This window comes from Alosa sapidissima, chromosome 10 (genome assembly GCF_018492685.1).
Source record: "Alosa sapidissima isolate fAloSap1 chromosome 10, fAloSap1.pri, whole genome shotgun sequence".
Classification (NCBI taxonomy): domain Eukaryota; kingdom Metazoa; phylum Chordata; class Actinopteri; order Clupeiformes; family Clupeidae; genus Alosa; species Alosa sapidissima.
The window spans coordinates 8662504-8733842 of record NC_055966.1 but is presented as its reverse complement, the minus strand read 5'-3'; the positions used below and the strand labels follow the sequence as shown (position 1 = coordinate 8733842).

At 44.4% G+C, this 71339-nt stretch overlaps 3 protein-coding genes across 5 annotated transcripts in view; all 3 read left to right on the top strand.

The window, feature by feature from the left end:
- The window catches only part of sv2a (synaptic vesicle glycoprotein 2A), a 33153-nt gene extending 8811 nt beyond the window's left edge, over nucleotides 1–24342 (top strand). Inside the window, exons 2-13 of the mRNA XM_042107899.1 lie at nucleotides 5006–5831; nucleotides 12527–12707; nucleotides 13192–13343; nucleotides 13836–13969; nucleotides 14715–14804; nucleotides 15063–15170; nucleotides 15424–15512; nucleotides 16175–16339; nucleotides 16609–16742; nucleotides 17956–18159; nucleotides 18554–18713; nucleotides 19670–24342. Of these exons, the coding sequence (XP_041963833.1) occupies nucleotides 5240–5831; nucleotides 12527–12707; nucleotides 13192–13343; nucleotides 13836–13969; nucleotides 14715–14804; nucleotides 15063–15170; nucleotides 15424–15512; nucleotides 16175–16339; nucleotides 16609–16742; nucleotides 17956–18159; nucleotides 18554–18713; nucleotides 19670–19853 (2193 nt within the window). The 5' untranslated portion in view covers nucleotides 5006–5239 and the 3' untranslated portion in view covers nucleotides 19854–24342. The remainder of the gene's footprint in view (nucleotides 1–5005; nucleotides 5832–12526; nucleotides 12708–13191; nucleotides 13344–13835; nucleotides 13970–14714; nucleotides 14805–15062; nucleotides 15171–15423; nucleotides 15513–16174; nucleotides 16340–16608; nucleotides 16743–17955; nucleotides 18160–18553; nucleotides 18714–19669) is intronic.
- Nucleotides 24343–25886: 1544 nt separating this feature from the next.
- On the top strand, nucleotides 25887–30978 carry bola1 (bolA family member 1). 3 transcript variants are annotated; one of them, XR_006034762.1, is made up of 4 exons: nucleotides 25887–26025; nucleotides 26853–27039; nucleotides 27577–27705; nucleotides 27853–28895. XR_006034762.1 is itself a non-coding variant. In XM_042107892.1 (3 exons), the coding sequence occupies exons 1-3, from the start codon at nucleotides 26745–26747 to the stop codon at nucleotides 28206–28208; spliced, it is 780 nt and encodes a 259-aa protein (XP_041963826.1). In that variant the 5' UTR covers nucleotides 26032–26744; the 3' UTR covers nucleotides 28209–28895. The 3 variants fall into 3 exon arrangements, 2 of the variants coding, with proteins under 2 accessions (XP_041963827.1, XP_041963826.1); XM_042107892.1 differs by lacking the exon at nucleotides 25887–26025 and having other exon boundaries at nucleotides 26032–27039; XM_042107893.1 differs by lacking the exons at nucleotides 26853–27039; nucleotides 27577–27705; nucleotides 27853–28895 and adding an exon at nucleotides 30023–30978 and having other exon boundaries at nucleotides 25930–26025.
- Nucleotides 30979–50879: 19901 nt separating this feature from the next.
- On the top strand, nucleotides 50880–65044 carry nr2f5 (nuclear receptor subfamily 2, group F, member 5). The gene is made up of 4 exons (XM_042107956.1): nucleotides 50880–52083; nucleotides 60305–60585; nucleotides 60929–61175; nucleotides 64056–65044. Exons 1-4 carry the CDS (start codon nucleotides 51717–51719, stop codon nucleotides 64373–64375), a joined length of 1215 nt encoding a protein of 404 aa, XP_041963890.1. The 5' UTR covers nucleotides 50880–51716; the 3' UTR covers nucleotides 64376–65044.
- Nucleotides 65045–71339: the final 6295 nt, after the last annotated feature.

Sequence of the window (71339 nt, the reverse complement as noted above, 5' to 3'; positions counted from 1 at the left end):
CGTTGCGTCTGCTGCAACAATTAGCTTCCATTGTAATCAATGGAAGTATCTACACCAGACGTGACAGTGGGGCGTACGTTTGAAAAAAATAGACCATTCATCTAAAATGGATTTTACGCGTCGCGAACGGAACGAGTGAATAGACAAAAAATGTTGTTGGATGGATGGATTGATATGATATGCGTCTTACTATCTAAGCTTGTACATCTCCTTTTGCACACAATACCCATTTGAAATCTTCTACTGTCGTTTAGGACCTACTTCACTATTAGACAGAAATTGGTAATCATCTGATATGACCAATCATCTGACAATCATCATTAGGTAACACAAATGTGGTAAACAATATAAATGATGTCTCCAAAATGTAACATTCTGGAGAGGATGACTTAACATTTTATGTAAGGTGCATTTTTATGAACAGCCAAAGCATTGGATGGATTTACATACACATTGTTTTTACACTAATAGTAATAACTTCTCTTCTCACTCTCAGTACACCTCTCCTTTGATATCTATAATGTTGCCATGCTATGATGACACCCAAACCAGTCAATGGACTCTGCAGGGGCCCCCTTATGAGAGAATAGATTGCATCACTTGTTTACTGCAGCTGGAATATGTCCTGATCCTGCTCTAATTGAAACGTAAGAGTCCCTGCACAGTCTCAAGGGTTCCAGGCGGAGTCGTTATTAGATGAGAGGCATCATAAAGCATGGAAGGTTAAGACAGCCTCTTGTCCCTTAAGATGGCTTGTCTAACAGAGAGAGACCTGAGCTGATGTGGTGGTGTTGACAAGAACATTTTTAATATCTTATTGTATGTTGTCTTATTCCCAATTTTTGTCTTTAATGTCTGTCAATATTTGTCAAGCTTTTGACCAGTGGAACAGAAGATTTGTGGAGAAATTGTCAGAAATATTTCCTGTGTACAGAAATGGGCATTGCCCTAAATCAGCTGTTTGCACCGGACAAACATAAAAAGGTTGACATTAGAAATATGAAATAATCTTGCCTCTTGTCTTTTGCCAATAGGTATGAACATATCTGAGTACAATACACCTTCTGTAGCTGTGACAGTGGAGTGTCATAAAGACATACGGACGTGCTGTGAAGGCAAGATTCTCACCAGTAAATGAAAATGGGTTTCTTGGTAGCTGTGCTAAACTCTAATGTAGTGAGGCAGGCAGTACCTCAGAGACCTGAGCGCTTGTCCTGCGTTCGGTGGCAGTGAAGCATGTCCTCATCTCGCTCTAATTGAAATGTAAAAGCTACACATATTCCTTCCTTGCAGACTCGTGTACAGGGAAAAGGTGCTGTGAAGCAGGAGTTGTTAAGCACACCACGGGGTAAAGACAGCACTGTCTCCTCAAAGTTGCCTCTCTTTTTAAATGACCTGCGTGTTCAGCTAGCAGATGGCCGCTAGAATTTGCAGGTCCTTTTCAACACCTTTTACCAGAAAACAAATAGTGTGTGAATAGGTACCCAAAGAGGTACCCATGGGATGGTATATTTCAGACACAAGTCCTCTTAGGAATTCCAAACTGTTTTATGCAGAATATACTGTATAACTGATTAGTTATGGTTTTTATGGTAGTGAGGATAATCAGCTTCAGCCTCCACCCCCATCATCACCCTCCCTTAAGCTCTATTATCTGTCTAAATCTGGGCGCCCACAGCAGCTAGCATCTGTGTTCACAAACGGCCACAGATAACAGCAGTTGTCTTTCTTCAACGGTATCCCTCTCTGTTGTTTTATGCCTCTGTGTGTCCTTTTAGGGCCTAATCTACACGGCACTGGAAATCCCTTTTCAAGCTCTTAGCTGGTGCAGTGAGTGCTTGCTGAGCTGAATGAACGAGAGGAGCTCGATTGTCTTTTTTCTTCCTCCCCTCCCCTTCCTCCTTTCCCTTTTTTCTTCGGTCCAGCGGAGGAAGCTCGCGTTAATGGCCGGGGTTTTCAAAGCAGTAGCCTGGGGATTTGCTGGCCCACAAGGGGCCTGGGATTTGAATCAGCTCGGAAGTTGCATTTCTCAGGGCTTTTGGTGGACTGTGCATCACTTTTTCTACCAGTGTATTAACAACTTGAGACCTAGCACCAAATAAGATATAAAGCTATGGCATGGTGAATGTAAATGCTATTCGACTTTGAAAGGCACATTTGCATTCATGCATTAAGCAGACACTTTTATCCAAAAATGAGAAATAACATTCAAATACCATTAGCGTTTACTGATACACTTTCATCTTCTTTCATCTGCTATTTCTAATTTGTTTCTGATTTTCATATTAATTTTCAACTTGGCTGCCAGATCAAAGAGACATCATCAAAATGGTGTCACAGAAAAGGGTGCAATTTTCCACCAATTAGATGTTTTGTGCCTTGATCAGTGTTGAGACCATGCACCTTATATATCTCATTCTATATGTACTAGACCTACAACAAATTATTATGATTATGATTATCGATTGTAGGGCTGCATACTCTATAGACCCCCTTTTTGTCTGGCAAGATTGGAATGGTTGAGAAAAAGATTTTTTCCACGTCATATAGCTCACCACATTTTATTTTAGCTTTGCATGATGTGTGATGGGCTGATGGAAAATCCTTGCCAGTAGTGAAGCTCCGTTTGCCACATCTCATTCAGTTTATTTTTTTAACCAATTAGGTAAATAGTGGTAGTGATCAAAGAGCATTTGAATGAGACACAATGGGAGTAATTGCTCCTGTTGTTTTGACCTGAACGAGCAGAGAGAGATACCATAGATACCACTAGTTACTTAGCAACTTTCTACCTGACCTGCACTGATGTTGACATTGATGTCTGTTGATACTTTATTTTCTAAAGGTTATTTGCTGCCCTAACCACTGCTTCTTCCTGTGGATTCCAGGACGTTATTTGTGCACATAGTGTCTTGTTACTAAGGAATAATGTTTGTCAGGAGCAACCTGTGTGGTCAGTATAGAGTCCTCTCCGGTAAGCGGCTGTGTCTTGAGGGCACTTGAGGGAGGAGCTTGACCTCTAATGGACACTGAGTCACTGCTAGCTCTCTTGCTCTTCTGCGAGCGACACAGTCCAAGATGGTCCTGTTGAGTACTGTGCCTGCATGCATTCCATGCTCTTAAATGATTTCAATGATGATGATGATATTAGTATGCTCGTGGGTATGGTGAGGGAGATCATTTGTTAGTATAATGGACAACTTAATAATCAATGTATTGGACCAGTGATCATTTGGTGTAACGGTTGATTCTGGGAAGAAAGATTTGAAGAGGAATTGGAGTGAGGGGAGTAGAATTTAAGGCGCAAGGAAATGAATGTGTTCAAGCCGCTGGATTTAGAGGTTCACACCAAACAGTGGACACACGTGGGCAAATACAACAAGAGAGGTTTGACATCAAACCCTAGAGCATTTGTTACCTTTTGTATATCTATAAAAGGAAACATTTCTCAAAAATGTCCAATGGGTCTTTTGGCAGCAGGGCTTTTCTGTTGACCGGTGCCTCCTTGGGTCCACAGATCTGTTAGCCCAGTCCAACCTGACCAAGACATCAACATTACTTGGTGTCCATGCTCAGGGTGTAGACAAGCTGGTAAGGCATCTGTGCGTACTGTGTAATAATCTGCAGTCTGCACTAATAAGTAGTTTGCATTTTAAAAATCCATTTGATAGTTGATACGCTTAATTGATAGTTGATAGGCTATGCTCCCTGGCAAAAAAAGAATGATTTTTTTTGTGTGTTTCTGTTTTCTATTTTCTCACTTTTATACACAGAGAGGCATTTATAGACTGTTGGTGTTTCTGGATGATTTGGCCTAGTCGTAGGACTGGTGTTTTTGAAGTGAGCCAGTAGATGAGCATTCAGAACATGAACAGATGATGTGATGTGAGTGGTGTGTTCTCTGTGGCAACTCGAGTATCTCAACAATGCCGCGTTCCACCACCGCGAGGCTGAATGGGAGTGCTGCAAAGAGCCTCACCCCTGTGGCGTCGCGTCGCCACTTCCTTGAGTGCCTCGCGGTCAAAGGATCCGTCGAGACGGAGATTGGATGGAGACGGAAGGTGAAGAGATGGCAGACGCAGACGGCAGTTTGCCCCAGTGACAGGTTCTTCTTTCTGGACGGAAAATACAACAAAGATTTCCTCAACGAAAAAGCAATTATCTCTCAACACCACTAACACAGCAGCTGAGAGACAGGGAAAGAGGGGGAGAGAGAGAGGAAAGGAGGGTCGAGAAAGTGGTTGTCCGTGTTTGGTTTACAGAAGGAGTACCGTAAAATGGCTCTCTGCTCCTCGACTGATTTTATGCCGCAAAAGGGCTCCTTTGTAAGGAGAAAGAGAGAGAGAGAGAAGGAGAGTGATATTTCAAAGTGTCACTGCGCATTAAGGCTGCTGCCTCCAAGATATTATCGATGTTGGTTAATTATGCATTGTGTTATTAATGCCGTTATTGGAATCCTCACTAATATCGTTATTTCATTTCAGACGTCAGGGCATAATAGCGCAAAGATTTCCACCAGAGCCGATATAATTACATGCCCATTAGAAAAGGGCCTCTGTTGTCTGTGTTCCCTCGAGGTGTTTAATTCAGGTTGGCAGGCATAGAGAATGTCAGGCCACCTGTGGAGACCTATGGGCACCATTCAGAGGCATTTTCTTCCTCTCGGTTCTCCACGTCAAATACAAGACCAAAATAACTGGCCATTTTCAGATTGACTTCATCTCAGCCACGTCACATTTTGATATAGATTTACAGAGCACAGTAGACTTTAGCAATATTGTGAAGTCTGCCACTGCTTGTAGAACAGTGTCCTGTAAGCACAAAGTATTTTACTGAACAGAACCTTTAGGTCATTCTCATGCATAACAGGATAGCTGTACATGTCTGATACTGATAACCAATAAGGTACTATAGATCGCTCATGTTTGAAAGGTTAGTTGTACACATGCCCAGTGTACTGATTGCAGTAGCTCAACATGTATGTGTTCTCTTGTCTTTCCTACAGACTGCATTCCAGCAGGTGTGGAGTGAAAAAAACCCCATCTGGAACCGGCAGCTGTCCATGGTGCTGAAGCTCTAACACGGCAGTGTGCACATACATGCCAACGGCTCACTCTTGACACCAGGTCCCCTGTAGCTGCTTTACACAGACACACACACACGCACACACACTCACACACACACACATCCCCACACATCGTCTTACAGTGAAACAACAGCTCCGACCACACACGCCAAGATGGATGAGGGGTACAGAGACCGGACGGCCTTCATAAAAGGTGCCAAGGACATCGCCAAAGAGGTGAAGCGCCACGCCGGCAAGAAGGTGGGCCGCCACGTGGACAAGGTGGCCGACGAGTACACCAAGCGCTCGTACGCGCGTTTCGAGGAGGAGGACGATGATGACGACTATCCCCAGCAGGCGCAGGACGGCTCATATTACCGTAGCAACAGCCGCGCCAACGACGAAGAGGGCCACAGTGACTCGACGGAGGGCCATGACGAGGACGACGAAATCTACGAGGGCGAGTACCAGGGCATCCCGCGCGCCGACTCCTCGGGCAAGGCCGACGGGCAGACTGACCAGGCGCAGGCCCAGTTCCGGGACTTGACACAGTACGAGGCCGAGCGGCGCAAGGACCAGGAAGAGCTGGCCCAGCAGTATGAGACCATCCTGCAGGAGTGCGGCCATGGGCGCTTTCAGTGGACGCTGTACTTCGTGCTGGGCTTGGCACTCATGGCCGACGGCGTGGAGATCTTTGTGGTGGGCTTCGTGCTGCCCAGCGCTGAGAAGGACATGTGTCTCTCGGAACCCAACAAAGGCATGCTGGGTAAGTACATGGGTAGAAATGCCCCTAAGTATAAAGTTCAATGAAAGAGAAACTCACACATAATTTATTGCTGATGCCAGAAAACATACCCTTAATTAATCAAAATGCATTGAAAATATAACATCTAATTGAGTGCTACCAGGTGAAGTAACTGGTAAATCTGAACTCTGAACTGAGCCATAATCAGACTTCATGCCCAGCTTTTCTTGTTTAGTGATAATTCAGTTCCTTTGATATATGTTGCTGTGGAACAAATATGGAGATTGATTTGGTTAGTTTTCTGACTTTTTTTTTTAGAGACAAATCAGAAGTGAGTACTTGATTACTTAAATGTAAAAATAATCATGATCTGTTTTACTGAAGGCTTTTGGCTTTTAACTGTTAAACTGATTTTTTTCCCCCATCTGGGTTCACCTCATATGAAAGTCATTGCTTCAAATGAAGGGCTGCCCCCATATTACGTAATGAAGTCCTCTCACGTCCAGTGCCGTGTTTTGAGATGCCATGGTAGCATGTGATAGTGAGCAGCTTGCTCGTGGGATAGCCTACCCTCCCAGGAGGTGAAGGTCCATTCAGATTTCACGCCTTGAACACCATCTGCCCCGGCTGGACCCAGCAAGGGCGGCGGCCCCCCTCAGCTCTTTATCAGCATTGTACAGCACCCTGGTGCGAGCCACACGCTGGCCGTAGTGGGTAAGGGGATGAGGAATGGGATGCTGGGCCGCTGGTAGCGTAGTGGCTAAGCTAAACTGCTAGCTAGCGTGCTGTAGCCAGATAAGTTGTGGGTTCAATTCTCAGCTGTCACCGTTATGCCCTTTAATGGTTTGTGAATGATTTCAGAACTTGTTTTGTATCAGCATCTGTCAAAAAACACATCTCATGTGGCATCTAAACGGGCGTTTCTAAGAATGTCTGACTTGTCACAGCAGGTAAGGTCAGTGAAATTGGGTTGATTTCAGCAGAACACTACAGTATCTGTCAATCAAAATATGGAGAAAAAAATGCCCTAAAAATGTGTTCAAAACAGTGGGATTATTGTATGACATCTTCAACAGAGTCTGCTGTGAGGAGTGGCATATGTGAATGCTCAGAGCGAATGCCATGCAACACGTTTGTGACGTAGGCGTGACTCATGTGATGTGTGATACAGGCAGCTGACAAGACTGTGCTCCTTCACGTGTGAAAGAGAGGCCGAGAGATGGAGGAGGAAGAAAGCACGTGTGAAAGAGAGGCCGAGAGATGGAGGAGGCAGAAAGCACGTGTGAAAAAGAGGCCGAGAGATGGAGGAGGAAGAAAGCACGTGTGAAAAAGAGGCCGAGAGATGGAGGAGGCAGAAAGCGCGTGTGAAAAAGAGGTTGAGAGATGGCGGAGGAAGGAAGAGTGTGTTTGTTTATGCAGGCCCACGGCACAGAGCTCCCTAATGTGGATGTGTGTGTTTGTCTCACACTTTCTCCGTTTGTGGGGAGGTACGAGAGAGGGAGAGAGAGAGAGTGAGAGAGAGAGGGAGATAGAGAGAGAGAGAGAGAGAGAGAGGAAGAATGAGAGAGATGTGTCTTTGAATCCCTGCAGTGTCTTTCTTCCCAGTGTAAATCCTGCATTTACGGGTGCAGTTGTCTGGGGCTATAGCTGTGTGAGTGTTTAGTATGATCATGTGTGTATTGTACATCAAATGTGTGATTGTTTGTGTTCATGTATTGCATGTGTAGGAGGGGAAGTATGCATATGACCAGCCTGTGTATGTATGTGTGTGTGTGTGTGTGTGTGTGTGTGTGTGTGTGTGTGTGTGTGTGTGTGTGTGTGTGTGTGTGTGTTTGTCTATCTGTCTGTGTCTGTGTCTGTGTATGTGTGTGTGTGTATGTCTGTCTATCTGTCTGTGTCTGTGTCTCTGTGTGTGTGTGTGTGTGTGTTTGTGTGTGTGTGTGTGTGTGTGTGTGTGTATGTGTGTGTGTGTGTGAGAGAGAGAGAGAGAGAGAGAGAGAGAGTTTGTGTGTGTGGTTGGTGTGTGTGTGTGTGTGTGTGTGTGTGTTTGTGTGTGTGGGTGCGTGCATGCGTGTGTGCATGTGTGTGATCCCTGGTCACCATGATGCATTGCTGGCCATCAGCGAGCTGGGCCCTTGGTCTCTCCCTGTTACACAACACGCCTGACTCATGCTGGAGTGCCTTGCTGCCTGCCCGCCTGCCTGCCTCGCGCACTCCACTTGCCTCCACTGGGTCCTAGTGCCCCCTTTCTCCCCTTCCCCCTCCCCTCTGTCACCTGGGATGGTGCCTCTGCTGCAAATACATGCACGCACACACACACACACACACACACACACACACACACACACACACACACACACACAAAGATACACACAGAAACACACACAGAAACACACACACACACAGCTGCAGTCTGGGCGCTCGCTCATGCATGCTCGCCTCTTTCACATGAGCCTCTCCAATCACATTGGGCTGCATGTCTGTGTGGGACGTAATTGCCTGCAGAATTGTTATGCTGGCTGCACCCAGTGGTAAACCCCTTCATGCTGCTGCAGCGGCGCCCAGAATATCAGACGCTGCGCCACATCAGGAGTGAGAGAAGGACAGACAGACACACAGAGAGAATGAGAGAGAGAGAGAGAAAGAGAGAGAGAGAGAAGGGGGGGGATTTCAGAAATCAAGGACTGCTGGAACACCGCTGAGTTCTGGTGGTGCCATTGGAATGCAAGGCATAACCTGCAGAAGCCATGGGCAGAAATGACCAGCCCTGTTCTCTGTGGCTCGCCTATCAGACTAGCCTGGCCACATGGTGTGGCTAACTCTCTGAAAGATAGACTGAGAAGCCTGCTTGGTTCCAAATTTGATTCAAAAGATTAAAACAGCCGCTGCTTCACCATTCAATTCTGCCGCTTGCCATCATGTGTAGAGCTCAGATACGGTATGTGATTTATAGGGAGACGGGGTCCCCTAGGTTTAATAAAAAACCTGTTATTGTTATCTCTCACACTCACACAGTAACGGACTCGCTCGCCTGCCTGCTCTTCAGGCTCTGCACCTGTCTATGTGAGATGAGCTGTGCTGCCAAGATGTGAAGGTGACAGGATGCTTGCGTTTCAGCGCTCTGCTCTCTGACGAGCGCAGTGACGGAGGCAAAGATGGAGGGATGGATGCAGGGAGGGAGGGAGGGAAAATGAGGAGGGGAGTGGAGAGGCTGTGGCAGAACAGCGTGAGGATTTGGCTTTTTTTACATTAGCGGTGTGAATGATGGAGAGAGAAAGAAAGAGAGAGAGAGATGGTGTCAGAGTAGAGGGCTTGTAGAGGCAGCCGCCTAGAGAACACCCAGTGGTTCCTCATCCATGACCGAACCGCCAGCCGGCCCCGCCACCCCATCCATGCTCCCTGTTCTCTGTTCTCTGCTCTGACGCAAAAGGGTCGCACTCTCTCACAGAAAGAAGGGGGTTGGGGGGTGGGGTGATGTGCTGCTGGCCGCTATAAATAGCCCCCCCCCCCCCACTCCACTCCCCCTCTCCCTCAGCCCTGGAGCCTCCTGTCACAGTGCAGAACAATCATGGACAGACCCTCCCCCCGTTTCCTACCTCTCTCTCTCTCTCTCCCTCTCTCTCTCTCCCTCTATTCTTATCTTCATTGCTCTCTCTCTCCCTCGGGGACAGAGAGAAATATTTATATATTTATTTATATATTTATATCTCTCTCATATATATATACTACTGTCTTTTTCTTCTCTCTGTTTCCTTTTTTTCTCTCTCTCACTCTCTCACACACAGAGGGAGAGAGTGTGTGAATGCGTGTATGTGTATGTGTGTGTGTGTGTGTGTGTGTGTGTGTGTGTGACGTAGAGCTCAGCTGCCCGTGGGCCCCTGCCCTTCCTCTGAGATTCCCTCAGCAACACATGCTCCAACATGGCCGCCACACATCCTCACAGTGAGCACTTCACTTCCGCTCCAGCACCCAGCTGCTCCCACCACTCCTCTCTCCTCATTCATATGGAGCTCTCCTTCACAGCCACCACAGTGCTCTATGCAGTCTCCTCTCTCCTCATTCATATGGAGCTCTCCTTCACAGCCACCACAGTGCTCTATGCAGTCTCCAGTATTCTGTGTGCAGTATGTATAGCATGTTTTTGGCAGTGGTGTCAAATTTCTGCCTTGTATTTGCTCAAACCATTCACTACATCAGCTGATTCCAATTAGTACAACTCCAATGCCAGATGGATCAACTAATTAGTGAAATTACCTATGTTAGATGCTCAGGTAGAACCAATACATGGTAGGACGCCAGACTTTTACACCTGAGGTTGGTATTTTCAACTGCTGCTATCTCTTTACAGCATGGGGTGTATGTAGTGTCTTTAGTGTGCTGCCGTTGCTGGTCTGCTCTGTTGCTGGCTTCCCTGCACTGTACTGAGGCGTGCCGAAAGACAGCATGAAATCAATCAGAGTTTCCAGCTCAGGCTGACAGCGATGAGGAGGTAGAGGGATAGTGTTTAGTGGCTGAAACGTGGCCTTGCTGCTAAGTCAGTCCATTAGAGCAACTGCCGATGGCGGGCGAGGTGTCCGTGAGGTTAATTTGACAGCAGATAGGAAGTGCTGAGGGGATTGAGGATCAGCACCTTGGACAGCTCCCTCTCTTCCACAGCGCCGGGGAGCCGAGCTCTGTGTTTGCCCTTTTTTCTGTGGTAGGTTGTGGTAGGCACACGGCAGGGAGGGGAGCCGGTAAGAGATAGCAGCAGGCAGGCAGGCAGGCAGGCACCGCATTGCAGGGACGGCGGGCTAATCACAGGCTGTCATCACCGTCTCTCCTGCCACCGAGGCCCATTGTGTGTGTGGCCCCAAGGTGAGCCAGATGCCGCTAGCAGCCAAAGCTAAATGCCACCGGGGCGGGGAGGGCAGGGAGCTGTGGTCACCTGCAGCCCAGGCCCCAGGCTCAGCACTGCAGCCTGCATCCAGGCCACCGAGGTGGGGGAGGCCACCATCGGAGGCTCCAGCCAGCTGTTGCTACTCAAGGTTCTGTTGTAACAGTGTTTGACACCTCATCAAACACATGAGCTAAATGAATTCTCTGTGAGAAAAAACGATGTCTTATTTGTTTTTTGTTTTTTTTGTAAAAGTAAAGGTTCCGTGTATAATGTACAAACACACATTTTATCTATAGAGAGGCCTCCCACCTATTTGGATTAATTCCACCAAAAACAATGAATAGGAAAAAGCCATTCAAATTTTGCAAACCACAAGCCTTAATATCACAACCTTTATCTGGGAACACGTCTTTAAAGGTAATTATGTCCCCTTGTTTATCATACAATAAAAGGCTTTGGTCAACCATAGGCATCATGGATTCTGTCTGGAAGTGTGAGTGTGGGATGCCAGGCGTTGGAGTCAAAGAGACTGCTTGTGTCTGTGTCTTATTGGGCCTGATAACGTGTCATTAGGTATGCGTTCACTGTGGCAGGAAGTCAATGGCCGTGTCTGACAAGCGACTGTGTGGTGTGACTTCTGTGGCTGACTCATTGCTTTGGTGTACACACACACACACACACACACACACACACACACACACACACACGTGCGACATCACAAGATTAGGAGGTGACAAAACCATCTTCGCAGTCGCATATTCTCAGCCACAGAGAGAGAAAGAGAGTGCAAATGTGGTTAGACGCAAAATGTCTGAATATTCATTACTGTGTCAAAGGTTTCTGCAACTACGGAAATATGCCACTGTAGATGCTAGTTAGCCGTTCTCATGAGGATGTTAACTGACTGATTTTCATTTGATTGAGCACAATCCTGAAAATAAATAACAACATTCTACAGTGGAGGAAGCTTCCACAGATTCCCAGATTCCACTTCCTTTATATATAAAAGGACTTGACTGGGAAAGTGAGTGGGAGAGAGAGATGGGAGAGAGAGATGTGTGGGAGAGATGGGAGAGAGAGATGTGTGGGATCGGGAAATGACTACGGGTCAGATTCAGACGCTGGCCCCTGTGGGCACTTGGACCACTCGATGGTGTTTTAAGCCCCCGACGTCGTATTCCAGGCAGTGCTGCCACTGTCAACCTAAAGGCACCTAATCCTGGTTATGGTTATGGTCATGGTCATGGGATTTGGCAGACGCTTTTGTCCAAAGCGACATACAAATACAAAAACAATATAATATTTAAAATTTAACAGGGAACAGATCCTATCCTAATCCTAACCTTAACCCTAACCCTAAACTTAACCCATGCCTAACCCTAGTGCCTTTCAGGCAGCGCTGCCTTGAAGACAAACATTGGGGTCTTAAAACACCAAGAAATCACCACGGGTCGGATTCAAACGCTGGCCCCTGTGGGCACTTGGACCTGAGTATGGTATGGATGCTGTGGCCACTGTTGACACAGCTCCCCACAGATTCCACTTCCTGTTTTTATGATAAATAGACCTGTGTTTCCTACAATGATTTACACCGCTAATGCACTTTAATCTGCAGATTCAACCAGCTAGCGTTGCTCTGTAATAACGCACTGGAGCTACAGGCACTCTAACAAGACAGCTAGGATCCATTTTTATTCTTATGCCTGTGAGGTGTTTTATTTTTAGTGACTATCCCTCCCCACCCTCTCTCTGTCTAATCATCCTCTCTACCTCTCTCTCTCTCTCTCTCTCTCTTTCTGTCTCTATCTCTGGCTATCTCCCCTCTTCTCTCCTTCCACAGGCCTGATTGTGTACCTGGGCATGATGGTGGGTGCCTTCGTGTGGGGGGGTCTGGCGGACAGGATCGGCCGGCGGCAGACTCTCCTCATCTCGCTCTCCATCAACAGCGTCTTTGCCTTCTTCTCCTCCTTCGTGCAAGGCTACAGCTCCTTCCTCTTCTGCCGCCTCCTCTCCGGCGTCGGGTACCAAACGCTGACTTCCTGTCTCTCTCACTCACTCACTCACTCACTCACTCACTCATCTATTCATTCACTTATTCACTCACACACTCACTTGTTCATTATTCATTTGTTCACTCACTCGCTCATGGTTTCATTCACTAATTCTGTCTTTCACTCTGTCACACTCACTCACTCGCTCACTCACTCACTCGCACACTCACTCACTCACTCACTCAGTCATTCCCTCACTGATAGCCCCTGACAGTGGTGTTACCATTGTGAGAGGGATTTTAATGAGATTCAATTAGAGAGAAGAGAGTTAATTATATTCTGTGGCATTCACTCTCATTATCTCTCTATTCATCTCTCTTGCTCTCGCTCTCAGTCACATGAGCACTGATATGTTATCCTTTTTTCTCTCTTTTCCTCCCCTCATTGTCTCTCTCCCTCTCTCTCTCTCTCTCTTTCTTTCTCTCTCTCTCCCTCTCTCTCTCTCTCTGCTCAGCATTGGGGGTTCCATCCCCATCGTGTTCTCCTACTACTCAGAGTTCCTTGCCCAGGAGAAGCGTGGCGAGCACCTGAGCTGGCTCTGCATGTTCTGGATGATTGGGGGCATCTATGCTGCGGCCATGGCCTGGGCCATTATCCCCCACTATGGTATACAAGACCTCTCTCTCTCACACACCCTCTCTCTCATTCTCTCTCTCTCTGTCATTCTCTCTTTCACACTCTCATTCTCTCGCTCTCTTTCTCTTTAAATCTCTCTCTCTCTCTTTGTCTATGCAATCTGCACAACCTCTGCTCAGTCGCACCACAGTAATAGAATGTACGCCACTTGCATTTCAGAGAAAGTAGTGGCATTTGCAGTAGTGGCACATTGATGAGGAGTGACATTATTTTGTATATTAGGTAAGGCCCTATGGTATGATTTATGTATGGTCGAGTGGTTATTGACTGTAATTAAGCTCTGCAATTCTCTATGCTGGAGAAGAGGCTCTGACAAATAGGCTTGCCATCAGGGAAACATTTTGTCAGTAATAAACATACTGTAACTGTATTATGTTTTAATAAAAGCCATGTTCTCTATTTCTCCATGATCTGCTCTTTCTCTCTGTCTCTCTCTGTCTGTCTCTCTCTGTCTCTCTCCAGGCTGGAGTTTCCAGATGGGCTCGGCGTACCAGTTCCACAGCTGGCGCGTGTTCGTGCTGGTGTGTGCCTTCCCCGCTGTGGCGGCCATAGCAGCCCTCAACATCATGCCCGAGAGCCCTCGCTTCTACCTGGAGGTAAGCACAGCTCACTGGTGCATAGAGGACGACGTCCAGAGACCAGAGTAGCCTACCTATATCAGGAAGAGAGAAGACAGTATTCATTTTTCATTTATTTAATGTGGCACCTTTCCAGACACTTAGGAACTTTTTACAACCAATTTAAACTGCAGTGATGAAATATTAAAAACAAGTTCATGAAGGATTAATGAGGGGGATAGATTAATTATTTAAGCTGTGGTATGAATGAAAAGCGCACCACTTAAAATCAATATGCTACCCATGTCCAAATCCAAGGTCCATTTCACTTGCGAGATTTACACTCTGCTGTACTTTCGTAGTGTTGTAATATCGATGTTCTGTTATTGAATGAGAACACACCTACTTGGGTAGTCCGTCCACAGACTATCTACAGGTGATCAGATTATCAACAAACTATCTGCTAACACTCAGGTAACTTCAGGTTAAAGTTGGATTTGGTTAAGGTGATGTTCAACAACAGTTTTACATACTGAAGTTGAATCTGAACAGATTGTATTTATCCAAATAAAGTGTTACCCAAATATTTAGAAAACTTGCAGAATACTTGTCAACTTGTCAATTTACCTAGATTTTCCACTAACCCTGAAAATATTTGTTGTTCAAAAAGCTTATATTTGCTTTATGAGGGTAATCCACAGAGAAAGAGAAATAACATTATTGCTGAAGTCCCTATGAGTCCTCCTTCCAAATATGGCATGTTTGTTTGTTTGTTTGTTTACAGAATGGGAAGCACGACGAGGGCTGGATGATCCTGAAGCAGGTCCACGACACCAACATGAGGGCCAAGGGCTACCCAGAGAGGGTCTTCTCCGTGAGTGCCCACTGAATACACAGCATTATATCACACTTACACATTATTGGAGTGCATTATTTATTTATATACGGAGCGCAGATATACTGTATCACAGTTGCATTTGTTAGTGCTTCCTCTGAAGCAAGCCAAGGTCAACCACTTCAGCTAAAGCTCTCCAGGATTCCAGCATAATACAGACATCCAGGTCACATAATGATGAGTGGCATGGAAGCGCCTCGAAACTCTGCAGTGAGCCTCCATTTTGAAATCTTCTAGGTCACTACCATAAAAACAGTGAAGCAGATGAACGAGCTGGTGGACATGGGAGACTCCATGGCCTGGCACCAGAAATGGAGGACGAAGCTGTCCAACCTCTTCCACCAGGTACTGTCAGAGTCGACACTTCATCGCCCATTTCAATTTGAAAGTCATTTATCGTTATGCTTATAGTTTTATCCAGGTTATGGTTTTATCCAAAGCGACTTACGGTGTATGATACACCTCATCTTTGTTTTATGTACTGTATTTGCATTTATGTTTTTCTAAGCGAATAAAGCTAAAGTAAAAGCGTATAAAATAACCCAAGAGGAACCTTTTTGTCTCACACACTCACATATTAGTCTGTTTTTCTCTACAGGTGTGGAGCAACTTCCTGACCATCTTCAATCCTGAGTTCCGCCGCACCACCTACATGATGATGGCTGTGTGGTTCTCCATGTCATTCAGGTGTGTGTGAGCGTCAGCGCCAGGCCTGGCTCTGCTGATGCCTGCTGTGCGGCTCAATATTAACAGCACTATTACTCAGTCTGCCTCTCACAATGCCTTTGAATAAATTATTGATCACCGGGAATATCTGAGTGCTTGTGGCATCGTTTCTCCTTTGCCTTCAAGCGATGCCAGACTCGCGGCTCAGTGCTCATTGCTTCTAGCAGTTATTGTACGCAGACTACGCACTAGTCTGGCCAGCTTCCCTTTGTCTGTGATATTGTTTTATTAAGTATTCATCAGCTGTAATTGGTCTTTTGTCTTCACTATTTGTGCTGATCCTGGCTAATTATGGTTCTGTTAGTCAGCAATGTGATAGTTGTGTTTTCACTAGAGGTGACAGATTTTGGTGAAGTGCCTGCTGTTTTGTTAAGAGGGGTTTGAAAGGATAATCATCAATGCCAATATGGTAGCATAGCGCACATATAGACTTGTAGTGTACCATGCTAGTTCCTAATTATGCTCTGTGCATTGCTGTAAAAGAGCTTAATGGTCAGTCAATTTTCCTGAATAAATAACAGATTGGTTGCTTTATTGGTTGGTCCTGCTCATGTAAAAATACAGCAAACCACTGTACACGAGTTTGAAATAAAACTACTCTCCCTGTTGTTCTCTAATTCCAGCTACTACGGTTTGACTGTGTGGTTCCCTGACATGATCAAGTACCTTCAGAAACAGGAGTACTCCTCCCGCACCAAAGTCTTCATCAAGGAGAAGGTGGAGCACGTCACTTTCAATTTCACCCTGGAGAACCAGGTCCACCGCAATGGCGAGTTCTTCAACAACAAGTACGTGTTTTTGTTTATGTTAGCTGATTGTTGTCATGGTTTCTGTGTTGTTTGTTTTAAAGATTGTCAACAGTTTTTTTTTAAAATAAAAGTTTTGATAATATATAGCAACATTTTGGATAAGATATCAGTTTGCTAGTGTTGGTGTATACCCATGTAATATATGCAGCATATGCTTACTGTACATATCTAGTCTGTGATTTTGAGGTGTTTTCAAATACGAATATCAGTCTGGTTTATAATCACTCCATTTCTCTCCTGTGTTAAAGGTTCTTAAACCTCAAGATGAAGTCCATGGTGTTTGAGGATTCCCTGTTTGAGGAGTGCTACTTTGAAGACATCACCTCCAGCAACACCTTGTTCAAGAACTGTACCTTTATCTCCACCCTGTTCTACAATACAGGTTAGAACCAGTGTGAACATACCACACATCTGCTTCTACAATACAGGTTAGAACCAGTGCGAACATACCACACATCTGCTTCTAAAATACAGGTTAGAACTAGTGAGAACATACCACACATCTGCTTCTACAATACAGGTTAGAACTAGTGAGAACATACCACACATCTGCTTCTACAATACAGGTTAGAACCAGTGTGAACATACCACACATCTGCTTCTACAATACAGGTTAGAACCAGTGCGAACATACCACACATCTGCTTCTAAAATACAGGTTAGAACTAGTGAGAACATACCACACATCTGCTTCTACAATACAGGTTAGAACTAGTGAGAACATACCACACATCTGCTTCTACAATACAGGTTAGAACTAGTGAGAACATACCACACATCTGCTTCTACAATACAGGTTAGAACTAGTGAGAACATACCACACATCAGCTTCTACATGACAGGTTAGACCCAGTTAGATCATACCACACATCTTTTTCTACAACAAAGTTAGAACCAGTTAGAACATACCACATGTCTGATACCACATGACAGGTTAGAACCAGTTAGAACATACCATGCACCTGCCTCTACATGACAGGTTACAATATAGAAAGCCCTTCAGCTGCCAACTCAAGTGCTTTTGTGTGTCTCCTCCCTGCAAAGTACACAAAATTTAGTCTATCTGTTTGTCGAATTCTTTGCTGGAGATGACATACAAATGCTACGAAATTGTCTGGTGTGTTTTTCCCCCCTCTCTTCGTCATGTCAAAATGGCTTCAATTTGCCGCACTTGAATGTGCCTGAAATGTTTCAGGTATCCTAGCAACACGGCTCTGATGAGGCTGCACAGCTTTATCTGGTTCTTACAGGCCCCGGCTAATTGTTCACCAAAAAAGTGTCAATACCCGCGCTCTGATGGGCTCCACAGACTCAAACTAAACTCAATTAGACTTGGGATTTTTTTGCACAGATAACATGCGGCCATCAGTATGAATGCCACAGCCACAATCACCTTATTTATTAACACATTTAATCTCGAGTGCATGTAATATTAGTCACTCTGGTGCTTATTTCTGTAGCTTTTATTCTTCTTTATTAAGAATGTGAATTATGAAATATAGTGTCTATGTAGTGAACCTGGATTCTCTTGTGAAAGCCTATCTGAAAGATTAATTTTAACATTCTAAATAATGGACCCTCTTTCTCCATTTCAGATCTCTTCAAGTACCGCCTGATCAACAGCAAACTCATCAACAGTACTTTCCTACACAATAAAGAAGGCTGCTTGCTGGACTTTAGTGACGAGAACAACGCGTACATGATATACTTCGTCAGCTTCCTGGGCACCCTAGCCGTGCTGCCGGGGAACATAGTGTCGGCTCTGCTCATGGATAAGATCGGACGCCTGAGGATGCTGGGTAACGGAGCACACTCCTTTCCTTCCTCTAGTCTCGGCTCTGGTGGCCTCGCTAATAACCCTATTCAATTTGGCACCAAACTGAACGGAAATGCACTCCTGCCACAGGGCAGAAAATAACACTACATTATTCTCCCTCTAATATGGGTATGGCATATCAAATATATATATCATATATCATATATCATATCAAATCATCCTGTTTCAGATGGGCGTATAATGTTACATGTTGATATCAGTTAAACAAATGCTCTGCGGTAAGTGGTGTTAGTGGTACTGTGGTCCTCTGGTGTGAGGCTTACTCGTAAGACTGGCTCAGTTGTTAGCGGCTGAGCGTCGGGTCTCCAGGGCCTCCTCCTCCTCCTAAATGCTGCTCTCCTGCCTCCCCTTTGCAGCGGGCTCCAGTGTGATCTCCTGTGTCAGCTGTTTCTTCCTGTCCTTTGGAAACAGCGAGTCGGCCATGATCGCGCTGCTCTGTCTGTTCGGCGGCATCAGCATCGCCTCCTGGAACGCCCTGGACGTGCTCACGGTGGAGCTCTACCCGTCGGACAAAAGGTACGGTTCTCGTCACATGTTCTTGTCACGAGGCTGTGTGATCTCATTGATGCTGGATAAAAGCCCTTCCTGATAGCTTTCAAGACCATAATTAGATGCTATGTGAGGCTCGGTGAACAGGTAATTTTGTGTCAACTGTAAATTATTCACTATACTGTTACTCATCAAGGGACAAACGCATCATCTTTGAAAAAACAAATACATATAAATCTATTTATTATGTGTGAATGTGACATGTACATATGGGTGGCCAAATGTCTTAATGTTATATAACATAAGCATTATGTCATATCCACTTTGGAATATTGATGCAGTTGAATCAATAAAACAAATAATTTATAAAACAAGCAGGTACTGTAAGCATGCTGTTATAAACCATACAGCAGTGTCTTTCAGACCCCGAATTCAGGGAACAGTAAATCTATGAATGTTTAGAAGGTCTTGGGCTTGGATGCATATGCTGCATTGCTGCTGTTGGCGAGGGCTCACTACAGTGTATTTCTCAGGGGTTATATGAGCAATTTCCTCTCAAAATGTCTGAAAGCATGATTGGTCAGATCATGGAGCCCACGCATATCACTGCAGCCCTAACCTTGGTGGCTGCCAGCAATGTTTCATTGTGTATCCTTTAGCACCCCTGTGTGGTCAAACAATTCTCTCTTGTCAGGACTAGGTCTTAGAGGGACCACGGTGTGATGGTCTGACCTTGTGTGAAGATTATCAGTTATTTGGCTGCACTGATATCGACTTAAAAATGTACACAGATTTGCATGGGCTCTCATAAAAATGCTGATGCACTCCCAAGTCTCTCCTTTCACATATGATTCTCAGCGGTATGAGACCTTTGTGTGTGTGTGTGTCATAGCTCTTTGATGTTTTCCTGTGGGTGCATATTTATGTTGAGCTTGTTCATAAATCCTATAGTAAACCTGGTCCCTTTTCTGTCCACTTCACAGGACCACGGCTTTTGGGTTTTTGAACGCGCTGTGCAAACTGGCCGCTGTTCTAGGTATAAGCATCTTCCAGTCGTTTGTGGGCATCACCAAAGCGGTGCCCATCCTTTTCGCCTCCGGTGCCCTCGCCGCTGGCAGCTTCTTGGCACTCAAGCTGCCTGAAACGCGGGGCATGGTGCTGCAGTAGTGAGGCCTCCCTGCCTACAGGTGGCAGCGTAGAGTAGGGAGAGCCACACTGTGAAGACCACCCTCCCCCACCCAACCCCAGCCTAGTGATCTCACTTGCAGACTTGGCCATGGAGGTTTCATGATAGATATTACTCTCAACAACTGTCTGTTAACGTATTTGCTTTTTTCAATTGTTGTAAATGTGTTGTTTGTTGGGATACACAACAAAAATTTGACACTTGGGTAATTGGATGTATGTTTTTAATGAGAGAAAAAAAAGCCCCCATGTGTATGAATATGGGATGATGAGCCTTTTCTCCAAGATGGTGATATGAGATTGTAGGCCTAATACTTCAAGCCATGCAATTATCTATCCTTGCAGGAAAATAACCTCCAGCTTTCCTTTACAGGGTAATTCAGTTCATTTCCTGACCCACTCTACCCTATGAGTATAGTCAGATAGTCCATCTCATTTTGTCATTTTTAAATGTGGCACAATCACAGGGACTTCAGGGTCCAGGTTTTCGGGGAAAAACCAGGATATGAATCCCTTAAAGTAATGGTTGTGTATGTGTGTGCACAGAAAAAAACAAACTGCCATCTCTAGACAGACATTCCAGTTTCTTTGTAGTTTGAATGTGGTGATCGATTCGCGGTCTGTTTGATTTTTTCCCTTTAATCCTTCTTCAAAATGGTGTGCTATCTCAAACCAAGTAGGGAGGCGGTGGAGTCAGGCAGTTGGTTTTCCTGAATGGACAGTGTTGATATAGTGTGGTGGTGGTTAATATTGTGTACCTCTGGCCAGTTTAAAACAGTTTTTTTTTTAAAGATAGCAGCTGTTTGTGTGTAAGTTGTGTGTACATGTGAGATGGATCAGTTGTCTGAAAAATGGTTTTGTTAAGCACTTCTCATGTTCAAAGCACAGCTGTTTTGAAATAGGCAAAACCTTTGGCTATACCATAGTTGTATCCGAACTGTCTGACCAATGCTCATCTGTGCACAGTAGTTTTATGTCGTAACAGTATGCGGTAAGTGACTTTTTTGACACATGGAAGTAACAGAAGGATCCCGTTAGACACACGTTGTACTGCATCTGAATATGCTTTCAACCTAGGGTTATTTAGAGAGTGTTATGCATGTAACCAAGTGTGGAAATGCATTGAAATATGCTTGAAGATAGTATCCATGTGACATACCAGAGAGAAAAGACATTGCTGTATAGCTAATATATGTGGAATTTGATGTGGCTCAGTCAGGCCACAAAAGACAAAACAGGAAAAAAGAGATCATTTGCGCAATGTTCGTTATTTAATCTCCAGATCCCTCATCAGAGGCCCTTGGCTGGTGTCCATTTTGTAGTTTGTCCAGCCGTGGAAATCACTTACTCTAATGTTTTACGTCATATTGAGCACTTCTTGAATGTGCACAATTGTTTTTTGTTTTGTTTTTGAACGCTTCACCCGTGTGGTAAAGTGTCTGTCTTTAATGTTCTCCTGGACTACGCATTAGTTAAGAAATACCCACATCTTATCATCCATCTGCACAAAACACTTCCACTAGGTTCACATACAACATCGAAAAAAAACTGAGGAAGTCTAAACTAAGCACAAGATGGTTTGACTAAGACTATAAAAAAAACCTATAGGTTTATTTTAACGATGCTGTAAATTATGTATTGAATATAAATATGAAAAAATGCAGTTTAGTCCATAATCAAGTCTGTATGTTTGAAAGATTTACTTGCTAATATATACAATAACATTCACAAGAAAAAAATGACTTTCTGTTTCGGATATAAAAAAAGATCTACCAGTATAACATGTATTAGATAGAATCCATTTGATGTACATATGTGTATTGATTTGTCAAGATATATTTGCTTTTATTTTAAATGATGTTTAAATTCAGAGGATAAGCAGATCTATATATGGATATGCAGTAATTGCATACTCTTTTGCCCATTGTTTGTTTCCTGTCATTTGCCAAGAGAAAGAGGTATCTGTTTGTAGGTATGTATGTAATGTATGTATGTATGTATGTATGTATGTATGTATGTATGTACGTATGTAAGTATGTGTGCTTGCATGAGAACTGTTGAGTGTACTTGAGCATTTTTAAAAGTTTGTTTTATTTGATTATTTGGGGGTTTGGTTGTCTAGTGTTTTTTTTTTTATTTTATATATATTTTTTTACTTTCTGTAGAATACAGATGTAGTGCCAGGGGCTATGGAATTTGTTCACCATGGCATCGTTGGCCTGATTGTTGACCCGTGTCTCATAACACGAACTGATTCTATAAAGATAAACTCAACAGGCAAATCCATGCAGGGAGACGCATTAACTTACAAGGATATACATCTGAAGTTACAATTTTTTTCCTTTGTTGCCTTGGGAACCATTGGATGGCAGTTTGTGTGGTCAGCTGAAACTTAAGTGGCATGGAATGCTTTTTTTTAAGGGGATGTGAATCTCGTAGCAACAGACAAAAAAAAGTTGAATTTCTGCCCTAACTACAAGTAGTAACTTCACAGAATCTGTACTGCCACTCTTTAGGATAGCAGCCATATTGTTGGTGTGGAGCTTTGGACACACCCTGTAGTAAAGCAATCTGTTGTTGTAGCTACATTACTCATGGTAAACTTTGTAGTCTCCCATCTGATACTTCCCCCATTGCTTTGCCAGTCGAAAACGCAAAAGTGGGAGGTGTTTGCTCATTTCAGTGGAACTACATGGCACAATCCAAAGCAGTCATAGGTCGCAAAACAGCATCACAAAAGCACAACATTTATGGCCTGACACTCTTAAGCTCTCCAACACAGTGTCCATCATTCAGATAATCCAGACTGCTTGTACTCCTATTTGCTGTTTTGAGACCTTAGATGAAGGGACACGTGAGCTTGGTCTCTCTTATCCGCTGAGAACACATGAACTGCCATCCTGACCCCCTGGTGTAGTTTCTACCAGCTCTGTCACAGCCACTGTTGTGACAATCTTATTTGTGCCATGAATGATATCTCTTGTTGATTGCCAAATGTTTTATACTTCTTTAGCACCATCACTGATAGTTAACCTTAATAAATATGGCATGGCACAAAGACTAGGGACTAAAACCGTACAAGATCACCAGGACAGTCTTTGTGGATGAAGTATAGCAGCTGGTATTTATGGCATGATGTAAGTGTCAGTTCCTAGCGCAGCCCCAAACGCCCTGTTTCTTCCAGCATAGATGATTGGCATACAGTAGATAAATAGGATACAGTGGAAATTCAGTGCATAAGATATATCTGCCCATTGTTTGAAGCAGACACAGCAAATCAAAAGTTAAAGCCTTAGTCTATAGATTAGTCCATTTGAAGTCCAATGGACAACCCTGCACCTGTGTTAAGCAGTGGATGTGCATACGCCCACTATAGGACATTCTATTCTATAATGTGGTTTGGCGAACAAGACCATTAAGGCTGTTATGGCAGTGTCACAGAGTTGTAACCACATGGACAAACATGGAAATATGCAAATATGGAAAAGTGCATTGTGGGTGCAATCTGGCCCTCTGTGAAACCAGATGGGGTCCGATTTCAGAATTGTTCCGGCACCCTCCCCGAGGAATTCAGTTGCACATATAGAGATCAGTCTGTCTTGTACCATCAGTGCTTAAGCATGCTTTATTATCTCAATTGCAAGGTCTTATCCATGCGTTTGTCCTGCTCCACCGAGTAACCATTTTGAGGATGTCAATATTGCTGTCGTATGCTGTGTAAACGCAAGTAACCTTTCTCAGTGACACTACGAGTTTGTCTCGATGTGGAAGCGGTCTTGGACCTATTGTAAACCTCCCCTGTTAGGATTGTTTTGATGGTCGTATAAGTTACATTTTGTTACAGGGTTTCATTTTTTTGTATTTGTAACTTGACGGGAGCAACAATCAAATCATGTGTGCAAAAAGTAAACAAAGCAATAAGTGACAAAATAAATATGTATCTCTGACACACCCGGATACCATTTGGAGAAAGCACATTGAAAATTTACAGGCCACCTCCAGCAAAGCAGCAGGTGTTAGCGATTAAACAAGAGAGAAAAAAAATCAGTGAACGGCCAACATCTATGTACTCTACAAAAAATACCATAGGTCTTTTGAAGCTTTTGTCTATTGAAATGTATTGCCATAATTTAAATGTGACAGAAATTTATCACGTTATCATTGTACCGTGCTGTAGAGATTGTAGTTGTTTGTATGTACAAGTATAAATATGTGGAACAATAAAAATGACAAAAGACAAAAAACTCCAACATAGAGTATCATAGTATGTTGTCAAAAATGTGTTTTTTGTTTTTTTTGTACATGAGAATGGAGAGAAACTAAAAATGAACTACTAATTAATGTATTACGGTTTGTGTGAGATTATTGATTGAACTTCATTATTTTACACTTGTGCAGTTACCTTGTTAACTTGTCCATAAATGGATTTAAAAATATACAATGAAAATAAACATCTGTCATTATAACTTAACACATAGTTTCATAATCTAACTTGTTTTGTTTGGTCTTGGGATCTTCTTCCCAATCAAGTAATATACTAGGCCTACTTAAAATTGTGAATGAAATTATATCAATCAAAGTCTTGATATCTAACATACAACATTGAAATAGTTATTGAAAATGAATCTTTTTTGTTTTAGACGTGAGAGCAGCCTACTCCCATTCCATTCTTTTTTGGAATTAAAAACAATACTGTAGCTATGCATTTGAGCATACAAACATTATTGAACTCAACTGATTACTTTTATGAAAACATGCCATGCACAGGCCAACACTGAGGGATGTTTGACACTTACTTTCATTTTATCATACATAATACACTTGACCTCAATCCAAGATATCACATAATATGTAGGGCTTTTTACAGATTAAGTAAGTATTCAAGGATACAATATAGCCTTTAGAACCTCATTTCACATGCACATATGAAAACACTACAAAGACCTACGATCTTCAGCTAGAGATGAGAAATCTGAGACATTATTATTGTACATTAATATCACAGTGTCTGCAGATCAATGATGCATTGGACCACATTACTGTGTCTCTGGCTGTGTACATGTAAGCCACTACCGAAAGTGTGATCTTGATGGAGATACTGTAAGCCGATGATTTCATAATATGCGCCGAAACAATAATGGCAGATATTATTTTGAAACAGAGAAAAGGCCATTTTCCAGTGGGACCACACAGTAACAGTACACTCCACCACATTGGATTATTTAGGCCCAATACTATGACAGCCATTTAGTTATTCTTGGTGTACTGTTGTGTTTAACATTATGGGCCTCTCAAAGGTTCTGTAGACAAAAAGTTCAGTGTAATTCAGTCATACATGGCACAAACCAAAGCAGTCATAGGTCGCAAAACAGCATCACAAAAGCACAACATTTATGGCCTGACACTCTTAAGCTCTCCAACACAGTGTCTATCATTCAGTTGGCCTATTTTGGAGGGGGACTGCGTCTTGGCAGCTATGACCACGTATTTTTCAACATGGTTTACAAAATAGTGTAACCACACTGGAAAGTGCTTTCTATAGTGAACTTCACATCCATGTCAATTCTTTAATTAATTGTATTTCACACTTTTCACTTACAAATAGATAAATTATTTAAAATTATAAGAATAAGAATTCTGTCCTCTGTTGATCTCCAGACACTCTCTCGCTCTCTCTCCCTCTCATTTACACACACACACACACACAATAACACGCAAACTCTCCCTCTCTGTCTGAGTTTCTCTCTCTCTGAGATGGACAATTGTTACCTCTATTCCATTCCTTTTCTACTTTGTGTCTACCCCTCTGCCTGTTGTGTTCTACTCTCTCTGCACACATCTCCTGCCTATTGCTCGTCTCTTGTTGGCTACAGTTCACATCACCAACACCATATTTTTGATTAGCCAAGGATGCTTTTTTTTGTTTTTTAGTTGAAGTGGTGTGGATATGTTCTCCATATTTCTGTTTTTTGATAAAGTACTAAGCTACTCCATTTGATGTCTTTTTTGCCATCACTGCTGCCATGCATAGCAAAGGAAGCTTGGTGGAGAGCGTATCATTGTATTTTGCCACTCCTGTACAACAGATGGCGCTGGCTAAGAATGAACACTCTTTCCTCTTCGTCGAACGTCATCTGCAGAAGCTTCGTTTAAGGTCAGTGAATCAAATGTGTCTCTTAATTTTTTTATCTTGAGCACCAGACGTGTTATTAGAACAGAATCTCTACATGGATTTCAGTCACACATTGAAAGTGTTGTCACCTTATCCTTTCTAGCACGTACTTTCACAGTGTAGTTGTCCATGATGCTTAGGTTTGTTAACATTAGGCAGACCTGTAAACAGTAGCATAACGTTAAGTTAGCTAACGTTAACGCTAGTTAAAAATAACTATTCGTTCTCTGGTTCACTGACTGTTTTGTAACGTTACACCTAACATGGCCTAATTGCGTGAAAGTATTCAGATTAAAAGCCCGAGCAATTTAAGCACTGAGGGAACTAGCACTACAGAAGATTTGTAGCATTCTGTAACGTTAACTTCTCAGACTTGGGAAGATACCAGCAGACTGTCGGATCATTCATGAAAGGGACAAACTGATATATCAAGGATAAGGAGAAACGCAGCAAAGCAGTATAAGGCGCTACCCATAATTACATGGTCTAGAGTTTGAAACGTATGAACCATCATGTGGCTGCAGTGTCACCTTTGACCTGTGCATATTGAATAGGCTGCCTAGTCTACGTGGTTCTAAACAGACATGTAAACGATCGTGCTAGAAAGGCAACTCTCATACATGCAATTTTGCAGAAGACCTTTATAATGCATATCAGATAACAATAAAACGTGTGGCGTTTAAACAAAAGCCGTAGGGAAGATGGAAGATCATCACCCTAAGAGAAAGCGCCGCCCCAAATTCACAGATGACGAGCTGTTTGCTCTGGTGTCTGCTGTGTCTGAAAATCAAGATGTTTTGTTTGGGAAGTTTCATTTGGACATTGGCCGTCAAGCCAGAGATCTGAAGACTACTGCTTGGCAGAACGTGACCGATGCGGTCAACAGTATCAGCGATGTGCAGAGGAGCGCAGTCGAAGTTAGGACCAAGTACAAGTACTTCAAGTATGATGTCACCAAAAAAGCTACGAATGAGAAAAGGCACCAAGAAGGAACAGGTAGGTCCACATAAACTCCTGTGAAACTGTGTTGTACCTTTATAGTTATTGGCCTGCACTCACTGTGATGGCTCAAAACAAAACTGTGAAAGGCAATGTTATCTAGGCCTAGTTCATAGCAAGCTGTTTCTGCAGTAGCCTATAATTGCAATGCATGATACATGCATACATATTTTTTATATGACGACTAATTATAGATCAGACATGATTATAGTTAACATTTAATCAATCTTTTTCTGTTTTAATCAAGTTTTGGAGGATGAGGGACTGTTGCCCCTCTCTTAACAATATATTTAGAGGCCTACATGTAGGAAATGTAAGATTCATATTATTGCTATCCTATACTTTGTGAAATTTCCTGAGATAATTAACACTGTAGACCCTGACCTGGGAAGCTTTTGTCCCCTGTATATTGTTAATATGTGGGTAGTGCTTGGCCTAGTTGTCATGGTTAACATGGAAAGCAATCACATGTAATGTTTGAATAGTAGTATAGTAATAGTTAAATATTTGTTGAATCATTTGATTTTCTCTTAGATGGATATCTGTCAAAAAAGATTTTCTACACCCCCGCTGAGAAGGCCCTGCGGAGTCTACTTGAAGTGCACTCACTGTTAGGGACCTCTGAGGGGCCTTTTCTTAATGACGTGATGGCACTGGTTGTGGGTAAGAAACTACGAGCAACTGTTATGCTGATCTTTGAATCTTCTATCTAGATTCTTCCAGAGCGCTCTGGTCTAGATAATCTCGTAACTTAGCTGATGTTATCATATCAAGACCATAATATCATCAGTTACACTTGCTTTTTTTCAGAAGAGGAATCACATTCCCCAGAGCCAGGGAAACCACTAGAGTTGCCTTCTTGCTCTGTTCCTGCAGTAGGGCTCCCCGCCGAACCAGAACCAGAACCGCCGACAGTCACTACGGCAACATCTACATCACGGGCACCAACAACGAATCATCTGTTGTCAAGGCGACGAAGACCAAGGCGGACCTTTAAACAACACCAAAGGCATCTTCCTAGCCATCGGAGAACGAGGAAGGAAATGCTTGTGGTGCAAAGACAAATAAGAGATTTGCTGCAGGATATGAACAACACCATAGCCACTGGCTTCAGAGATATTGCAGCAGCTATAAGATCTGTGGCAGACAACAACAGTCATGCATAAGTCAGAGTTAGAGCCCTTGACTTGGTTTTGGTTTTGGGGGTTTAGTGTATGGGATCAAAAATTATATTTTCTAAACATAATTTCGGGAGAAACCATTAAAAATTATTAGCATCTCAATTACCACATTTTCGCTCTCATATGTCCTTTTCTACATTTCCTTTTCATATATTTAAGCCCGTTATCCTGTCCTGTAATGCCTACGCCACATGCCCACTGACACAAGCACCATTCTCTACCTTATCCATAAGGTATCTGAACACCTCAATACAGGTGCTATAGGCATCCCAAGACCACTTCTAAGGAATTTCTAAGCTCAATTTCAGACATTCTGGAATTAATGGACACTAGTGAATCATTTTGTTCCAGATATGATGTATGATTCTCGATCTCTTACTTTTGGCCTTACTTTTGTACTTGCATATGATCCTTCCATCCTAAGGACCACAATGGAAACAAGCCTTTGGGCTTTGTCATGTTTTTATATCCTTTTGAACACTTCTTGTTGATGGTTCAATAAAGTTTCAATCAAAAATCTTTTCTTTTTACATCATTTAATTTTTTTGTGGATTAAATCAACAGTATGTCCTTTTTGGTTTGAGTGAAACTTGGTTTAGAAAAAGGCTATTGTACATACTAAAATGCATTTAAAACATTTTTTTGTACTAAATTGGTTTCACTTCCTTTGGATACATTGTATTGTTTATGTACAACACAACTTATGTCAGGACTCAGGAATCAAAGCAAGCATAGACTAGGAAGATACTGAGAAAACAAATAATGTTAGTACACAACAAATATACACAATTTTGTTTACAAACTGTGAGAGTTGTTTCTCGGACATCATGTCACTGCATACACTGTGAAAGATCTTTTTAGATGGAACACTGCCATATGTCTGAACTTGAAGCCATCTCGGCTGTAGCTGTCCTCCGTCAGACATATTGGTCCTCCGTCATACATATTGGTTTTCTGCCAATACGCGAGTGACCTTCTGCCACACTATCAGTGCCAGCCACCTAATCAGTGAAATGAGGGTCCAATTTGTTTTCAGTCCACTTCATATGAACTACTCATGTGTTTTACACTTTAGACTGATCTCAGGTCAGGAGCTTAACTATGGATCAGAATTAAAAAGGGAGTTTATCCTTACACAGTCAAGATGTTATTTCTCTCAGTTCTCAAACTTTATGCACAAGTTGACTTGACTTAGTTATTTCTCTTTGTGCACTCTGTCTTTTTATTATTCTATGTTGTATTTTATGTCTTTTAAAGATTGTATGTACTACTTTTAAAGCATTTTTAAACGATTGCCCTTTTATGTACTATTATTTGCCTTTGTTTATGTAAAGCACATTGAATTACTCCTGTGTACGACATGTGCTATATAAATAAACCTGTCTTGCCTTGCCTTGTCTTTGTGTTCACTTTAGTGTGTACTGTACCTGCACATCTACTGACGCAGCAGATATGTATGCTGGGGGCAGCCGTGGCCTACTGGTTAGCGCTTCGGACTTGTAACCGGAGGGTTGCCGGTTCGAACTCCGACCAGTAGGAACGACTGAAGTGCCCTAACGGCACCTAACCTAACCCCTCACTGCTTCCCGAGCGCAGCAGTAGCAGGCAGCTCACTGCGTCGGGATTAGTGTGTGCTTCACCTCACTGTGTGTTGAGTGTGTTTCACTAATTCACGGATTGGGATACATGCAGAGACCAAATTTCCCTCACGGGATCAAAATAGTATATACTTATACTTACTGAAAATGTATAGGCTACATACATCACTCAATCAACTATTATTTTGTGTGTGTTTAAAGGCCTGGTTGCTGTTGTCCTCCATCTTGCTTCTGTCCTCCATTCCTCGGATGCTGTCCAGCGCTCTCCGCACTGCCCGTCCCCTCCTCCTCCGCCCTCTCACTTCCTCCTCCCGCTCGCTAGCGCTGTCCCACCACCGCCCGCAGATGGCGCCGGACCCCACCCGGCCAGTGGAGACGTCCATCCGGGCCAAGCTGACGGAGGCGCTGCAGCCGGCGCACCTGGAGGTTCTGAACGAGAGCCACATGCACGCCGTGCCGCCAGGCTCCGAGTCGCACTTCCGCGTGCTGGTGGTCAGCGAGCGCTTCGAGGGCCTGCCGCTGCTGCAGCGCCACCGCCTGGTCAACGAGGCGCTGCGCGACGAGCTGAGCAGCCGCGTGCACGCACTGGCCATCCAGGCCAAAACGCCCCAGCAGTGGGACAGCAACCCGGCCCTGGCCAAGAGCCCAGCCTGCATGGGGGGCTCCAAGCACGACGAGACTGTGGCCGACAAACTGAAGGCTGGGAGAGACTGAGACTGCTTTAAGAGCTAAGAACTACACTGAGTTATTATGTATATTTGTAATCAATAACTGCTACTATTAAAACCTGTGATTAAAACCATAGTAACCCACATCCCAGTAGTGTCATAAGACTCTTTGACACGTCGGATGAAGATGTAAGACACAGAGCAGGTGTCAGTTATGCTGACTGTATCTCACTTCTACATGAATGCAGTATTACAGTAATATTGTAACGTGGTTGAAATGAGCGGCCTTTGTTATGGTTGTTGCTGTTGAGTGGTTTGTGAGTTGCCATTTAGGACAGACTGTGGGGTCGTAAAGGAAATGGAGATCCACAGGACTTGTGGATCTCCATTTTATAATTCCTGTGTTGCTGGGTTTTGTTGCAGCCAAAGCAAAGGCTGCTAAATAGTTTGGATTGTAACGATAATAAATCTAACAATTCTGCAGTAAAATGTGCTCATATTCATTCATTATGTGAAATACTTTAAAGCGCTATCCTCAATAAAAATGAATTCAGTTGAGAGCATTATGGATGCTTTCAATCTGACCACTAGAGGGCAACAAATATCAACCCATTACCAAGTTGGATCAAGGAGAGAGTCCACCTGGCTACTGTCACACAACCATGTAAATTGACCTAAAATAACAAAAAAAAATTGTTTTACATATTTTACCATCTATGGTATAACGCTTTTATGTTTTGTCATTTTTTTATATTTTTAAATAGAACATTAGGGGCTTATTTTATGGCCTAGTTATTTTAGCCACAATTGAGCCACCATCCAGCATTACCAGTTAAATGGTGAAACAAGTCAATAGGAGTCATGCTGAAGTGTTTAAACCCTTATTTAGAAAACGTTATTATTCCTAACCTCTACCATTTCCTTACCCGTACTATAACCATAATCTAACCTACTATAACCATAATCTCACCCTAAAAAAACCTTAATGTATTATGCACACAATCCAGGTACTCCATGTTTTAAAACCAAGATCACAGGAGTTCCAAATGTGTTCTCTCCCTTCAAATCTGGAGTCAACACGTAGTAACATAAGATGACCTCTGTGCTCCGCTCCCCATCTGGAACAGTTGACCTGTCAGCCCACAAAATCTTGTGAGGAGGCCGAACAACTGGTGGCGTTGTGCGGATGGCCAAACAGTAACGCCACCATTTTACGGCCGTTCCCCCGCGTCCATTACGGAGACCCTGGGGGGGGAGCATGTGGGTCAGAGATGTGGAGTGTGTGTTAGACTCACTGCCCCATGAGGGGGGGGTGAGGAGGGTCTCTGCGGGCCTGTCTTCGGATGGGTGATTTGTGCATTGCCATTCCAGGTGCGGTGGGGCCCGCCCGGAGATCCATCACCTTAAAGGTACAGAAAGTGACTCTGGTGCCTGTTAGCCGTTCACCCCGCAGCCTCCTTCAAAGCAGAGGGGTAGAGAAGCCAAGCTGTTGGGTCATGCATTGGTTAAAGGTGGGGTCTATGGGTTTAATCTGATACACTTCTTGTCAAGTTTTAGTCAGTGAATCGCTCCTCACGGGTTCTCTAGATGTCTGTTTTGTGGTGTTCACACGCCAACCTGGCTCTGTCAATGGGAGAAAGACAGTAGTCCGGACAGCCACTCAACACACTGTTTCAGCAGCACAGTAGGGGCTGAGCTTTCGCCAGAATCACAGACTCGGACCTTTAACTGGGGTTGAGTTTTAGCCATCATTTGGAATATTGTGGTAGAAATATTCTCTGTTTTTTTTTTCTCCGAATGCTGAGTGAAAGGTTTCTGCTTCCGCTGGTGACTATGATGGATCAATATGGGGGTCATTGCGTTGCCCGTGTGTTCCAGTATCGGGCGCATCATCTGGTGGGAACCCTGGTGGTTCTGCGTCAGAGTGGCCGGACCGATGGTGCCTGGACGGGGCTGGGATCGGCCCGAGTGGACGGTTCCCGCAAATGATGCACCCCCCCCCCCCAAACCCTCTCCACCATCTGATTTACGTGACTGTTCTGGAGCCTCTCTCCTGTGCGCAGCTGACCCTCTCCGGGCAGAGAGATCAAGAGGTCAGGCACGGAGAGCGCCAAATGGCCGTCTGAAAAAGCCCCCATCGGGCCCTTGCGTCTCTCAGGGATTGTCGCTGCAGCTACAACAAACTCCCTGCTGGAAAGGGGGCAAGTTTACGCACAGAGGTAGAGAGAGGTGGTGAGAGAGAGAGAGAGAGAGAGAGAGAAGAGAGAGAAGAGAGAGAGAGAGAGAGAGAGGTGGTGGTGGTGGTAGGGGGGGAGGAGAGAGAATCTGTTCCACATTTGTTGCAGCCATAAAAGTGGTCTGGAGTCAGTGTGATTACACTGTGTAAAACGCACAGCTTCATCTCTGATTCAGTGGGAAAGGTTCCCAATGATCATTACATGCTACAAATGGTATTTACCAAACCAGGGGATTAGCGCACCATCTCAATTCAACGGAGGCATTCAATGAGAGCTCACTCGCCGCTGTTCAGGACAAGGAATACATTGTCATCAGGACGTTAACGAAGAGTTGCAAAGTTGAGAGATGATATTCATTAGTTTCAACTGTTCCCAACTATTGTGTCTGTGAAAGGAAAGGGAAAGGCACCAGAAAACAATTAAACTTTGGGGTGATGGCAATAGCTCATTAAGTCTTTTAATTTGAAAGGTTTTTTTTCTCTCTCTCTCTCTCTCTTCTTTCACTCTCCACTCTGCTAACTAATGAAAGCGATGAATGAGTAGCTGTGAAGAGCAAGACAAAAGCAGGAGAAGGGAAGACAATATCCTTGTGTGGGAGAATTAGTTACACTCAGTAGTCCGAGTATTCAAAGCAGAGAGAGGATCAGCGGGGATTAAGAGAAAAGTCTACACAGGTGGGGTGAGGGAGAGAAGGGGGTCACATGACAGGACATTACCTTGTTTGGGAAACAACAGGGTCCGGCTCAGGATGATGCGGCCCGAGACATTTAACGCTGGAATGAGTTTACACCACAGGCGTTCGTCAACACTGAGAGAGAGAGAGAGAGAGAGATGACTGTATTGTGAGCAGTGCTTGTGTATAAGTCATCAGAAATCCTACTGTGCCCATTCATGTTGAAGAAAAGAGTTTTAAAAAGAATTAACTAAAAAGAGGAGAGAGAGAGGATTTTTAGCCAAACTACAGCAACACTTTCTTGTTTTGAATTTTTGATAGATTTGTTCTCACTGATGTGCTTGGCTTCATAGTTTGTGATAGATGTGTGCTCGGTAGTCAGATCTGTTTCTATCCTATAAGTGGTGGTGAACCGACTGAGACTTCAGGGTAACAGAGTACAGACTGTGAGAGAACTGTTTCAAACACCAAAATAAGCTTGGTATGAAAAGTATTTGTCTAACTTTTGGACACTTTTAGCTTTATATGCTCCTTGGTTTAATACAGTTTGAGCTGAAAACTGCAATTTAGCCCTGAATAAACTCTGGTCTAATGCAATCCAAACTGAAATCAACATCCTTCTTAAAATCACCCAATAACAACAGGGACTGAACTGCTCTCACACGCTTCTCTTCAGAATCCCCCACTCAATTAATCTCCTCCTGATTTCCAACTCTGCCTTAGACATACTCAGATTTGTTATTGTTCTCCTCAGGCTGTGCTTTCTCCTTCCCATTCGTAAATCAAGAAGACGTAGAAATAAGTTCACAACTGGCCCTCTGACTGATGGTCACTGAAGCTCCAAAAATACCCCTGCCTGGCTCGGAGTGAGTGTATAGCAGCACATGCCACATCCTGCTGCAGGTTTTAAGGATGGCTCTGGTCATCCCCCAAGGCCATAACTCTTTCCCATTGGGTCGGAACTGGGCAGATCTCAGGATAAGGCTCTTCACCTGGATATCCCTGGTTGGACCCTGGGGACTGATTGCGTGTGTGTGTGTGTATGTGTGTGTGTGTGTATAAGTGTGTGTGTGTGAGAGTGAATGCATTTGTGTCTATCTGTGTGTGTGTGAGTGTGTGTGCTCAAAAGCTGGACAAAAAGGTCAGCGAGAAAGGCTGACCAGTGAATGGAGGGTTAATCTGCGGCAGACCAGATGCATGGGCCATCTGAAAAGAGCCAAAGCGCCTCACTTTTGGCTCGGACAAAGCGTGATCTATTGTTAGTCTGTCAGGGCAGCGTGATATATTCTATCCTACACTTGCGGACAAAACATATCCTCGATTATACAAGCAGCACCACTCTCCTGCACAGCGCCAGCTGAAGGAGTTCGGACACCAGGCCATTTGACCCCTCCGTCTTCTGGTCTTTGTTCCCCAGTGACCTCCGTTCTTTCACTCGGCTCTGAACTTTGGGTCGGCGTCCTCTCTCAAAATAAATGACCAGGGGCCCGGCAGTTTATTTTTATTAGCACTTTGAAATGTTTTTTTTTTTTAAACGGAGATGAAGTGAATAACGTTAACTCCTATTATGCCAAGTGATTGCTAAAAAGTCATAAAAAGTTTTTTTTGTGTGTGTGTTGTGTGTTATTTCACAAGCAGAGCCTTCACAACCTTTTCACTCATCTTGCCCTTAGACTTTGTTTTGTTGTTCTCCCTCATGATTAATTAATAGAATAACCAATTTCTGGTCTAATTAACACCGATAAATAAACTGTGTGCATTTGCTAGGAAGTGTTCAGTGGATAGAAACGCTCTAATGAATAAATAAAGTGTGCTGTTGCCACCATCAGATAAGGTGTTGGGTGATTATTCTGATCTCGCTCCCCTCACTCTGTGGTCATTAACCTCGCTGCTGGCCCCTGTGGACGCAGAGATGGACTCTTGTTACACCCCTCAGGTGGTGCGGTGCGGTAAGAGCTGCCTGACGCTGGCTGCGCCTGTGCTCTTTGCGTAGGTGGTGTTGTTTTCCCTCCACGCCGGTGCTTGTGTGTGGGATCCGTCGGCCGGTCGCCTCTCGTGTCTCGCCAGGCACCGGTGATGTGGCATCACTTCCTCTCCCTTCCCTTTTTCCTGTGTTCAGTTTACAGTAACCGGGCACCGGAACGTGGGCACGCTCGGCTGCCTAAGTGTGACAGACCCCCCCCCCCCCCCCACACACACACACACACACACTCCTCCTCCTCCCCATTTCTCTGTTTCCCTCTCTTTGGGGCCGGGCAGCCATCAGCTTTCTGGCTGTTTACAAAACACAGCAACAGCTTCCCCCCTAGAGTCCACCACCGCCATCTCTATACCTTCTCCTCTATCCCTATACACACACACACACACACACACACACACATAGAATATACACACACAGAATGCACACACTACACACACACACACACATACTCACTAACACTCACAGCTTTTTTTGTTTGGGCTCATTTGAGCAGAAAACCTCTCACATCTAGCAGCAGGAAGGGATCTCCGCACAGTCTTAAGTGCACAATCTGCACCGAGAGAATTCCAGCAGGCTGCTATCTTGTGGCAAGGCAAAGCCTGAGGCTCTTGAGAGAGCAGCAGAAACCCAGTGATTATTTCATATTGATGATTACAGACAGCCAAACGTTGACCTGGGACCCGATCCACATTCCACACTTATAACAACAAGAGTTGTTTTAATTTGTTTGATGATTGAAGAATAAAAGTAATGGAGTTACTCTTGCAGGCCAAGACAAGGACATGTGAAACTTTTTAAAGAAGCTTCACAGTTACCTTTAGAGAGAGCATTACATGCTTTTCTATATGCATTAAATCATGTACATAATATTATGTACACGTGAAATATAATTTACTGATTATCATTGCATTTATAGGAGTGTCTGATGGAATACTATAATAGCTATATAAAATACAACCATGGAAACACCATCTTACTTGTAAAATCCACATTGTGGTTGTTGTATCACGATAGTTAAATATATTATACATTTCAAACCGCTTTACCAGTGCAAACAAGTATGACCACCAAAGTCAAGCTTGTTTTTGGCACCACAAATCTAACATACATTCTTAAAATCCATGGACCCCCACCCTTTTTTTTATTCTGCACCTGTGACAAAAAACTTCAGTGAGCAAATTAGCATCTAGCGGCACCAAGCGCACAGATGTGCGTTGAGCGTGTGCAGAGGTATTACAGCTCGATCTTTTAAGTGGCTTGCTTCTGGATGGCCAAGTAGGTCAAGAGAATCGACATGGGGTGAAGAGGCTCGCAAAAGCGTGAGGAGAAGGTCAACCATAAAATCCTCCTCCTCCCCCCCTCCATGCCTGTCCAACACACACACACACACACACACACTGCAGAGGTACTAACCCCCCCTAACCACCACCCAGGAGAGGGGGACTCCTGTCCTGTCCTGGTCCTCCTCTTGCGCCCCTCCAGCTAAACTGCTCGACCCTGTCGCCGCGCCGGGCGGCTTTCTCGCACTCCTCTTTGTGTCTGCGCCCACTTACTGTATCAGCTCAAGTGATTCTTAAGAGCAGGAAGAGCTGTCATACCCCCCAGCTCTCACCACTCCTGACAGAAACAACCCCCCCCCCCGCCCACTCCCCTCCTTACACATCTACTCCCCACCACCAGAGGCATGGAGGGATGCGGGAGGGGGCCAAGGGGGGTTGGGGGTTGGGGGGGGGGGGGGGTAACGCAAACCATTCATCACCCACTTTGTGCCATCTTTACATCCAGTACCAGGGTAACGGGCCACTGTTTTGGGTCAGGCTGATGTTTGTTTGTTTACTCTCCCATACGGGATCACCCGGGCTCAAGAACCAATCTCTGTGGAATGCACCTCTCTCTCCAGGAGAAGGCACTGGGGGGAAAAGAAAGCCTGTCATTACCAGATCATTCACCAGTCCTGCCCCTGAGGATCCCTCCACACAGAGTGTCTCAAGTCCCTTCCCGCTCAAACACACATCTTGTCATATTCACAGTCCATGATTAGCCAAATAGGATTTTTTAAAAAGATCAATGGGCGGATGTCAAACATCTGGGTTGAGTTTGTTAGTGTCAGCAGTGGCATCAATTGATGACTAAGTCATCTACTGTAAAGAGCTGTCACCGGGGACTGTAGCGAGTAAGTGGGGTTTTGGTGTGAGAGGCGTCTCCAAAAGGAGAAGCTGGGGGTGTGGGGGTGCTTGATGAGTTGGGGGTGGGTGGAGGAGTTGTTTTAGGAGAAAGGTGGTGGGCAGGCCCCTACTCCTCCCTTAGGTCAGGGGAAAGAGGATGAAACCTGTCATTTGGGAGGTGAGATGAAGAAAGGCCTCGATGGGGAAGCCATTGTGCCCGGACACTAAGGAGGGCCGGCTCTTTAGTGCCTCAAATAACACGGCCTGGACGCATTGTCCAGCGCTGAATGGGCCAGAGGGGGGCAGGCCCAGGCAGTGGTCAGCAGAGAAAGGCCCCGTGGGCCAGGCGCTCAGTGGGGAGTGCAAGGACCCTATGGGATTTTTTTTTTCTCCAACCCTACTCTCGTTTTTTTTCTATCCTTTCTTTCTTTGACTTCTTTCTTAGCAGCTCATCCAGAACCTGGTGTTTTTTTGTTTTGTTTTTTTTTTCCCCCCTTCAGGAATGATTCATCCTTCAGGAAAAATCAGCTCGGTTGTCTTTAAAAACATGCTGCATGAGTGGAGGCATAGTTTCACCTCTAAGCCTCCTTTTGCAGCTTCACTCTGGGCCCCTCCTGCGCCAGGCATTCTGGGAGTACCGGCACAATAGAAGAGAGGTCAACTGGAAATGTGTAAAGTTGTGTATGGCTCCCAAAAGCTGTCCTATAGATGTCTTTAAATGTCTACAGTTTCCTGGGGGACAAACAAATAATGCGCCAAAGGCAACTGCTCAACACACTTTTTCTTTCATTTCCTAAGGCAATCATTTCCACATCCATTACAGAACAAATGCCATTAAGTTCACCCATACAGTATCATGAGTTCACCCTCTATGTCTGAAGTTGGATATTCTCTCTGCAACAGTTAATGTGCAATGGATCCCACATGGATAGCACACTTCTGAGATTTTAGGAGTATGTTCATTTTTTTCCACATTCTTCCAGCAATGATCAAAAGAGTCAACTGACAATTTGTCAAGATTAATTCTTTCTTGAATATTCATCCAACTTGACAAAACTCAGGTAGATGTTAGTCATCACAGATATTGACCTATCCCCTCCCACCCTACCTGCATGCAAATGACCAATTAGTGACTCCATTATTTGACTTTCACTAAATGGCAAGGTACTGATGAGTTTAGGAGACCCAATAAAACTCAGAGAGAGGGAGACAGAAAGAGAGAGCGATAGATAGAGACAGAGCATGAAAGAGAGAACCCACCCCCCCCCAATCCAAGCCATCACTAACCTCGTCTCTCGGGACAGGAAAAGCTGAGGTCATCAAGAACTTTTGCACACATTTCTAAACAAGATGCAGAGGAGGCAGACTTGTCAGCCAACTAAAAGGAGAGTGCTGAGCGTTCAAAATCGCCGCTCTGCTCGTACTTCTGTCGGTTAATAATGAACATACATATGCCTCTGTGGACCAACAACTGGATGACAAATTAGAAATAGAACAGCGACAACAGTGAGTCAGTTAATGATTACGGGGGAAAAGTTCAAAGGGGAATGTTTTCTGAAATGCTCTCTTGCCCTCTGAAGTAATTTGTCGTCACAGTCAGGTTTGTGGAGTCTGAGATTCTGACGGCATGAAAACTGTTTGACGTCACCCAAAACTTTTTTCATGTTTCATCTCATGTGAAATGTGTGTTTGCTTTTCTTTTCTCTCTCCTCACTCCTCTTTGACAGGACTCCTCCTCCATATCAACCACATACGTAGTTGTGAGGGGGAGAAGGAACGTGAGTGACCACATGTGTATTGCAAAGGCAAAGGTGATGTTTATTGAGCATACATGGAATCTGTTTTCCCAATCCATTAAAAAGGAAAGAAAAACAAGAATCGGCACCTCCCTGTAAGAATAACGGCCCCATGTATTGTTGTTATTGTTGTTTTATTATTGTTGTTTTTTTTTTTTCTTTTCTTTTTTTCACTGAGAGATTGAGGACCAAAGGAGGAGAACTCTAAGGTGCCTAACCACTTTCACTGGCGAGTTTCTCAGGAGCTAAAGTGAAAGATCAGAGCAGCCTGCGGAGGAGTCCTGCCCCCCCCCGAGGCTGCCTGCTCCTCCCTCTACCATTCAGGGCCACTCGGGGTGGCTGGTGCAGGCCGCTGGCCCATTGAAGAGGTGATGGATGGCTTCATAAAGCCGTTTCTCTCGGACGGGAGGGATAAGCGGTGAAGGAATGCCATCCCCTTCTCTCTCTCTCATTCTCTCTCTTTCTCCCTCCAATTCTCTTTTCCCCAAGGCAGGGGACAGATGCACAGGCTGTCCCTTTTCCTCCAGTTTCCCATGATTCCCAGGGGAGAGACTTGGGACAGGTCCTGACGCCCCCATTGTGAGGTGAACAGAGGTCACATATTAAGGGGTGGATGATGCATACGCTGTGTCTTTGTGGTGATAGCGTTGCTGCTGCACCTATTGTTTCTTGTTGTTCTTTTTTTCTCTCAGTATTGTTTTGCTTTTTATCGCTGATATGTTAGCGGCCCTGTTCTGCGCTGCGCCGACGGCTCTCTTCGTACGTGCGCGGGGCGGGGGGGGGGGGGGGGGGTGGATATGGGGTGGCTAGTGGAGGCAGGGCCCGAGTCTGTTTTGGCCCGAGGGGCCATTGCCCTTTCGTGTTCAGAGCTGACCATAATAACCAGTTTGTGGGTTATTTCTCTCTCCAACCACCCACCCCCCGACCCCAGAAGCCCCTCAGGCCACTGAAGTGACAGCACACTCGGGTTTAACTGTGTGGACCCATTCAGGGCTAGGCTTTCGCGGCCCAGGCGTAGAAATTGGCCACATTTAATCAGCCACGGTGTGGGGTTTAAGGGGGAAAAGGATCAAGAGAGCTTTTTCTTCATTGATTTGACACAGTTGAGGCCCCCCCACACCCACTTACCTTGGTTTAAAGTGTACCCCTCTATAACTCAATAAGTTAAACCACATGCTGTGACTCTGTTGTTCTAACAAAGGTTTATTTGACTGAATCTGAATTAAGAAAAATGAATCAATGTCTTTTTTTATGTATAATTCAGTAATGGAACCAAAGAAACCAAACCAAAAGTAATTTTCTTGTTTAACCTAAAACAACAGACTGGCACGGCAGTCTTAATTATGGGTCCAACCGTGACAGTCACAAGTCATGCAGAGATTTGAAGAAGACAAACCAGTCCCCCCCCAAAAAAACCCACATACACCACGCTTCACTCCCACGAAGTTGTACATCAAGAGCTTTGACACAGTGCGTAACAGACAGTTTGTTGTTTGTCATGCGTATGAATGGAAAGAAAAGCTTGGCGCACTGACCTGGCCCCGGACTTAGTCACAACCTCCGGACAACAGCGGCTTTCAGATGCCACCAACACTGACGACATTGTCATGGGACAATCAAAGAGGAAAATGACATAGCAGTGACATCAAACATGCATGTATTGCACCACTGGTGTTGGTCAGATGCAGGAGGAGAAAAACAAGATGGACACATAAAGCGGAGTGCGGAATGAGTCTTTCAAGTGACAGACTTGGTGTGGTGTTTGGCTGAGGGAGAGTTGATAGAAGATCCTGTTCTCCTTACATACTATTAGCCAGATATTAAGAGTAATTACGCCTCAGGCTTTACGGGAATTGGGAGGGATGGGAGGGGTCAGTCTCTGATCTGAATGTGTGTGTGTGTCTCCTTCAAGAGAGGTTTGTGTGTGTGTGTTTGTGCTTCAGATTGTCTTTCAGATACTATGAGGGACTGTTTGTGTGGTTGATTTTATCCACATGTGATTGGTTATGTGTGTGTTTGTCCATACATTTGAATTTTAGTGAATGTGTGTGTTAGACAGAGTTTGAGAGAGACTTATGCGTATGTGACTCTTGTGTATGAGTGTGTTTTTGTGTGTGTGTGTGTGTGTGTGGGAGGGTTGCAAGAACAGGGGATTTTTTGTGTTGGAGAAAGAGAGGCTTGGACACTTCATCTTCTCTTCTCTGCGCTGCCAAAAAGGGCAGAGGTCAAATGTCAGGGCGATTGAAGAATTCCGAGCTGCATGCCGACAGATCGGGTTTCAGGGGAGGGGGAGGGGAGAGCCTGGCCTGGAGGCATAGGTGCCTGTGGTTGTGTGAGCTTGTTCCAGTAGCCGCCTTAAAAGCATCTTCTCACAACTTTTACTTTTGGCTTCGGACACTCCACATTTTACACGGGTAACGTGTTTTCGGATATATTTGGTATGTTGTTGATCAACCTCTTAAGCAACAATTTCTACTGTATATCAAGTTGCTGACACAATATATAAGTTGCTGATATACAGTGCTAGTTTGTCATCTGTGGTTAAGAATGTGTTTGTAAGGCAGATGCAATTCTGGTTCTGTACGGTGACTTTAACGAGAAGTTCACTGACCCTTTGACCTTTCATGGCTGAAACTATGACATGTGCTCTCTGGAATTCAAAATGACTTCTAATTGCCAACAAGTGTAGACGATTTCACACTGGTGCTATAAAAGAAGGTAATGCGAGTCTATCCTTTAGATAACCCAAGACAAACTGCAATTTATTAGTATCTAACTGACACTATCTTATGCCACTCCCTCTCACCGAGATCAAACTGGTAACTCCATCATAATCAATCTGGCAAGTCAGCCATGCTTAATCTGTTCAGCAGAAGGTTTGTCCTTTCAGATGATTTGGCCTGTGAAACAGCTACAGACCCAAGTTACCAGTTTTCTCATTGTGGGCTTTGTAATCGATCATTAACGAACATGTGCTACCAGTCTCAGGAGTGACTCAGAGACAAGAAAACAGAGACTGCTGCAGCTGTTCCCCCCCTTTGTATTTATTCACAAACCCACAATGTAGCACCTCTGAATATGGGGAGACCGAGTTATCTTCTCTAAGTGGTGCATGCACTAGTGAAACAGTGTTTGTTTTCCGTGTTGATTTTGAAAACAAGTTAAAATCCCCATTAGGATGTGATTAATATGTTCTAATGTTGTTGCTGTTTGCAACTCTATTGGTTAATAACTTGATGTGGTAGTACCTATCAGCTACTGATAACAGAAGAGTTGTACATGTGGTTTCAATAGTGGTCTAGGGCTACAAACATTGTTTACAGTGCAAAAACCTTTAACAACCCTGATCACGCCAAAGTTTATGGCCCAACGAAACAGTGGTGTGGTCAACACAAATGCTTTGTGTGTAAGAGAGTGTAAAATGTGTGTGTGTGTGAGAGAGAGAGAGGGAGGGAGGGAGAGAGCGAGTGTGTGTAAATTGTGTTAAAGTGTGAGAGTGCGTGCACATACATGTGTAAAGCACGGCGTTGCACAACGCTGGCAGAGGGAACAGCGCTATCGGTCGACGTCCACTCAAAGGTCACCACTCCCACATCGAGCACAATTCTTCGGCGGTCGCTCTCCCTTGTCTCCCCTTGCTGCCAAAATAAAGAGTTCCTTAATGATACATTCTTACAGTATTAGATCCATTAACCCCTCTAATATGTCATCCGGCCTAAATGACGGGGAAATCGTCAAAGACCCCCAACAAGTCATTGATGAATGGCACTGGGGTCTAAACCCCGGAGGCGTGGCAATTTAGCAACCTACCCCCAGCTCGACCCATGCCCTCCAAAACCCTATTCCCCCTCCCCACCCCACCTCATCCTCATACACACACACTCATACACACACACTCATACACACACACTCAAACCTTTGAGCTTCTGTTCCGATCTGCTCCAGCTCTTGGACTAATGGGGCGGTTTGCTGTGGAGAGAAAAGCTTTGATGCCGAGTCCTTTCCAACAACACGTCCCCCTCTATGATTGGGGTGAGAATTGGCCAGCAGGGTTCCAAGAGGAAAACGTAAACCACGGATTAGCTGGACTAATGGCTCCATGCTTGTCGTTGATGTTAATTAGCATTAATTGGGGCCCCCCTTTCTCTCTTTTTTTGAGGAGTATGTGTGTGTGTGTGTGGGGGGGGGGTGTTGGGGAAAGGGCATTGAGTTTTTTTTTTTAGGGGGGGGGGCATTTTGGGAAGACCTGCACTCCTGTGGCCACCCCCTAGTTTAACACCAGCGCGGTAGCACTTGTCCTCGGACGGCATCCCTCTGTTTGCTCTTCTCTCCTTGTCAGAGCCGATTTGCTCTCACCACAATGACTCCCATTCACCAGGGCTTGATCTTCACAGCTATTCAAGGGGTCGCCTTTGCCTCTCATTGAAGGGCTCAACTCCCACCCCCCCCCCCCCCCCCGCCCCACCTACCCACCTCTCCCCACTTTAACCCCTGATCTGCACTTGTGTTTTCCATTTAGCGGGCAATGTGACTGCGAGCACTTTGGGGGATCCCCCCCCCCCCCCCCCTCCCAGCGGAATCTTCTGCCGTGATTCATAATCCGCTACTCTGTCGGTGGGCATGCATTGTTGTGGAGGGCTCTCTCTCTCTCTACTGGCTTTGATGTCACTCACTGGTGGACAAATACATGACCACACGCTCCTCTTCTGTCTGTCTCCTTTGCATTCTGTTTACTGTCTGTCGTTAAATATGAAAGCGAACAGCTGGGTTAAAGATCAGTGGACACCAGCCTCTGTTTTTTTCTGTATGTGTGTGTGTGTGTGTGTGTCTCTCTCTCTGTCCCATCTTTTTTGTTGAGCTCGGACACTCAATCCCCCAGTCTCCCCTTGTCCTGCTCAGTAGTAGTGTGAAATGGGGGGCCAGGCCTGGGCCTGCGATGGCTGCTCCTCTCTGGTCAACACCTGGGATCACTTTATTAACCCTGCTCCGGCTCGACCTCTGGGAGCCCAGGAACAGCGGGGCCATTGGGGCGGCCCCTGCGGACGTCACGGCTGCCTTTGAAGGGGGGAAACGATGCCCCGCGTTGGAGCCCCAGCGATGACTTTACCAGTACCACGACCCTTGTGACCCTACATCCCCCCGCCCTCACGTCAACCACCCCCCCACCTCCCCCCCACAGCTGCTGACCCCTCCAGTCTTCAGTGGGCTGCAGTGGGAGCAGAGAGAGAGAGAGAGAGAGAGAGAGAGAGAGAGAGAGAGAGGGGTGAGAAAGGGAGAGAGAAAGAGGGAAAGAGAGGGAGTGAGAAAGAGGGAGAGAAGGAGAGCGGGGGGTGAGAAAGAGGGAGAGACAGAGAGAGAGAGAGAGAGAGAGAGAGAGAAGACCGCAAAAGGTCAACTGGTGGTCAGAAGGTTTTTATTGGGATGGGGAGGGAGAGAGGGAGGGAGAATGCGTTAAGGACCACCGTCTGAGATTTTAACTGCAGGGAATTCGGCCTACACCCCCCCCCCCCCCACACACACACACACACGCACACACACCGGTCCTCCTCTTTCTCCCCACAAGCCCATCCCCACCCACACCCTCACCGCCACCTTTCCAAGCCCACAACGCACCTTTCCACACATCACAGTGTGGGCTGCCATCACCACAATCGCAAACAGAGAGACGGCGAATGTGGCTGTGGACACGTGCCCACGCTAGCTGTGCGTCTGTGCTCGCACACACACTCAAGCAGCCTTGCCTGGTGGTCAGTGTCTGTGCTCGCACACACACTCAAGCAACCTTGCCTGGTGGTCAGTGTCTGTGCTCGCACACAGACTCAAGCAGCCTTGCCTGGTGGTCAGTGTTGGTGTCCTAATTTTGATCTCGTTGTAGTGTGGAGATTTTTATGAACAGCCTTGGCTGCTGATATATCGCATTCCTGTCCATCAGTGACGTGGTGAGAGAGAGATAGAGCAGATGATTTGCACAAGCCTGCCCCGACGAATACATTGGAGGTTGAGCTCTCAACCGGACACTAAATCAGCATAAAAATCTCCGGTTCCACTCACTGCCCCCCCCCCCCCCCCCCCATTTTTTCCCGTTATACGCCCGTGCGTCTTGTCTTTACATTTGAGCACACCGACTTGATTCACAAAAGGCCCAGTTGAAGATGTATTGAGGCCTTGTGTCAACACGGTTCCAGTTGGAATGGATTAAAATCCTTTTACGGGGCGGTGGTGGAGTGTGTGCTTATGTGTGTGTGTGTGTGTGTGGGTGTGTGTGCTGTCTCTTGGGTGGGGGGAGGCCACTGCCATGCTGGTGAAAAACAGTGTGAAAACACAAGGTTATCTGCAGGCCTGGCCCTCAATGTCAGGGTAACTCCACCAATGCCACAGCCCGCCTTCACAAGGACTCTCTCCCTTAGATAGCGCCGCTTAGAGTAATTTATTGGCCGATCGCATGACTGAAGTTTGGGGGTAAAGACGGCTGTAAACATTGCGTTGTGGCGACAGTCCGGGCTGAGCAGGAGGAAATCTGTAACGGCCCAGCATTCTGCCTTGTTAAGATCATTGGTCACAGTCACCAGGGCCGATAATTTACTATCTCACCAACACTCCCCTGTGGTCTCCTCAAGGCTTCAAATGCAGCTGTAAGGATGAACGTGGACAGGCTTTGCAGTAGCAGCATATGCAGCGACTGCATCTGTGACAAATGTAATATTCGTAAAAAGGACTGATGTCCATTCCATATGGACTTGGGCAGTCAAACACTAGCTGTTTTCGTCACTGGCGACCATCATTCACTGTGACTTTTTCCACAGAGCTGCCAGATTTTTTTGTGCGCGCCGAGTTGCTTTCGTCATTACTGAGAGTGGTCGTTCAGGGCGCGAGTGGACCACATACAATGTGGTCTCTTCATTTTGCCCGGCTTGTCCCCGCTCTCTCTCTCTCCCTTCCCGTCGATCGCAAGGCATCTTTTTATGGAGCAGACATTCCAGGAGCGGCCGAAACAGAAGCCCTTGTTTAGGAGCGAACCTCTAGCCCAATCCTCCCCCCCCCCTTTTTTCATCTTCCTAGTTTTGGAGCCGGGGGGCAAAGGTCAGGACCCCCTCTGGCTTCAGAGACATGTCGGGTCACGCTGGCCACATACTGTAGTGCTGGCTGTGCAGGCCTGAAAAAGACTCACACATTCTCCACTTACGCCAGAGAAGTTTATGCATGTATGTCTTTCTCTCTCTCTTTCTCTCTCTCTATCTCTATCTTTCTCTGTGTGTGTGTGTATTTCTTAAACAGTTCTAACATTTTTTTATAACGGGTTTTAATGTGTTTTTATCCTATGTTTTATTTAAACATGCACTATATCTTGTGTTTAACTATAATATTTTCACTGTTTCACTACTATATGCTTTTAAAACAACATGATCAGAATTAAGTTATGAATGCAAAAAGTGAGGAAGATGTTGAGGAAAATTGTTTTTCAAGTTTTTTAAAGAGTTCAAATGTTTCTTTCACAAGAAACATCAGTGTGGCTCATAAATTAATCTAATCTAAAAATCAATCAGCCATGACTTCCATTAAACATTACTGAGTTTCTTACAAACTTTTCAGCTGTTAAACAATCTTTTCCCCTGGAACTATTATGTTCAACTGATACAATTTAACATTTCAACATACTGTTTTTTCTTTCCTTTCTTTTTTTTTTGAAAGTCCTTGAAGTTCTGTTAAGATGATGAATGTCACAACAGACCTTCTCTGAGATGGCCGCTGAATCAGCAAACAGCCTCAAAGTCAGTCTCAACGCAATGAAAAATGAGGCTGGGACACACAAACAGGGAAAAAATTAGGGAGGTGGGGGTGGATGGGGGGGGGGGGGGGGGGGGGTACGAAGACCCCTTTGGAATACATAAACAAATAACTAAATAAATCCATGGGACATTGGGGCGAGGGAAGCAGCCCCCAGAAGGGGGTCAACACAGGAACAGATAAATCTTAGTTAAAGACGCCAAGCCCCGCACTGTTTAACCTCTTAATCAACCCCAATCGGCTAAAGGAAAAAGCTTGCACTAAAATCTGTCACGTCTGGGTGCTATATAAAACACATGCTCACACACTTAAGTTCTCCTGCACTGATTTAGTACGGCTTTTAGGCGTGTGTAACTTGTGTTATGTGTGACAATTGAGATGGCCGTTTTAGTTTCTTGCTGTACTGCTGACTTTGTACGTTTCAGTTATGAAATTAAGTTCTTTTGGACATTAAAATGTTGCATTACTAGGTAATTCAATAAGTCCCATAACAAATCACCATATCGTCTGACAATTTTCATATTGACCTCTGTGCTTGTGTTGTTGTTTTTTTTGTGACTGCCCAATGCCGTCCTCTTTTAAAAGTGTCCATTGGCAGTGGTCTACAGATGTATCCGACTGGGCGGTGTGGTATTCCAGTCCTCACCTAACACTGTGAGTCTAGCCCTGCTGACCCGCAGGCCCGTATCCCTATCCCAGCCGTATCCTATCCCAGCCGTATCCCTATCCCCGCACACTGCACTACATGGGTGTGCTTCCTCCCTCCTCATTACTATCTATTTCAGCATGTCTTTAGAGGCTACTTAGCAATGTTGGCTAATGTTTGGAGGTTCATCTTTTTTCTTGCATTACATGTGTAAAAGTAATATAATAAAACTAATATTGCATGTACATAAATATTCTTATTCATTAAAAACACAATTAAAAAGCAGCCAGGCGCATATCCTGTCAATGTAAAATGTACTGTGTATGAAAATTAAACATACTGGGTGTCTTCTGACAATATAGATTTTGGATAAATATTACTGATGTATTATTTTAAAGAAGAAAAACACAAAACTGTCCCCTGGACATCCACTATTGACACAGCAATCAAGATGATAGAAACATCCTTTCAATTAATGATCTGAGTGACCACTACTATCTTGGTATACCATTCTATGCCAATTACTTTTTGGACACCTATTTGAACATGGGTGTATGTCTCATAGAGGAGGGAGAGAGAGAAAGAGAGAGAGAGAGAGAGTAAGAGAGGCAGAAAGACTCTTGTGGTGTCAGAACCTCTATAAATTATCCAGTAAACCTGTGGCCCCTGCATTTCCTAGGCCATAGTATGCGGTCATGTTTACTCCATGACCCCATTTTAAGTCACTGAGCCATTTGGTGTGGTCATCACTCACCGGTGCTGCCGAGCTGAACTCCCTACCCTGTCCACTCATTCACACCATATGGCCCAAATGTCCTGTTGTGTTGTCCAAATAATGTTAGTAGCTATGTAATACATTGATTTGCTGATTAGTTAGCAATACATAGTATTCAGGAATGTTAAAAGAGATACATGACAATAAAACCTAAATACCTTTTCGACATTCTACACTCAAGACACAAATAATGCTGTTGGACACAGCAAGCGCCTACATGCAGTTCAATACCTGGCATCTTTAAGCCTCATCTCTATAAAAGAAGAACAAGCAAGTCATGTAGAGGCCAATGAGGAACCCAGAGAGTAGTCTTAGAATGCTTTAGCAACTGAACAATATCCCCTCATTAGATGCACTGGAGCTAATCTAACCTTCCTCAATAAGCTGCACTGTATAGAATTACCCTTAATCACAGGGCCCCTTCAACAAACACTGCCCTTGGTCACTACTCCATCGTCCATGGAATGATCTAATAGCAAGTCAATGGGGCTAATTGGCAGACAGGTAAGGTTACATGTGACAACAATTAAGCAAGCTAAAGGCCAACTTCATCGCCTCAAGCACTGTAAGCGCTACTAACCACTAATAAGTGTGTTGGTGGTGTTTTCTTCCAACTAGTAAGCAACAGAGAGAGATTATGATTTTTTAGAAATGTGTGTCCAGTTTTACTAACTTCACATTTAGTTCTGATCTGAGTACATTATGGTATTGCTTTCAGGTTTGATCCTGGCAGGCTTCCTCTTAATAGACAAGGAGGCTGTCGTTTAGTGATTAATGTTTTAAACATGTGAATGGAGATCAGTTATGTTTACAGAGCAATGGGATTTCCATGTGCTTAATATCTAACCCACATGAGTCCTTGGGACATTTGGGGACACTTGGGGGTTCCATGTGTCCTTTTGCAATTTAGAGGAGAGAAAGAGAGAGAGAGAGAGAGAGAGAGAGAGAAGCAGAGCTGTGCTAAACTATTCTCAGTGTCAGTGAAATTGTAAACATGTAAATGTGAAAAAGACTGAGACTGTTAATATAGAGTTAGACCTTGATATAATATGTAGCAAGAAGAATATTTTTTCCTTCCTTACTTCTTGTAAATGAAGTTCAAATAAACTCATCATGATTGCTATGTTGTCCAAGAGAGTCTTTGAACGTCTGTTTACTGTTTTCAATGTCTTGTTGTTCTTTCATGATATTAATGAGTCTGAAACATTTTTAGACCTATACAACATTTGTAACAAAATCCAACCATTGCCTAACATTTTTGGTTTTCAAAAAACAGATTCTTTAAGGGAAAAAATCCACTGCTTTTCTTTGTAGCCTACAAATTACACTCGTTTCCCTTTCATTAAAAAAGTGTATCCTCCTATGATGAAGTGGTTGTGATGATGATTATCGTCAATCATTACAGTATCATAAACATATCATTTTCAACTTATTCATAACAAAAGAACAAAATCATTTGTTACAAAATCATAGCAAGATTATAACATGTTTGTGAGCTAAGCTGCATTGTCAGATGATGGCCGTTCTGGTGATACATTATCAAAGGTAGCCTAACTGGTCTGTGTGTTTTGCATATTGACATTGCATATTTACATGAAATGACCTAACAAACGTAGCGCGAAAACTAACCTTTCAACCTTCGACTCTGCCAGAAAACAAGAAGTGACGAAACCAACACTTCATCTTAGAATAGGCACCTCATTATAGCTTTACCTTAAGTAATTTTTTTTTCACACCTTAAAGGTTAAAACAGCACGTGGACGTTCCCCAAAATAGCCTACTCAAATATTTTCCAAATATCTTTTTAATCAATGTCAGGCTATTCTAGTCCCTGTAGTTAAAGTAAGACTATGGACAAATTAAATAATGCTACAATTAAGTGGTAGCCTAGGCTATCAATAGACAACTTCTCTGTGAACAATTAATTTAAAGAAGTCGCGCTTGACCTCACTCCTCAGAGTTATAGTTTGTTGACCTTTCTAACCCATTCTCTTCCATTTAAACACATATTTATCTTATAATATGCTTATGCTTATAATGTGTTGCGTCGTAATTTGCGGTAAACAAAATCTTGTAGTCTTGAAGTTTGTAGGGTCGGCGTTTTAGTAACGAAGATGTTCATTATTTGTACTAAACAAGATTGTAAAAGTCAAGCATATTCAACCACTGAATCTTAAATCCAATTGGACACACAGTTCCTTCCTCTGCCTCTACTGGCCAATTAGAGTGGTCACTTCACGTTAGCGATGAAGTAAAAGGAAGGTGACTTATCCTAATATGGTAGTAATAGCCTTATATGGAAAGCGGTCGGAGGGACTACTACGAGCGCGGCTGTTAAGTGTCACTTTCACCAATTTCTGAACTACGATTCTCAGCGAGGGGACCGACTGCTGGCGGGTGAACTGCGTTGAAACTGGCAAAGATTTCTGCTCAGAAACCCAACTGCTTTTGGCGTATAACTGGTGATTTGCCGTTGTTGGATGCTTCTTTTCGTGCTAGGAGGCTCAAGATTTCTATCGCTGGACTTCTCAGCCTACTGATAGGACCTCACGTGAATTTGATTCCACGAGTAATTTCATATTTAAGAAGTTAGCAAACAAGGCCGCAGATGTGAATATCTGCAGTTTATTTTGAACTAATACCCACTTGGCGGATAATACCCCTATCCTTTCTCGTTTGACGGCTGACTGAAATTGTCAAAGTTCAAGAAGATTCCTGGTGGTCGGGCTAAAGATCGGAGGCAAGTGGAAACGCGTATTTTCAGTAAATGACTCACTATGACCTTCTCGTGACGGACCGGCTCTCCGTACAGTGGGTCCCCTCTGTTATTCACCGTCTGCATTATAACTTTTGTGTGTTTGGGGGGATTTCCGCACGGAAAGGAATAGCCTTCTGGCAGGACTCCTATGACCATGTTGCTATCGCGCTTGTTTTGTGAACTTTGATTGCCTATGAGTATTTGTAAACTACACGGTAAAAGAGCATTAGGACACTCGTGTAAGACGTGTCTGATTATAGGCAATTGGACACTTTTTCCATATCTCTAGGAACTGTGAAGCGCCTCTCTGCTCATCTTGTTTCCTCAAGACGTCAGAACGGATCCCTATCTCCTCCCCGCGCAACGGAGTCAGGCTATATCGGTTGTTTAACCAAAGTGTTGTAGGATAGCATGGCAATGGTAGTAAACCAGTGGCAAGAGAACATTTCGGCCGATCCCGGGTCTCAACTCCAGATTTGCAGTCAGGAGCCCGGTGGAACGCCGGGAACCCCGTCTGGTTCCACTCCGGGGAACGATGCACTTTCTGGGGACAAAATTCCCAATGTGGACTGCATGGTGTGTGGAGACAAGTCCAGTGGTAAACATTACGGCCAGTTCACATGCGAGGGTTGCAAGAGCTTCTTCAAGCGCTCGGTGCGAAGGAACCTGACGTACACATGTCGGGGAAATCGTGATTGTCCTATCGACCAACATCACCGAAATCAGTGCCAGTATTGTCGCCTGAAGAAGTGCTTGAAAGTCGGCATGAGGAGAGAAGGTAAGACGCTTTTGTTTTCAGATAGGCTAGGCTAGGAGGAGCATGCACAGATTTACACTATGAAATGTTGAAAGTCCTGATTGAATCCCTGGGAACAAGGCACTGGTACAATAATAATGTCTGTGTACATCCACAAGAATCGTCACTTGAGCACAAAGTAGTTCTAGTAATAAAGGTCAAATTTGGCCAGAAGACAGTAGCATCATGTTAACATATTTCTTCAAGTTTACTGGTAGCACTGGACAAACAACAAGCGATGCCTAAACACAGCTGTGTTTTTGTAGGTTCCACTTGCTATTTGCGTTATTCAGTGCGCAAGTATGCAGTTATTTTGCACTTTTTGGGTGATGGCCCTCTTTGTCTACCTATTAATTATGGGTTTTGCTCCCGACACCCTAGCTGCTACCAAAGCCCTCCAGTATATTTACTGTATTGTGCATGATTAAGAACGGGTCAATTAGTGCAAAGAGGAACAGTGATGCAGAGTATGCGGAGCATAACGTTTCGCTTTTAATCAGTCAGTTCCTACTCAGGCGCGTCATGTCCAATCACACGGTTTATGTTAATTACAACACGCGAAGCGAGGACGCTCTGGATCTTCCAAATGTATGCCTTTGCTTGTGCGTTATGATTTTGTTGTAATTTTCAAGTCTTGCTTGATCTCTGAAATACATAGGATACGTGATATTTTACATGCGCGTTAGCCGACTCATGTTTTTTCGTTTCGTTTGATCTTGATTGCTCCCACCGACGAAGGTGGAATTTAATTGCTAGTTAAGGAATGCACTCCTCTAGTTGAAAACCCAGTTGTGATTGATTTAAATGTCTTTTTGGCAAATTGTTAAGTGAACGCTGAATGTTTCTCTTTTGAAAGGTTAACATAACCATCCTAAATCACCGTGCCATATGCTATATAAAATAGGTCAATATTATTAATGTTAATGAAGGCCTTTAATTATTCTAGTAACTCAATATGTTTTTGTTGTGATGCACTGGACTCTCCAAAGTGCGCACACAATCCACATTGTTTATGAACAGCACTCCAGGGTAAATTCACCCAGTCATGCTTCTTTCTGACTGATTGAACCCGAGGAGATCGCCTGACGCACTCCAGTTTGTTGACCTTTTATCTACAAAACCGCGGACCTGAGTTTTAGTCAGATTCAGTTGCCATAATGTCACCACACACGTTTATTTTATACAAGGCCTATCTAGGGTGGTTGCATGATAATTTTCGCGGTCGCTCAATACATCAAATGAATGATGATTTAAATGAGAAAGTTAAATAGGCTTACTCTTCCATTTTTGTCAACAGTTTTGTCTCTGCTCAACTAGTTGTAATGCATTTCAAGGACAAGCAACGACAGATATCTTGACCGTAGCCCAGGTGGATTCATACCCTACCTTTATTTAGAAATGGAATAAAACATCACTTCCATCACCGTCCAAATGGTCCACCAGGGAACCACGGTCTGTAATCTGTAACGTAGTCTTACCTCGTGTTCCATGACATTACATTTAGGTCTACTCGTGATACACATCGTATTGTGCATTATACGGTATATCACAGCGGTCTGAACGAGATTAGTTAATGAACTGATAAACCGTCAAACCTCGGCTGAGTCTAAAAGGAGGCCCAATGGCCTTCATAAAGCAGAAAGAAAAGTTAGCTATTAGTTGGGGCCTTTGTTTCCGCTCTGCCAAATGTGACGCAAAACGGCAACAGCAACGGCTCAAAAACCTTTGGAGTAAATGGGTCAAGATATATTTATTTTACGAAATACATCAGACTATTCTTTTTTGACTTAATGTGTAGTTTTTGTTTATTAGAAATGACAAATCACATTGCTGCATATAGCTAGAACACATAGGCTATGATGTTATGGCTTTTACATTTTAAAATAATAATTGCTTTACAAATGCACAATTGTTACATTTTTACTGTCAAGGCACGGGATCACTGATGAATAGGCAAGTGTGGAGAAGAGTTTGGCATATGATAGAAAATGACAATTCATTAAAAATAAAAGTGCTTATGTTTTTTGTTTGTTTTCACAGCTTTACATATTTCGATGAGTTTTTAAGGTTTAACTAGTCTTGCGCAAAAACATTCGGTAACATCTTGACTGAAGAATCACACACATGCGGGCTTCCTCTCGTTCTACTCTTGAGGTTATACATAACTTATGACTTTCCCTGAATTATGCAATGGGGTCTCCTGACAAGAACCAGATCAAGAGGCCCAGCATGTTATGCTTTGTGTGTCGTGCAGTAATCTGGCCTGCACACCAGAATTGTTATAGGTTTGTTGGTAGGCCATACTTGACCATTTGGGTTTCTCTGGCCCATTCCACAGTGGAAATCATCTGCACACTGCACAATTGACTCTGCAATAGACACTGGACTTATGGTTTTGTGTCCATTGCTGATTGGCATTTTTGGACACAAAACTTTTCCACAACGCTTTCCTATAGCCTCATTATATTGTACAGAGGCCATTACAACTGTACTGCATGGTCAATGCCATTTGTTTATCTGTTTTGATTCGGTCATATTATATATATTTATAGAAAATATATATATATGTCTCCAAACAAAATGTTTTTGTTCACTGACAAAATTTCCCATTTTTTTCCCAGGGAAATGTTAGTGAGAGTAACTGCACTTTCATAATGACCCAATGATCTCTCTGACCTGGGGACATGAGAGATAATGGGGACAGTTATTTCTGTGAAAAAAGCAACAGCAAGCTGAAAAGATCAATGTTAAACGTTAGTGCAGCTCTGAGAACTTTCCCACAATGGCAACCAGAAGCCAAATGCCTTTTAAACTAGGGATGCACTAATATATCGGTCTAACATCAGTATCAGACGATGTCAGTCCTGTTGTTATGTAGCATCAATTCGGCACTGTAAGAATGTTTTGTTATGTGCGAACTGGGACATTTACAGATGGTGCTATGAAGGCCTGAAAGACTTGAAAATTGTTATTTTTGTCAAATATATTTTAATCAGTAACGGCATCGGTTATCAGCCAAATTGTTATTTTAAACGGTATCAGTATCTGTAACGGTCCAGAATTTCACAATCTGTGCATCTCTATTTTAAACGGCCTTTTAAAACCTATCCTACGCCATATACCATCCATTCTCAAAAAATGCAATTATTTGAAATAAGTGTCATACAGTAAAATGTATGAAGTTTTCCTTTCTGTTAACAATTGAGAGAGAGAGAGAGAGAGAGAGAGAGAGGGGGGGGGGGGGAAGAAGGAAGAAGGAAGAGAGACACACTAACTCAAAAGGCAATCTGTTCTTTGCCCCCTCGTGCTCAGAAAGCCCACTCACTGCCTCCCACACAAAGATCACGTGCACAGGGATCTGACTGAGGACAAATTATGCACTGATTTGTGTTCCGCTGACCTCAAAATTCATGTTTTAAGCTCTCTTTTGCTTTTCAGCTACAAGTTGGACATTTTTGTATTAGCTGTTTACTTAGAGAGCGAGAGAGAGAGAGACAGAGAGAACAATTGCGTAGAGTTCAAGGCTTCTTGTGCTGAGTAAAGATCTCTTTACAAGGGGCTGAAGCGCAGACTGAAGATATTTTGTTTGTCCTTTTCTGCCACGTTGACAGGCTCAGTTCTCCCATGTTGTGCTGGTGAAACTGCCTTACCTGTTTGTACACCCACATCTCTCTTTGACACGATGGACATTCCTGACTGACAAAGGGCTCTTCTCAGGGAGAGAGCAGAGAGCAGCACCCAGCCTAGGGTAGTGTGTGTGTGTGTGTGTGTGTGTGTGTGTGTGTGTGTGTGTGTGTGTGTGTGTGTGTGTGTATGTGTGTGTAACTGCCGGGGTGACAGGTCCACAGGCTCCTGCAAGCAGCCACCCCACTGGAATGTTCTGCATGCTCTCCCCTGACCTGTCAATGCAAAAAAGCTCAATATAGACTCCATGAGGAGTTTGGCATATTTACACACCCACACAAACACACACATACACACACACACACACACACACACACACACACTATACGGTACATAGTCATGCACACGTCTACGCACTCACACCCACACACATTCTTTTGGCCATAAAAGTAGATAAAGAAAGAGATGGAGAGGGAAACGGGCTTGAGTGATCCTATTTGGGTTCAAATGTATTGTGTACGGTGTATTGGGTTAGTATAAAGTGTAAGTGAATTCATGAGCCAAAGCGTAGGTGAATCACTTGCAAACCTCACCTCTTAATGTTGTGTTTGTCAAGTGCGCTGGCATTGGCCAGGGCGTACCCTCATCTCCGTGTGCTGATGTTGGGATGCTCACCACACTGCGTTGTCTCCTCTTACGCTGCCTACAGCCTACAGCGTATACCTTTCCAGTGTGGGGTGAAATATAGGTCAAAAGGCACATGTTTCGGGGGCTAAGTCCAAACACAACGGTTCCCCTCGGTGTTAGTGTAAATATCAGCTCAGACACACATTAATTGTAGTTCACCCGGGATTGCAGTCAAAAGGACTGTGGGCCTTTTCCCATACTCTCTCTCTTACGCTCTCTCTCTCTATCGATCTACCTATCTATCTTTCTCTTTCTGCCTCACACACACACACACACTTATGTCCAGCAACAGCCTGAAAGCTCTGGTCTGGATTGAGGGTTGAAAAGAATGTCTGTATGTAACGGAATTGAGTGAGATAACTTACAGGTAAGCAACAGTGCTGGTTTACCCTGGAAATTCAGAGTTCTCGCGAGAGCACAATGGAATTGTCTCTGCGAGACACTCTGGCAACGAGCAATGATGCACGTTACTTTTTCCCCTTGCATTCCGGGGAACCAGCTAAACTGATGAAGACAGCGCTGCAACGTTGGAGGACAGTACACATTGGTCGTAGTGTTATCCGATTGCGCCGAAGTCCGAAATCATTCAGAGTAAACATGGTCTAGTGTTATCCAATTACATGCAGTGAGATTTTTAAATGCATGCTTGTTGCCGCCCCTCGAGTTGGGCCATTACATTGCTCTTTGCCAGACCCTTAATCTTTCTAGATTATCAGAGTCTGGATTTTCCAGGCTAGTGCTGGTTCATAAATCTAGAACTTTCCATTCGTCATTGTTCTAGTTGTAGCCACTGGCTTCCACTGCTCACTTTCCCACCAAAGCACTTCCACTTCACACCCCAAGAAAATAGGCCAGCTTTAAGATCGTTACATCTCATTCACCGAACCCTCACCCCTTCCACCCTCTCTCTCTCTCTCTCTCTCCTGTCCAGGACAGTGCTCACATCTCTCTTATTAATGCAGCCGGGCTCTATTGCAGCTGCTGCAGCATGTAGCTTGGGATAGTAAAAAGGTCTGCAGCAGCTAATGTGCCTGAGTCTCCTCACGCAAACCTTCCCTCTTTCCTGTCTCTGTCTCTCTCTCTCTCTCTCTCTCTCTCTCTCTCTCTAACACATACACTTTCTTTCTCTCTCACACACAAACACATTACACACACAGACACAGACACACACAAACACTTCCTCACTCTATTTTTCTTTCTGTTTCACCCTCTTGTGTAGTCCCTGTCTTCCTCGGCACTTATCTGTAGCGACGTGAGTTGTTAAAGTTATTGGAGGTGTTTTTTGAAGCGTTGTTTTTCTTAGCGACTTTCTCTATACCTCCTTTCTCTATACTTTGCTTTCCTTGCGTGTTACACGATACTGGAACTCACAAACACGCACGTGTGTGCACATACATACACACACACACACACACACACACACACACACACACAGTTGGTAGGGACCAGATTGTGGAGTGCAATTTAATTTAGTATACTCATTTACTCTCTCGTGGTAGTGACTTTAACGTCTGCGCAGTGCAGGGAATCCCTTTGATTACAGACATTTTGCTAAATTGATTCCCATTACATAAGCGTCTGACGTGTTTTCTTCCTTTTTTTTTGGTCGCCATTACCCCATAGCTGTAAGAGCAAAGGTTAAATCAGGACAGCTCTCTCTCTCTCTCTCTCTCTCATTTTTACTTTCTCTCTCTCTCACGGGTGCTTGCTGGAGCGTGCTGCCGTTTGAGAAGTCCAATTTGTGCTTTGAGAGTCTTGCTGCTGCCACCGTTGTTCCTGTTACCGCGGCGGTGCTGGCGGCTGTACTAAAAGCCCTCTGCGTTTCCCTTGGTGTGTGTCTGTGCCGGTGACGGTTGTGACCCTCTGCATCTCCCTGTGTGTGTGTGTGTGTGTGTGTGGCTGCGTCTCTGCTCTCCGGCGCTCTGTCTGTCATCCCAGTGAGAGCACTGAGGTCAGAGTCCCCGGCTTTGCATTGCTGGGCTCCAGCATTTGGGTGCATGTCACTTCTACTAGTGGCTGCTGTTTGATTGGGGGCTGAGATTCTGGCCTCCGTGTTGACCTGAGTGACAGAGAGAACAAGACAAAGTGAGATACATGAAGGCACACAGGCAAAGGGAAAGAGAGGGAGAGAGAAAGAGAGAGAGAGGGAGAGAGAGAGAGAGAACAAGACTTTAGTCTACAAAAGTGGAGAGCTAGAGGGAGCAGATTGTGGCATAATTTTGCAGCTGAACCCCACATGCCTTCCATGTCTCTTTAGCCTCCTATCTTTCTCCGTCGTACATTGTGTCTCATTTCATCCTTGTCTCTATCGTCGGTCAATCACTTTGACCTCTATCTTCTGTTCCTTGGGTCATTTGTCATTCCCCACTCACACAAGCACATGGATGAGCCTTTTTTCAGTTTGAAAGTTAAAAATATTCTCTGGTTCACCCAAATCAAACGGTATTATCACTGTTATATAAGCATTATTCGGGGTTGTGAAGTTGGCCAGGGCGCGTTGATGCAGAGTAAGTCAGAGTAAGATTATGACCCCTCTGACGTACAATACCTCAGCGGGAGCCATTGACACAACAGTTCTATTTTGGGGTGAAGAGACGCTGGGTGGGAAAACAGTTTCCATCCTAAATGTATTTACACCACCCCTCCTCTGTCACCCTCCCTTTCTCCTTCTCTTACTTTTTCTCTCTTTCCTTTCTATCTTACGCTCTGTCTCTTTCTTCTTCCTCCACTCTCTTGTCATTCCCTCTCTCACTCTGTCTCACATACTCCCCCCCCCCCTCTCTCTCTTGTCTTTCTTTCTCTTTCTCATGTTCTCTCTCTCTCTCTACCCCCGCCCCTGTCTGGGTGTAACTGTAGATGGAGTTATTAGGCAGACAGCAGGATGGTGTAACAGGTGTTTTCCAAATGGGCTCTGAGCCATGGCAGTGTGCAGGGGCAGTGCGGGGCAGCATGGGGCAGGGCAGTGCAGCAGATCTGGGCGACCGCTGGCCTCTCTGTGCCCCTTTGGCCCCCGGCTGAGCCATTTGCTGAAGGGAGGTGTGAAGAGCAATCCCACTTTAGCACACCTTCCCTTCGCCATCACTCACCAAAGACACACACACACACACAAGCACACACACACAAACACACATAACCACACATACATATAACCACAAAACACACACACACACACATATAACCACACACACATACACACACACACACACATAACCACACACACACACACACACACACACACACACAAACACACACACATAACCACACACACATAACCACAAAACACACACACATAACCACAGAAATACACACGCATAACCACACATACACACACATGCTCTCTCTCTCTCTCTCTCTCTCTCTCTCTCTCTATCTGTCTGTTTCTGTCTCTTTCTCTGTGCCCCCCCATCTCTTTTCATTTTTCACTCTCTTTCTCTTTCCTTTATATGTCATTCACTTGTTCCGTCTCTGCTTCAGGAAAGACGGATTTCACAATTGCCCTGCTGTGGGCCGGGCGGGTGGGTGGGTGAAGGCGCGAGGCTGTTGCGACATTTCACATTTCTCCTCGTCTTTTGACACCTGACATAACCTTCACGTGGCTTTTAGCTGTGATTGTGTTGATCCTGCAGAGGCTGCTGAGGGAAGCCAAACGCCATTGTCAGTAGTGCAATCTGTCACCACCCGTGTTCAGCTCGATTTACTGATGCTGAAAAAAAAAATTCTGTTCCACTTGAAAAAAATATCATAGTCTGAAGGTCACATGTGGTGCAGGACTTGAATCAAATATCGTAGTTATTTTATTCTTTATTAAAAAAAATGTATGTCTTCTCATGTAAGATCCCAGATTAATCATATTCTTCTGTCTTTTCTGTTATTCTTGTCTCTCATGCTATAGCCGTCCAGAGGGGCCGTATGTCCAACTCCCAGACCAGCCCTGGGCAGTACCTGACCAATGGCAGCGATCCTTACAACGGTCAGCCCTACTTGTCCGGCTTCATCTCGCTGCTGTTGAGGGCCGAGCCGTACCCCACGTCTCGCTACGGGGCCCAGTGCATGCAGTCCAACAACCTGATGGGCATTGAGAACATCTGCGAGCTGGCCGCCAGGCTGCTCTTCAGTGCTGTGGAGTGGGCCAAGAACATCCCCTTCTTCCCTGACCTGCAACTCATGGACCAGGTGAGCGCACTTAGCCAGGAAGTGGCGGCGCTTTGGCCATTCAAGCAGCATTGCATTGTGCTCGGCATATTGGGGCAGTATGCATTCATGTACTGCATAGGGAAGATGAAAAACTCGCCACATTGCTTGTGCTTGGTAGAAGCAAATATTCAAGGCTCACAAAGGAAGAACAGGATTTTGTAATCATATCTAAGTGTATCCAAACCTTTTTGCAAATATTGATTAGAAGTTTAACCTGCAACATGCAACTGTGCCAAGCGGGTTGATGCTGCGTTTTGTTGATTGAGTTTCATAAATTTGACTTCATGTAACCAAGATCCTTGTGTCTACTCCCTGTGCCTAGGTGGCGCTGTTGCGCATGTCATGGAGCGAGCTGTTTGTGCTGAATGCTGCCCAGTGCTCCATGCCCCTGCACGTGGCGCCCCTCCTGGCCGCAGCCGGCCTGCACGCCTCCCCCATGTCTGCCGAGCGCGTGGTGGCTTTCATGGACCACATCCGTGTCTTCCAGGAGCAAGTGGAGAAGCTAAAGGTCCTGCAGGTGGACACAGCCGAGTACTCCTGCCTCAAATCCATCGTGCTCTTCACCTCTGGTATGTAGCCTAGCCTAGCGCCCAGGTTCTTCTTCTCTGGTAGTAGTTGACTCTGGAGATGGGTTCGGAATCTATTTATTCACACACATACTGCACCTAGAGCGAATAACCATCACAATTCACTAGTTATTCACTAGTTATTATCATAATAACTAGTCATTATACCATATTCACTATATATTGTGCATAAGTGGATGTTCCGCACACAACATGAATCAGACCTGGCATTGATCTGGAGTGGTTCGGATGCATTCACACTGGATCAGGACCGGATCAATTTAAAGTAAAACTCAAGCCCAGACGAGTAGAACTTTATTAACCCCAAAAGGGTTAATTTGCTGTCTAGTAAAAACAGAAAGGCAAAGCCACACAAATACATTAAAATACAACATATAATAACATATTATCTAATGCATGTAGTATACAAAATAGAGTGCTCTGTTTGTGCAAGCCTCTGTGAAGCCATGTTTACCCAGTGACGTTGGATGGTACATCGTCAGATAGCTAGCTGGGTTATCCTAGTGTTGGGTTGTTAGCAAATTGTTCAATACTGACTCAAAGAGGTTAACAAAGATTGGCAAACATTAAATCCAGAAGTTAGAAGGGTTCGCCCTGAAAATCCATTTCTATGATATCTGATACAGTGACTGAATTTGTTTGAGTGAATATCACTTTGTAAATATATAGAATCAAAAGTAGATCTGAAATGATGTGGCACAATTATATTTGACTATTATATTTCATGTATCACAAAGGTTGACATGTTGTCAAACATGTCTAGAAGGACTTGTTCCTTTTTAGTGTCAGGTTTTGTTTTCCATTTTTTTCCTTCCACCTTCTGCTATCACAGAAAGGACATGGAGTGCCCCCCACTCTCTCTGGAGGTGACGTAGGGTGGCTGAAGGGCTTGGCTAGTTGTGCTATGCCCCTACAGTGTACATCTGCGTGGTACATACAGCGTGGTATTAATGTGTTTTTAAGTGTCTGCACTTGACCCTTCTAGGTAGCACTTCCTCATTCATTTTTATGCAGCACATTACATGATCTTCCGGCTCATGTTTATTTAATTAAGTGAGCGGAGTGCAGTACCTCTGCGACTGTCACCCTTGCCACCGCAGTCACGCCAGATGGGACGGGTGTCCATAGCACAGGTCCAAAGCCTTGACTCCGAGGTGTCTCTCCCAGCCGTGTTGTCATTCTCAAATGAGGGCTCTCTCATAGACACACACTCAGGCCCATGTTGTCAGAAAGCCTTTTTTCCAGCAGAGCACCTGGCTCAGGGCTGCTGCACTCTTCCAAATGGATGGCTGGATGGCTGCATCTCTCTCTCTCCCTATCTCTCTCTCTCTCTCTCTCTCTCTCTCTCTCTCTCTCTTTCTCCCTCTCTCTCTTTCTCTTTTTTCCTCTCTCTCTCTCTCTCTCTCTCTCTCTCTCTCTCTCTCTCTCTCTCCTGCCCCTTTATTTCCTCTTCTTCTTTTTCCATCACTCTCCTCTTCACGCTTCCATCTATTATTGAAACCAGCCCTGACAGCCAACCCCCCCACCCCACACCCACACCCACACCCACACCCACACACCACCCCTATTTCCACCTCCCACCTCCGTCCCCTCAGCCCTTTGCACCCCCACCAACATGGCTGAATTATGCATGGCGAGTTCTAGCGAGAGGGATTTGCCACAGCCTGGCCCTGACCTACATAACCTCTGTAGCCCAGGGCATCACTGTGATCTGTCCTCCAACTCCAGCCAGAGCAACCCCCCCACCCCCCCCCCGTTCATCCCCGCCCTCCCACAGAGACCTGCCAGCATGAGCTAACAGGGCCAGACAAACTCCGGTGCCCCCTAACCTCCAGCCCAGGGGCGGCTGTACCCTCCGACCCATCACCCTGGATCAGCGAGCGGACGTCTAATGTCACCAATGTTCACCGCCTCACCCCCCAACACACACACACACACACACACACACACACACACACACACACACACACACACACATGCTCATGCCCCCGCACCCCCCCCCCCCCAAACAATATTTCCCTCCTACCCGTCTGTCTTTTTATGTGTCTGTCCGTCTGTCTGCCTGTACAGTCGAGAGACAAAGGGGGTCCGGGGCCCGACTAAGCGTCCGCTCCCCATGTTAGGTGTGGTGGAAGCACGCAAGCCCTGTCAGCGAGAGCATTGTTGTCGAGGTGTCTGATTTGATGCCCACTCATCCAAAATGGCGGAGGGCCACTGATGTTTTTATCCACGGGGGTTTCAGCGGAGGGCAGACGTGACAGTTATGCCTCGCCCAGGGGGTTCGTAATCACCATAGAAATGTTAAGCAATTAATCTTTTGTTGCAGGGCAAACAGAAGCTCAGCAGGAAGACATTTATGCTCGGAACACTAATAAATGGACAGGGGGAAAAGAAACTAAAGGAGAGTGTCAGCATTTATGAAAAAAGGAGTTGTATAAAGCTTCCCTTTCTGTGCAAAAGCGGGTCTGAAAGTTGAACGCTGTCATGCGGATTAAAGTGCAGTGGATACATAGAAAGTGAATACTGTATGTGGTGACTTCCTGCATCTGGTTATGAAACTTGCCTTATGAAACTATACCAAAGGCCATCACATGTTTGTGACTTTGCTGTTGCACAAAAAAGAGACTAATGGGTGAAATGTCAAACTGGCCCATTATCTGATTGCTCAAAAGTGGTCAGATAAAGATCTGAAAATAATCTGGGTCAATGTCTATAGCCAGTATCCAACTCTGCCTTTGTGTGCCATATGCTTGTTAACGCTTTTTTCTGTCTAGTAACAATACCCATTCCTCTTTTTTCTTTGCTCTCTCTCTCTCCCTCTCCCTCGCTCTCTCTCTCTCTCTCTCTCTCTCTCTCTCTCAGATGCCATGGGTCTGTCCGACGTGGCCCATGTGGAGAGCATCCAGGAGAAGTCTCAGTGCGCGCTGGAGGAGTATGTGCGTAACCAGTACCCGAGCCAGCCCAACCGCTTCGGCCGCCTGCTGCTGCGGCTGCCCTCGCTGCGCATCGTCTCCTCGCCAGTCATCGAGCAGCTATTCTTCGTGCGCCTGGTGGGCAAGACGCCCATCGAGACCCTCCTGCGGGACATGCTCCTGTCCGGCTCCAGCTACAACTGGCCCTACATGCCCGCCGTCCAGCGCGACCGCCCCCTCGCCCTGCATTACAACGAGAACGGCCCTTGATCTGCCCCCTGTAGGGTGAGACGGGGATGCGGGCAGTCAGCAGCTTTCTGACTGACCTCCTAAACCACCCCCCAGCCCCAGGCCCCCAAGCGCTTCTTCACATTGCCAGGGCTGACCTGACTGATGGACAGTTTGAGACCCGTATGGGCCCACTGGCGTCAACTCTCTCATTCACATGATCAGGAACCACTCGCTGTTCTGATGCAACCCAGAGCGACCCAAACTGATTCTGTGCTGTCGCTTGGGGAACGAACCTTGATCCTTCACTGAAGTCCGTCAGACTCTCATTGCTTGTGTTGGTTTTTTTTTATAAATAGTCACTTGATGCCAGTCCCTGCACAAGGGGACGCAGATTTCAGAGGAGCTGGCAGAAGGGCTTTGTGCTGTTACTGAAGAGGCCCGATTCTTGAAACTCTTTTGCGAATGAACCAGAAGCCATTAAAAGTACCAATGCCAAAACTCTTTTTTTTTTCTTTTTTTTGTAAACAAGGACATTCAGAGAGAATAATCTCATTGTCTGTTTGGGGGCCTTCATAAAAATGCTCAGCTAGATTTTTTTTTTTTCAAACTGAAACTCAAGATTGTGTCCATATGTGTGGTGTACTACTCTGTGCAGCTAGGGCAAACAGTGTGATCACAGCAGCTGAGGTTGGAATGGAGAGGTGGGGGAGGGAAGGGGAGGGGGGTTGGTGTGTGTGTGTGTGTGTGTGTGTGTGTGTGTGTGTGTGTGTGTGTGTGTCGGGGGGGGGGGTTGAATCTCCTATTATGTCCAAGTGGAAGCAGAGAGACAAATAAAAATATTTTGGGACAGACTTACGTAAAAAGAAAGCCATTGCCAAAGCCAAAGCGGCAAAGGAACTGTTTGGAATGTTTTGTGGTAGTGGTTACAAAAAAAATCTCTTTCGGTTTGTTTCCGAGTTGACCTTCTTTGTATTTTTGGGTCTCTGAAGAGGTTGGAAGCTGTGAAAAGAGGCACTTGATATATGAAACCAGCCAGAAAACCCCACCCCTCCCCTCTCTCTCTCTTTCTCTCTCTCTCTCTTTCTCTCTGTTTTACTCTACTCAGCTATCACCAAAAGTCCAGCACAACTAGATAGTACTTTAGTCGCCATGTCAAGCACAAAGGCCATCCTGTTTATAGTGCTTATTGGGAGCGTTAATGCCTTGTTGTCTGTTCAAGGTAAATATCAATGAACAAATATATATATATTGCCAACCATTAAACCTCAGCGAGAATGTCAGGTGACCTATAGGGAGAGGGCATCTTGTGTAGCATAGGTATATCTATCGTAATCATTTTCTTGTCTGTATAGAATCAATTGGAGTCAGATGTCAAAACAGTTTCACATTCAAAAATGGCACTACAGTTTGTAAAGTCAACATTTGGATACAAAAGCCATTGGGACCTTGAGAAGCAGGACCTTTTGTTTTATTAGCTCACAGAAATATTTCTATAAGAGTATTGTTTTTTTCCCTGTATTTTAGGTTTTGAAAAATTGATCAATGAATGATATAAAGAAAACTGTCATTCAGATATCATTAATGTTTTTGTGTGATTCATTTCTACCATGCAAACAAATCAGTTCTGAGATGATCAGTAATTCAAGCATTATGTCCACAGCAGCTCCCTGGACAGACTTGCTTGCCACATTCTACACTGGTATGATTTCAGATAATTTAACTGATACTACTGGCATTCTTGTCAGTTGTCATATTAACCGTCCAAAAAGTCTGATACCAAACCACTTGCAAGCTTCATATCTCCAGGACCAGCAGCCCAAATATCATACCATAAAAAGAGCATTGCCTGATTCTACTGATCTGGTCTTTTTTCCAAAAAATGCTAAATTTGCCTCAGAATCGAGATCTCATTCCATCTCTATCAATGCTTTTGTTCTATTTTACATATAAGGATTGTAATTGTAATGGAATTCATAACTAATTTAACATGTAATAATAACCTAGGGTGTCTGTAAAGAGTGACAGACACTGTATATGTTAACTCACCCTCTCAGGATGGGATTTTTGGAGGGGGGTTAGAAATGTCACACAGCCCTTTCCCCTTCAATATGTTTGACCCCCCACCCACCCACACACACGCACGCACGCATACAACCCCCATCTCCAGAGCCATGGGGACGGAGAGGCAAATATGAGAATGACTTATGCTTTCATTTCACAGCTGTCACTCCAGGCCCAACCCTGTGACCCCTCCAATCACCAATGGATAAAATACACATGCACACTCACACACGGACACACATGGACACACACACACACATTCAAATGTGCACACACGCCACATGCAGGTCCCCCCAGGCCATATACATTTTTTATTGCGCTGATCCAGGTAAATGAGAGGGTGTTACAGTGAAGTTATTATTTAAAAAGAATATGACAAAGATATGTGAAAAAAGTATATCTATCACCAAAATCGATTCACTGAAACATCTTATTTTAACCGTAAGTCTAAATTCAGTGATCCACTATTGTAAGCTGATGAAGAATAAGATTTGCCTTTTTGGACAGCCAGTGGAAAGGATCTCAATGCAGACCCAGTCATCTCAAGCCGATGGTAATTGTCTGCACATCTACCAACCCAAACAAACGGGTTCCCTCGATGGTCACTTGACAGACGTTTGTCAGGCACACTTAGCCTCGACATCTCCAGTATCTGTTGTGACGCAGTTTCAGTTGGTCAGTGTTGGGGGGTGGAGGCTGAGGACGAGCATCCCTGAGTTCAACCAATATGTGCTGGGAATGGGGTGGGGGACATTGTGATTCAGCCCTGTAATTTATACAAAGTGGTTGGATGAAAAGCTCAGCCGTAGCCTCCAGCTAAGGGGTTTTTAAAACATGAATGTTAGCCACAAGGGCAAGCTGTCTGTCTCTGGGGACTTTGCCAGCCGGCAGTGTCCAGATCAATAGACGAGATGTCAACTTGAATTGAGGTCACTCTTTGTCCATAAGAGGTCCCCACTCACTGGCTCAACATCAGTGAAGGCAGAGGGAGCCAGAAAACACAGCTGCCCTATAGCAGGTCATCGCTCCTCTCTCTTTTCCTCTCTTCTCTTCTCTTCTCTTCTCTTCTCTTCGTTTCTTCACTTCTCTCTTCTTCTCTCTTCTCTTCTCTTCATCTCTTCTCCTCTCCTCTCTTCGTCTCTTCTCTTCTCCTCTCTTCTCTTTGTCTCTTTTCTTCTCTCTTCTCTTCATTTCTTCTCCTCTCTTCTCTTCGTCTCTTCTCTTCTCTTCTCTTCGTTTCTTCACTTCTCTCTTCTTCTCTCTTCTCTTCTCTTCATCTCTTCTCCTCTCCTCTCTTCGTCTCTTCTCTTCTCCTCTCTTCTCTTTGTCTCTTTTCTTCTCTCTTCTCTTCATTTCTTCTCCTCTCTTCTCTTCGTCTCTTCTCTTCTCTTCTCTTCTCTTCTCTTCGTTTCTTCACTTCTCTCTTCTTCTCTCTTCTCTTCTCTTCATCTCTTCTCCTCTCCTCTCTTCGTCTCTTCTCTTCTCCTCTCTTCTCTTTGTCTCTTTTCTTCTCTCTTCTCTTCATTTCTTCTCCTCTCTTCTCTTCGTCTCTTCTCTTCTCTTCTCTTCTCTTCTCTTCGTTTCTTCACTTCTCTCTTCTTCTCTCTTCTCTTCTCTTCATCTCTTCTCCTCTCCTCTCTTCGTCTCTTCTCTTCTCCTCTCTTCTCTTTGTCTCTTTTCTTCTCTCTTCTCTTCATTTCTTCTCCTCTCTTCTCTTCGTCTCTTCTCTTCTCTTCTCTTCTCTTCTCTTCGTTTCTTCACTTCTCTCTTCTTCTCTCTTCTCTTCTCTTCATCTCTTCTCCTCTCCTCTCTTCGTCTCTTCTCTTCTCCTCTCTTCTCTTTGTCTCTTTTCTTCTCTCTTCTCTTCATTTCTTCTCCTCTCTTCTCTTCGTCTCTTCTCTTCTCTTCTCTTCTCTTCGTTTCTTCACTTCTCTCTTCTTCTCTCTTCTCTTCTCTTCATCTCTTCTCCTCTCCTCTCTTCGTCTCTTCTCTTCTCCTCTCTTCTCTTTGTCTCTTTTCTTCTCTCTTCTCTTCATTTCTTCTCCTCTCTTCTCTTCGTCTCTTCTCTTCTCTTCTCTTCTCTTCTCTGCTCTCTTTTCTCATCTATTATCGTATCTCACAGGCCATATCCTAGTGGAATTTGGTCTCAGTGCATACTGTAATTATATCCCTATTAGAGAGAATGTAAATGTTTTGTGGGGAGGGAGGGCATCATGTAATTTGGGGTGGGCATATTACATATTAAGGTATATTAAACATTAGTGTTCATATGGTGATGTGGTTGTAGACATTAACGATTTTTGTCTTTTTTCATATGAATCACATGAAAATGCACAGCTGTCATCTAGATAATAGTTTTTAAAAGCCAATGGCATTGAACAAATTCTGAAATACTTTATTCACCTTCAGAATTCCAATTTCCATATTTTAAAATTGTTTCATTGTAGAGCTATAAATAGCACAAGTAAGAAAACTCTGATTCTTTTAACTGTAATATTTCCAGGCAGTGTGCCCATTGCTGTGTGTGATAAACTGTGAGAGATTTCCCATATAACTGGTGACTGTCCTAGCCATCTACCACTTAGATCAAAAGTACCACTTAGATCTTCCATTGACATATTCTCACACGTCCACCAGTTTGTGAATAGAGAGGTCACCACTAATCTCCCCCCTTTCCAGAACATATAGGCCAATTATCCCAGCACACATCAAGCCCACAAAATGTCTCTGTCACTGATGATAGTGATACAGATCTATGCATGCATGTTTCTGCCCTCATAAACCCTTTAACCTATCATAAGGCTCGATTATATTCACATGTGCATAAGTAGTCTTTATTCTGCCTTTTACTACAATACACAGTGATTAGAATAAAACTGATGAAGACCAGGAGCAGTCATCAGAACACGAGGACCAGTCATTTGTTAAATGACCAAGCAAAAATTATGTCATTTCCCTAATTCCAGACTGCATGGAGCAGTACAACCTAAATGCAACCATGGAAAAGGTCAAATGTGATGGTTGAGTATTATGCAGGAGCAGCATGATCCAAGTAATTGGCAGATTATCAAACTTGAAGGCATGTAAAAACTCTGAAAACATCCACAACAGCACAAAAATGTTTCTTTTGGGGGTGATATAAACGTGCCCCCCCCCCTACATTTCATCATAGGAGTCTCTCCTATGATGAAACTGAACTGGACTGAAGAACTACATGATGGATTGCCTGGTTAGCTTCACATGACTGTGTACCAATGTCACCAAAACTAATTTTCTTCAAAAAGTAGCAATATGTTGTTCCAACACTAATGCTGCTTTGAATAGAACAAAACATAACTCTGTAAAAATGTTTTCATATGATTAATCAAAAACAAAAGGTTATCAAAAGGTTTTAGGGAGAAATTCTAAAGCAATCACTGAGACCAGACAACTAGTGTAAAACTGATCTCAAAGCCCAAGATTCTGAGAGTGAATACACTGTATCAAAAAAATGAAATATTTAGGGCTTCTGTGGATAGTTTGTCAGGCATATTCATCCTCCAGCTACTAAGGTAGCCTATTCCTCCCATGTCATTACGGTTTCCATGGCACTAATGATATCATGCTCTTGCTGGTGCAGTCTCCACTGTTGGAGCACAGATATGATTACACTGTGGCTGTTTCTGGGTCAGTAAGTTAAATATTTCAGTATGGTGTATTTTTAGCCCTGTCTGTTTCCAGTTTGTGTTTGCTCTGCCTTCTGTGTTCTTCAGTGTGTATTTTCTTTCTCTACATCCCTGTTTTTCCTCTCTCTCTCTCTCTCTCTCTCTCTCTCTCTCTCTCTCCATCCCCCATCTTTCTATGCCATGCCTTTAGGCACCATTTGACCCAGTAAGTCATCTTCACTGCACCCTGAGGCATAATCAATCGCATATGTATGTATGGAAGGGGAGATCTGTGATCAGTCCCTCTAATGAAAAAAACTAAAAGCCAAGCATGTGACTATGAGGTGCTAGTTTGACTTTATCTCAGTCTTGCCAATGGCCACATCAGTCAGTCTTTGTTTGATATTTGACCTCCCTCAGTCCAACATGAAGTACTGTACATCAGAATGTTACAATAACACACAAAAGGAGCAGAGCCCTTAGCCACTTACCCCTCACTCCTCCCACGAGCATGGAACAATAACACACAGCAGGCACGTTACCATTCACAACTGTAGCACAGATTACAGTAATGGTAAACTTAATGATGAGGCAATACATATTAAATAAAATGACATCGTAAGATCAACGTAAGATGGTATTGCCCTTTGCTACATTTGTCTGATAGCAGGTTAAGGCTATTTAAATAATTTAAATAATAAATCATTTTAAATAGTATTAACAACTGATTTTAACTGGTGTAACTAGTGCTTTTGAAAAAGTGGTAGCCAATGTTGAACTATGTATTTTATACTGATCCTATATCAGTTTACCAGAATCTGTAAACTTTTACCGAAAGACATGAAAGTATAAAGGAGCTGATTACAGTAATTAAGAGTAGCACAGGTCCCAACTGCAACTCTCTCATTCAAAGATAATAACTTAGATAAGAGGATTTTCTGTCATGACATAATAATAAAGTTGATCTGATTCTGATTCTGATCTAGTTTCAGCCCAAACTCCAGTTTTCATGCTTGTATTTTCTGTAAGAATGAAAGGTTCAGTGGCACATCCATCGATTGTTCAGAGTGTTTTTTTCAGAGTGGGCCCAGCCCGGGGCTGATGGATCTGCTGTATTAGATCACAGGCACTCTGTATTGAGTTCCCCGCTCTCTGTCAGACCAGGGTAATTGCTGTGGAGATGAGCTCCCACTGAACTGTACAACATACAGTGAAAAGCAGTCCCAGGACTTACACAACAACAACAACAACAACAACAGCAGCCACCAAATACTGCACTGGCCTTAATGACCTGCAGG

Excerpts from the sequence above, each read along its gene's own strand:
- nr2f5 (XM_042107956.1), top strand. The coding sequence starts at position 51,717 with ATGGCAATGGTAGTAAACCAGTGGCAAGAGAACATTTCGGCCGATCCC. Across the intron at positions 52,084-60,304 it reads AGTCGGCATGAGGAGAGAAG|CCGTCCAGAGGGGCCGTATG; the intron begins GTAAGACGCTTT and ends CTCATGCTATAG. Across the intron at positions 60,586-60,928 it reads ACCTGCAACTCATGGACCAG|GTGGCGCTGTTGCGCATGTC; the intron begins GTGAGCGCACTT and ends CCCTGTGCCTAG.
- bola1 (XM_042107892.1), top strand. The coding sequence starts at position 26,745 with ATGGAAGATCATCACCCTAAGAGAAAGCGCCGCCCCAAATTCACAGAT. Across the intron at positions 27,040-27,576 it reads AAGGCACCAAGAAGGAACAG|ATGGATATCTGTCAAAAAAG; the intron begins GTAGGTCCACAT and ends ATTTTCTCTTAG. Across the intron at positions 27,706-27,852 it reads CGTGATGGCACTGGTTGTGG|AAGAGGAATCACATTCCCCA; the intron begins GTAAGAAACTAC and ends GCTTTTTTTCAG.